This window comes from Xenopus laevis, chromosome 1L (genome assembly GCF_017654675.1).
Source record: "Xenopus laevis strain J_2021 chromosome 1L, Xenopus_laevis_v10.1, whole genome shotgun sequence".
Taxonomy (NCBI): Eukaryota; Metazoa; Chordata; class Amphibia; order Anura; family Pipidae; genus Xenopus; species Xenopus laevis.
In genome coordinates, this window is record NC_054371.1 from 64,311,145 (window position 1) to 64,383,233 (window position 72,089).

The 72,089-nt window shown below is 40.4% G+C and overlaps 1 protein-coding gene across 2 annotated transcripts; it reads right to left on the bottom strand.

Annotated features, from left to right (window-relative positions):
• Positions 1-3,961: 3,961 nt before the first annotated feature.
• Positions 3,962-30,784, bottom strand: LOC108699619 (short coiled-coil protein B). Of its 2 annotated transcripts, none has more exons than XM_041589791.1 (4): positions 30,691-30,784; positions 10,056-10,127; positions 9,303-9,386; positions 3,962-6,128 (listed from the first exon to the last, which is right to left on the bottom strand). In XM_041589791.1, exons 1-4 carry the CDS (start codon positions 30,767-30,769, stop codon positions 5,986-5,988), a joined length of 378 nt encoding a protein of 125 aa, XP_041445725.1. In that variant the 5' UTR covers positions 30,770-30,784; the 3' UTR covers positions 3,962-5,985. The 2 variants fall into 2 exon arrangements, with proteins under 2 accessions (XP_041445725.1, XP_018087202.1); XM_018231713.2 differs by lacking the exon at positions 30,691-30,784 and adding an exon at positions 12,176-12,329.
• Between the last annotated feature and the right edge of the window lie 41,305 nt (positions 30,785-72,089).

The window sequence follows — 72,089 nt, forward strand, 5'->3', positions numbered from 1 at the left end:
TCGGTGAGGATCGGATCTTTTAAAAATATCTGGCCAGCTCTAGTCTTGCAAAAATGTTTAACAAAGTTACAAGATGGTGACCCCCTGTAGCCAACTTTGAAAGCATAAATTATTTGTTTGATTAGGCTTGTGGTGCAGTAAGTTCATGTTTATATTTAGTATACAAAATACAGCATTTCTAGCCTTAATCTATTTTAGACTTTACATGCCCTTTAAGTCTACTAGAAAATCCCTATTTTGTTACTGAACTAGAACTCTCGACAGCTAAGCCTTTTGTGTTTGGGACTAGTGACCATGGCAGAGGATTAAAAGCTGGAGAGTCACAGGCTGCAGTGCCTTATAGTAAGGATTTTACATACACCTTGTGTAGAATTGTATTGCTGAGCAATTTTCCTGTTTCTGTTTCCTATTTTTCATAAGTAAAACAAACTTTGTCTACTCACATTGGTGTCCAACAGGTAAGGCAACACATAAGTCACACGAGTCGTTCATGCTCACTTGCTAATATAGATGTAAGGGACCACAAGCTAACAGCCAGACATCTGCATTAAACCAACCAAAGCTCATTCCTAATTGGCTGCTGTGGGTAAAATGAATGGCTAATTACATAGGTTAATAATATACTTATTATATGTTAATAATATGCTTATAGGTTATGAAATAAGGACGTGTGACTGTTATAGATAGAGATGCCATGCTACAAGCTTCATGTACAGGTATGGGATCCGTTATCTGGAAACCTGTTATCCAGAAAGCTCAGAATTACAGAAAGGCCACTGCGTGATGAAGCCAGATTCGTCACACGGTGATGCTACGTGATGGATGTGCATAATATAATGGAACTGATCGAGGAGTCGCAGGTACAAACTGCACACGATATGACTGTCGGATGAAGGCGCAGCATGCAGTCGGATATATGAAGTTTGTACCTGCGAATCCTCGAACGATCGGACTTCCCTATCTCCCGACCTGCCACTAACCTTTCAGATCAAATAAAGTAGTAAAAGAACAGATCAGCCGATGTTCTGCCCCTGACAGCAATCGTACGAAAGTTATGTCTGACAAAGCTAGTGACAGTCTCCCACTGAAAATCGTACGATCGGCAATACATGCAGAGATATTACCCGCAGCCGACAGAAATCTTTTAACCTGTCCGATCGACCAAATGACGGATCTCCGCCGGACGAAAAATGTCGGGACTCCACACACGGTCTGAAAATCATGCGAATCCTCGATTCGTACGATCAGGTCTTTGCGTCTATGGTCAGCTTTACTCTTTACTTACCCCTCGGTGCAGATTCTGTCCAGCGGAGTTTACGCCAGCCACCTTATTCTCATTGGTAATCTTCGGAAAACTGTTTTGGAGACTTTTTTAATGTTCACAACAAGCTGTAATGCACATTTCTTAAAAAAATGTAAATTGTCCATAAAATAAATATTTATTGCAATCATTAACCATTTGTTGGCCCATAACTATACACTTGTGTTGCCTCTTTCTTGTCCTCTTGGAGGCACAGAATGGCTTGGCAGCAGGTCTGGACTGAGAATTAAAATGGGCACTGGCATTTCAGGTACACAGAGGCCCAATTAGCCCACATAGAGTCCCAAACAGCCCCCACCAGCCCACTAAATACTGACTTTCTATGGGACCTTATATCATCCCCTCTGGCATATGCCAGAACCCACAGATTGCCAGTCCGGGCCTGCTTGACAGTAGGCCAAGTTATAAAGGTGATCCATTATGTCCAATAGGGAACACTGCTCAGCTGCAAAAGCATCAGACCCTGTCCCTAAGTTTTGGTGAACGCTATTAGTATGTGCGGGCCAGGTTGGGGCCGGCCTCACACCCCCATTTGCAGGTGGCAGGCCACCTTACACTGCCAACTTTTATAGCCGTTCGTCTGCTTGCCCTGCCCCTTTTGTGACATCATCAGTGCGGGTCTATAAAAGGAACCCGGAAGTTGGGCTGGGGGAGGGAGGCCGGGTGCGGGTCTGGCTTTACCTGTTCCGCACATCACTAAACACTATAGCAGAGAAACTTACTGAACATTTGATACATTTCAGGCTTTAGTTAGACCCTGGCTCTACCAGGAAAGTCTGCGATTTGCCTGGAATGTTTATTGGTGTGCAGTGCAGAAAAGGAATGCACCCAAATTGCTAACTGACCAAACATCATCACGGAGTTACTGGGCCTCATTTGTGTCTGTACACTGAGCCAATGTGTTAGAATGGATGCAGTAAAAAATCGCCAGAAATTCCATCCACAGGGACATCGCCAATTTACTAACATGGTAGATGACAATTCGCTAGCTAAAGAGACTGTCACTAGCATAGTTTTGCACCCTATTGCCAGGCGAGTTTTCACTCAGACAAACAATCGTTACTCTGCAAATTCACTAATGTGCAAATTTTACAAAACTTTGCCGCTTTTGCCAGAGTTTCCTTCGCCACCTTAGACCTGGCGAACTGATAAGATGAAGCTACATCCTCCTCAGTCTTATGTTAGTGACATCATATCCTGTAGGCTGAAGAGTCCTAAAAGTTCTAAAAAATGCGGTTTTTCATATTTTAAAGTGGGATTGCCTTCAAAAGTTCTAACTATTTAAGATTTTTGTGTTAATATTTTTTTTAAACAATTTGAGGGGCATGCCACGTTTGTTTTAGGGTGGGCTCATGTCTAGAGAATTTCTTTTGCTTCCTTGGACATTTGTAATAAGTGGCCACTTCAAGCATTTGCACCAACATCGCTAATAAAGACGTGTATACGACCTATATGTACCCGTCCTATTCAAATTAACCTAAGCGTAAGAGTACTAACGAAGTTTGGCTAGGCAGAAATGAACGTTAGCGATAGTTCGCAATGAAATGCTCACGTTGATGAATTAACGCTAGCGAAACTTCGCCAGCATTCGGCTACAGCTACTAAATACTTTTTATGGTGTTTTAGCAGTACATTTTTAGAGTGCAATTCTTTGTGTTTTTGCTTTTAATCAGAACAGATACCCGATTAAACGAGGCTTAGAAGTGAGTAATTTTGAAATATTACATAATAAAAGCTGAGGGATAGTGTGTGCTCTAGTAAACTAGCACTTGAGGGTAGAGAAAGCCCCGGTGTTAATGGGGTAGGCCATAGACTGAGTATTTTAAATGATTCTATAATAAAGACTTTTTGAGAGCTAAATTAATGGTTATATTTCCATAAATCATGTATTATATTATCGATTTCAGAACTTTGCTTAATTTAGCAGCCCAAGTGGTGGGCCAAATAAGGCCAAGTTCAAGGCATCCACATTCAGCCAACTCCATAATGTAGTTGATTTTTAGATTTTCAGCCCAGCCCTATTATGATAGTGATGAAGAAGATCATTGTTGTAAACCCATACACAAGCCAATACGCTGCTCACTACATCAAGGGCCACATTTATTTAGAATAGTAAATTCGAATTTTCGATGTTCACATTCAAATTTTAATCCCCCAATTCAAATGCAAGATTTATCACAACCTCGACCATGGAAACAGTTCTAATTTGAATATTTGCCACCTAAAACCTGATGAGTTCATTTACAAGTCAATGGCAGAGGCCCTTTGAACTATTTGAACATTTGAGTTTTTTTCAGAGGGAAAACTCGACTAGAATTTTCGGGTCGGGACTATTCGATCGATGTGTCTCCCTGTTAGAGTACCAGAAAGGTTTCAGATTGATGCTGTATTCTGGAAATCTAATCTGATAAACCAGCTTGAGGAACACTTTTGATTGGCAGCGAGCTATTGGCTGTGCAGGTGCAGAAATGTCCGACATTCCTATTACTTACCTTAGATTCGGCACATCCGATGTAACGCCTGCGCTGCGTTGCAACAGAAAGTATCGGATGTCGAAATGCCCTTGTAGTTCTACCCTAAAGGAATGGTTCACCTTTAATATAATATAAATATATCTACTGAGAAATAGAACAAAACTCGTTAAAGCAAACAAAATAAAAAGGGTTTTATTTCATTAACATCCAAAATAAATTAGAAACATTATCGGTGCAAACATATTCCATACAATAGCTCAATAACTGTCATATTGTTACACTTACTGTGTCACTGCCATATTACAAACTACACACTGTAGTAGAGCTGCTAATAGGAAACATCGAGCCATATTTGGCACCATATTACTTCCCTGGTATAAGGCGTGGATAGTTCACTGTGGCTTAGTGCAGCAAATGAAGGGAAAAAATACAAAGTATTACTGGCATGAAAACATATGAAAGAAGAGACTTGTGGCTTCTACAGCACAGACTTTACCTTGTGATTCTTTTAACTTAGTTACATCAAACGCCTGGAGGACTCCTGGTGCAAACTTGACGCCTGCACCCGGAAGTGCAAATTCCCAGCATTTGGGCTACATCTGGAGTTGTGTATGGAAAGTAAACTCCATGCTCCATCATATGCTGAAGATCTGGGCTGGTTGGGAGCCAGGGACACCAATGAAACACAGATTTAACCCATAAATGCAGTCTAATTTCCAGAATTCATTTAGAGGAAGAAGTCACATAAAGGGGGTTATTTACTAAATTCAAAAAACCATTGGGACTTCTCCCATTGACTTGTATGCAACCTCGACAGGTCTGAGATGCCGCATTTTCAGATTCGGACTTTTCCATCCTCGGGGATGTGAAAATCAGATTTTTTTCCCCGCTAAGCAAATTTTCGGGAAAATGTAATAATAAATAAGTGTAAAAAGTTTGTAGCAGAGAATATTGAGATAAATTTGGACTTTGATAAATAAACCTCTAACAGTCTACTCTTGCTCTGTAAACAATTGCCCAACAATGTCAGACACATGTACATAATATTGACATTGCTGAGAAGGTGCTCATTTAAATACTGATTATAATAATCATTCCATGTAACACTTGGTAAGACACAATCAGTTTATTTTTATTTTTGGCCAACTAATATGGCCACGGAGGTTCACTCTGAGAGCTGCTCCTGAGTCATTTTAATGGTCGTCCAAAAGATGGCAGTATAGGTATGAAGAGTGATGGCTGATCCCTCTGCCTGTGAATGTTTGGGGACATATGTATAGAATTAACATCAAGGTTGACCTGTGTTCCAGCCATAGGGATCAATAATCCTCTGTTCTACTTGCACTGCCAATTGGAACACTACTAGAGGCATCACAACTACCTTTTTAGGATTCGTAATGCCTGTGGGCACTGCAGGTTACCTTTGTATCTGAGCGGATATTAACCTTTATGATTAACAGAAAACATTTTATACTTGTAGCCTGTGTGATGATGCAAATCTGCAGCCTGTACTTTGTGTTACATGGAAGAGTAATGAAAGGAAGAAAGAACATGTAGAAGCTCTGAACATAAAGATGATAGAAATACTTGCAGACAGGAGCAATACAGAAAGAACACGCTAAAAACACGCCCTACGTTATATCAAATTAACAAACAAACATTGTTTTTGTATGGTAAATAGGGTTGCCACCTAGCCAGTATTTTACTGGCCTGGCTGGTAAAAATGATGGTTGATCCCAATGTTATTAATAGGGAAAAAAGATAAATATATAGGAAGGCCGGTATTTTTTTCCAGAAAAGGTGGCAACCTTAATGGTAAACGGAGAGCGGAATAGAGACAGCTGGGAGGCAAATCAATGTCCCGTCTTGTGCACAAGCCACAGTCTGATTCCATGTAAATATCTGATCCGTCCCCCATGCAAACCATTTTTTTAAGCATAACCCTAATGTTTCATTATTACAGAACATGTAGTGATATCTTACGTCTCCATCTCAAAATAATTTGTGCCCAAGTCCTGGATATTTGATGGGCATCCAATGGCCCTTTTCAGTAGTGCAGTTTACACACTGGTCTATTGTACAACATTACAGCTAGCACTAGTTATGTGAATGCACTTCTATGGTAACCAGACCCTGGTTCAAATAAAAGAAAATGCAGCCCACGGGAAGCCATGATAAAGGAGCAGCATATTACTTCCTCTTGCTCTTTGTGTCTGTTGTTTGGAACACGCTGGAAGCAGACATTAGATTCTCGATGTACTGGCCCAGAACCTGATTTTCTGATTTCAGTTTGAGGTTTTCTTCTTTAACAGCGTCCACACGAGCAGAGAGATCTGTAGGGGAACACAGTACAAGAAAACAAGCCAAATTAAAGGAAAACTATACCCCCACAAACAATGTAGGTCTCTATAAAAATATATTGCATAAAACAGCTCACATGTAAAATCCTGCTTCATGTAAATAAACCATTTTCATAATAATATACTTTTTTAGTAGTATGTGCCATTGGGTAATCATAAACAGAAAATTACCATTTTAAAAAATAAGGACAGCCCCCTGAGATCGTAGGATTCACTGTACTCACAAACAAACCAACAAACTATACTTGTTAGGTCACATGAGCCAATTAACTTTTTTAACTTTTGCTTCCACACTTCTTCCTGTTACAGTTAGAGTTGTAGTATTTCCGGTCAGGTGATCTCTGAGGCAGCACACAGACCAATCACAAAATAGTGGTTCAAGGCAAGAGATGTAAAAGGGCAATATTTACTTAAATATATATACCAGTTTGATAAGATTCTTTAATATGTGACTTAATATGATATCTGTTGCTTAAGTATTCATTTTGGGGGTATAGTTTTCCTTTAATAAGATACTGAATCCACTATTTTGTATTCGGCCGAATCCTTTGCAAAAGATTTGGGCGAATACCGAACCAAATCCGAATTTGCATATGCAAATTAGGGATGGGGAAACATTTTTTACCCTCGTTTTGTGACAAAAATTAACGTGATTTCCCTCCCTGCCCCTAATTTGCATATGCAAATTAGAATTCAGTTCGGCCAGGCAAAAGGATTCGGCCACATCTGAATCCTGCTGAAAAAGGCCGAATCTTGGCCGAATCCTGTATTCGGTGCATCCTTAATTATCAGTCTCTTTCTGTATTGTAGTTAATCAGTTTTAAAATAGAAAACTGCTGTCTGCTTGTTAGGGTCCCACCTTCTCTAAAAACGATGCAGCAATTTGCATGAACAGTGCACACACTTACCTGGAAGATGAATATTAGATGGTCTTAATAGATATTATAAAAGGGAAATGTAACACCTTTTAGAGCAAACTAATGTAAAATTGTTCAGATTGCTCTGCTGAGCACTTTTGCAATTGACGTGATTTTTTTCTATCTTTCAAGAGATTATGTTTTATGAATATGAAGATAATGAATTTAGAACAACAGCGCCACCTACAGTTAACACTGACTAAACACAGTTAGAAACCAGCACACAATTTTATTAGCTTAAACTTTAAAAACAATGAATGACCAAAAAATCACTGAACAATTTTATGTTTGTTTCAAGGCTTTGAATTTCCTTTCAGAATACAAAATCTACCCTTGGAACTTATCTGCTTCTGATTGTCCAGGTAACATTTTAAATGCTGGGCTGAAGTTAAAAAAAAAAAACACACATAAAAAATGAAGATCTATTGTAAACACCTGAATACTATATATGTATATTTTCCAAAGGAAGGTCAAGTGTCTTGTAGCTTAAAAAAAAAAACAGAACAAACTCTGGTTTCCACTCACCTTGCACATTCATGACAGTAAAAGTCCTACTCCATTTACTTCCAAACTGCCCACAGTTTACCCAGAAATATGGCAATAAGTGCAGCATTTAGAATTCAGCAAAACAATAAAACAATGCTGAGCAAAGTAAAAGAGATGCTGGTTAAGTGGTACAGGCACAGTGCCCATGTATAAATAGCAACAAAGCTCACTGATGAGAGAGAGATGATTAAACTAATGAAGCTTACAAAAGCCTTACATTCCAAAATCACTTTTAAAAATACTCACGCCCAATAATGCATTGAAGTTAAGTATATGAAAAGAATGCAAGTCAACAAATATCTTTATTCCTCCTAGAGATGCACCGAACCCACTATTTTGGATTCGGTCGAATTCCCAAATCTTTTGCGAAAGATTAGGCGGAATACCAATCCGAATCCTAATTTACATATACAAATTAGGGGCAGGAAAGGAAAAAGTGGTGAAATTTTTTTTAACTTCCTTGTTTTGTGATGAAAAGCCACATGATTTTCCCACCACCCAATTAGCATATGCAAATTAGGATTTGGTTCGGCCTGGCACAGGGCTTCGGCCGAATCCTGAACTGAATCCTGGATTTAGCGCATCCCTAATTCCTCCTTTATTAAAAGGAAAAATGACCTCACTTTCTGACATAAGCTCATTCAGCTGGGCTCATGTAACAAAGATACATAAACATTGTCTGAAAGAAATGGATGCCACGGATTGAAGGAAACCATATCAGTCTGCCTTTGAATCACACTGATCATTTAATCCCACTCTCTCATCTTTTCCCATGTCGAAGCGATGGATTCTGGGAATTCTTTGCTTTGCAGCAAATTTGTACTCAGACCACAATGGAAACAAGTTTGAGAACTAATCACTGGAACAAACTGGGGATGAATGAATGGCACCCAGTCAGAAGTGGGCATGTCTTCATCTCAATCCGTGGATTCATGTATATATTGTCAGATATCAAGTCGGTTTCATTTTTCAAATAAATTGCTCCTTAGGACCTTAATTGCTATTCCTTCCTATACAAATAGCTGCATTTGCTGTGCTGTGCCAGCTGGAAAAAATCTGCACCGACTGAGCACTTGAAATAGGGCAGCTCAGTGAATGTCATGAACATTGCAGATCACATCCCACCAGCTGGTGACAGTAGATGGGAATGTCAGCAAGTAGAAGTAGGTTTTCAGTGTTTAGGTGTTAGGTTACTGCAGATACTTCCGCTAATCATATTTTAAGGCAACCATAACAGTCCATTAGGATAAAGACTTTGCAGGCAGAAGGAAAGTGATAATCACTTGGGGGTGACCACTGGCCTGTGCTCTGGTTCCCTGAAAAATGCATTGCCCCAGGGTTCTACTGCAGGAGAGACATTCCATTGTCTTCTTCTATGTTCCGGACCAGTAAGATATGCATTAAAGTGAATAATTTCACTTAGAAGCAAAAAGCCTGCATATACAAGAAAATTGTGACGTTGTGCTCCTACAGAGTACACTGGCCCAGTGCATTTTTCATTGAATAGGAGCACTGGGCCAGGGTATAAGGGAGGGTTTCTAACATTTGGAATCCACCTATTGATTGTAACTTTACTTCTCCTTTAAAGAATAGTGACCCACAGTGATTCCTAGTGATCTATCAAGTACCGTTGCACTATGGAATGATTCTATGCTCAAAGAGTAAATGTTATACAGTGTTCTACCTTCTAAGGTGTGCTGAAGCTCCAAAACCTGGTTGATAAGCCGAGTCTTTTCTTCAAGTTCAACTTGATTTTCCATCTCAAGATCTATGAGGAAAAAGATTAATCACTCTTAAATACCCACTAACACAAAAAGTAAGAATATGTATATAAATTGTCTGCTTGCATCTAAAAATAAGATTTTTTATTTTTGTGCAACAACAATTTTTGTTGTACTCTCTCTTGTTTTGCAATCTATGGAACACCACAAAGATGGAGGAGTCAGCATCTGAATATATATACTAGTAATAACAAGCAAAATTAATGGATTATACATTAAATACACTAGGAAGTAATTCAAGTAGCCCCAGAAGCAAAATAATAACCTACAATCAAGAGTTGGGTCCTAAACTATTTAGAAAACAAGGTTTGAGAGAAACAGCAAAATTAAACATAAGCAATTTGCACTCTATTTGCAAATTAAATCTGACATGAATAATCCAGCTCTGCATGTTTAGTCTCATATTTAAAAAAAAAAAAGTATATATATATATATATATATATATATATATATGTACATATATTCTAGAGGGAGGTGAAAAAATAATTCATGATGTAGAGAATATAGCAATAAAACTCTGCCAATAATATTGTGATTCAGTTGGAAAAAGGACAATGAATGAATTTGTCATAATGCTGCAGTGTAGCTGTTGTGAAGCTAGCCTGATACTATTGACTTCTGTTGTCATTTATTTTTCAATGCTGGATGCTACTTACCGTCCATGTCGGAGTTCATAACAGCAGGGGTTGAAATCTGTGGATTCAAGCGTAACTGCAACGTATGGAAATCTAAGGAGTGGGGAGAAAGAGAACAGAGTCAGTAAGTGTACACTGACATACAGTCTAGCAGTCAGTAATTTAAGAGAGTCTTTGTGAACACAGACAACAGAAGCAGCACACATTAGCCTCGGACATGAAGATCTCCATGGCAGAAGCAGGAGAACAGGAGGGATAAGGAATGTGAGAATTAAAGAGAACAGGGCCAGTGGAAAAGAAGACATATGGTGTATATCACAAGTGGAACACAGAGAACAAAGTGATAGGGGACTCCTAGTATTCTTGTCAAGATACACCTGAAGATGGTAAACGATTTTGGATGAAAAAACAAAGAAACCTCAACCTCAATTTAGGCCTATGGGTCATGGGGTATTTTGCCTACCACAGCACACTAATGTCTAATGAAGACTCAAGTCCAATTCTCAAGTGAGATTGAAGTGGTGGTGTCTGCCATAGGCAGTGTTGCTATGTTATGTAATCAGTGACAGGAGATTTCAAACAATCAGGGATCCTTGTAATAAAAGGAGGCTGCCAGGCTGCATTAATTGCACATTGAGGGTGACCCTTATAGCTGAATTTGCCACACGATCTGCAAACCAAAGCCCAGATCAGCAAACTCTCTCTCTGGACCAATTCATTGCCTTGCACTGGGGCTTGCATAAAGCAAGGGTGACCAAGCAGGGGCCCTCCATCTACTGCTGAACTATGCCTGAGTGAGGGACACTGGAGAACCCTGGTTAAAAATCAACAGGAATTTCTATAGTACTTTGCTATGGAATATGTTACTGCTTTATAAATAAAATACCTGTTAAAGGAAAACTATACCCCCAAAATGAATACTTAAGCAACAGATAGTTTATATCAAATTGAATGACATATTAAAGAATCTTACCAAACTGGAATATATATTTACATAAATATTGCCCTTTTACATCTCTTGCCTTGAGCCACCATTTCGTGACTCTATCTGTGCTGCCTCAGAGATCACCTGACCAGAAATACTACAACACTAACTGTAACAGGAAGAAGTGAGGAAGCAAAAGGCAGAACTCTGTCTGTTAATTGGCTCATGTGACCTTACATGTGGTTTGTATGTGTGCACAGTGAATCGTACGATCTCAGGGGGCGGCCCTTATTTTTTAAAATGGCAATTTTCTATTTATGATTACCCAATGGCACATACTACTAAAAAAGTATATTATTATGATAATGGTTCATTTACATGAAGCAAGGTTTTACACATGAGCTGTTTTACTCAGTATCTTTTAATAGAGACCTACATTGTTTGGGGGGTATAGTTTTCCTTTAAAGGCATCTTGTTGCATGTCATATCTGTATGTGCTTCCTACTTACAGATCATTTCTATTGTATGGTTCCAATGTATTTCTGCACTCACAACCTTTCTATTATTAAAGATTTTATTCCATGTATGTCTGACAGCTCGACAGACACACAGCTCCCTGAATGACAGACACACAGCTCCCTGAATGACAGACACACAGCTCCCTGAATGACAGACACACAGCTCCCTGAATGACAGACACACAGCTCCCTGAATGACAGACACACAGCTCTCTTAATGACAGACACACAGCTCCCTGAATGACAGACACACAGCTCTCTTAATGACAGACACACAGCTCCCTGAATGACAGACACACAGCTCTCTTAATGACAGACACACAGCTCCCTGAATGACAGACACACAGCTCTCTTAATGACAGACACACAGCTCCCTGAATGACAGACACACAGCTCTCTTAATGACAGACACACAGCTCCCTGAATGACAGACACACAGCTCTCTTAATGACAGACAGACAACTGCCAGGCTGGTTTGGCACCTCCCATCCATAGGAGCAAATAGAAATAAATTCAACTCGACAAAGACATTATGTGCCCCGTTAATACGTATGTGTATCTATATAGAATAAGAATACATGAAGCTTTCATTAGTTAATATGCAAGCATTATTGCAGCGGAGGAATAGGTTGTGAAGCATAGGAACAAATGCACATCCGGGTATAGGCACATACATATATACACAACTATATACATACACGACCAAGAACCAATGGACCCTCCTATGCGACACCCAGCAAAAAGGTAGCTAGATGCTATAGGAGCGAGCGTGCGTAAAGTTTGCACTCTACGCGCTGACGTTGCACAAGTACGTACTGAAACGCCCATTCTTCCCAGCGCCGAACCAATAAGGAAAGGAGGTCAATAATACTTCAGCCAATCGTGTGTGACGGGTGGGTAGAATGTCCGAGAGAGGGGCTGGATGGCTATTTGTACGTCACTTTGATGTTAGGGAGGTCGTTGACGTTGCAGCGCTGACTTGTTGTTATTATGGTGTATGTAGCGGAAGTGGTCGGGCCTCCCATGTGATGTATAAAGAATTCATAGATGGAGAAGCTAGCTCGGGGCGGAACTGGTTCTTACCAATGATAATGGTGCCGATTATAGTGGAGCCGAATAGCAGACTATTCTATTAACCCACTCGTTCCCTGGCTGGTCACGATTTCTTCCCTTTACATAGCTGACATCCCAGGTACCAGTGAGCTGATCTTTACACACTGGGCAGACTTGTGTTCTAAACAATCCTCTGCTGAGATTCTACATAATGTTACTTGTGACTCAGCGATTCCACAATAAAGTCTTATTCAAGAGCAGCCCAATAGAATCCTCCTAGAGGTTTAAGCCAAAAGACAAAACCCTCCACTATTAGAAACAAATTGGCTGCAGGACTGGCTTTTTAAAGGGGCTTGTTCACCTTCCAAAGTTTTTTTCTACAATTCAGAGGTTTTTGGATACAGAAACAAAGCCTTTTTTTACAGTGCTTTCTAATTTTTTGACCATTTTTTGGAATACTGACATTTAGGGGCAGATTTATCAAGAATCACAGTGAAAATTCGAATTTTCGAGGTTTTTTTTTTTTATGGCCAGCACTGTCAAATTAGACTAGGGAATTATTAAAATTCGATTCGAGATTTTTTTAAAAATTTGATTTTGATTTTCAAGATCTATCATACACTGGACCTTTAAGAACTCAAATTTGCAGCCTAAAACCTGACAAATTGCTGTTTTAGTCAACGGAAGACGTCCTGGTATCAATTTGGAGTTGTTTGCAGCCTTCCTGACATTCCAGTTTTTTTCGGGTCAATACTATTCACCCGACTTTTGAAATTGTCAATTTTTAAACATAGACTGATCTATAACTTCCTGTAAAGGTAGCAATGCATAGTTCCATTGGAATCTTATATCCTCCCAAGACAGGGGATCGCTGACCAAATGAAACCAAAAGTGTAAATATTGTTTAAATGGCAAAACTTTCTCTATTCTAAAACTGTAATAAAGGTGAACATCCACATTAACTGCTTAATGTAATGAATTTTGTAAGAACATTTAAGTGCCACCTGCTGGTCCGTTCCTGTGACTGTACAGTTGAGGAGATAGGAGAGAGAGATATATCCTGGGAATACAAAATAAATACAAATAAAAAATCAATCCATACCTGACCCTATCCCACCCTATCCCACAATCGGTATTTACAGACACAAGCCCACACCCCCATCACCAAAGAGGGTGAAGCGGGTGCAAATCTGTAAATGCAGATTCCAGAGGAGGAAGTAGGACATAGAAAGGTACAAGACAGGGTGAGCAAAACCGGAAGTTCAGCACAAATCCACCAGTAATGGATGCATAGCTGTCATACCAAATCATATGTAAATGGCCCAAACATAAGCAATTCTTTGTTTTTCTTCATAATGTATCTGTCTCTTTGACCCTACAGTCCTACAGAAACTAACCAGCCAGTGGCCTTGTTGTTACATAATGTATAGATGTTAAAGGGAAACTATACCCCTGAACAGTGCAGGTCTCTATAAAAATATATATAATATATTGAATAAAACACTGCTTCATCTAAAATAACATTTTACTAAAAAATAGTCTCTTCTAGTAGTATGTGCCATATGATAAGTACAAAGGGCTGCCCCTGGAGCTTACAATTCATTGTTCTCACACACAAACCAAGGGCACCCATACATGCTAGGTTACATCAGCCAATGAATGGACACAGCTGCATTATAGGTGATTTCTAAAGGGAGCATACAGATTGTCACAAAATTGCAGCTTAAGGGGGAACTAAAGTCTAAAGTAGAACAATGCCAGAAATGCTGTATTTTGTATACTAAACATAAACATGAACTTACAGCACCACAAGCCTAATAAATGATTTTTGCTTTCAAAGTTGGCCACAAGGGGGTCACCATCTTGTAACTTTGTTAAACATCATTGCTCATGCTCAGTGTGGTCTGGGCTGCTTAGGGATCGTCATAAATTATCAAAACAGCACAAGTCAAATAATATCTGCCAGAAGCCGATAGAGCAAGATTGATTAATAATCAGAATATGCAGACTGCACTGGGCTCTGTGTTGTCATGTAAACTAATGTGGATTATATCGCTTTTGTATTGTTTAATACAAAATTTCTCCAACTCTGCAGAACTAGTGGCTGCAGCAAAATAATCCTTCAATGAGAAATCCACTTTATCTGTTTAAATCTGGCTCCATGATCTTTGCCTGCCACTGGAGTTGGAAACATTAAAGGGGTTGTAAAGGCAAAAAAAAAATCCAATACGAATCTCTACACAGTCGCCAACTGCTCTACAGGGAAACAAACAATGATGCTTGAGTGCATTGCTGGCCTCCCCCCTGCTGTTTTAAAGTATGATCGTTTCCCTGCAGAGCAGCTAGAGACTGTCTGAAGTTTCCTATCTCCAGCAGTCAGAGCAAGTAAATGAAGGGGGAATTTCACTACATACTGTCAGGTTTCTTATAAAAACGGTACACACTTTTTAATTGGAAATAGAATTCTTTTTCATTAAAGAAAGTAAAAATGGGATTTTATTTTTTTGCTTTTACGGGGGGTCTCAGACTCTGTAAACTGTTCTAAATTGATGCATTAGTTGATATTATTCTTATAAATTTTTATCTATGTCCCCACTGATTATAGTTCCTGGGTTTTATAAAAGACAGATGGCAATAATTTATACAATAGCTGCTAATGTTCCAAAGATGCTGCTGAGAAATGTATCAAATAATGGAGCAAATCGTAAGAGTTCAGAATCTGCATCTGGTTTATTCAACTGAAACACCAGAAACATTAAAGTTGGAACCTCAATTAAAAAAAAATAGAAGGCAATAAAGAAAACGTATTTCTGAATTATATCTGAAAACAAACGAACGGGAAAATACCTTTTTTGAGCCTTTTAAAGGCAGCTAGACAACTAACCAAGTAAGCAGGGGCGATTCTTGCTATAATGCCGCCTGAGGCGGCCTTCTTTCGCCGCCCCCTTCCCTCCTCCCGGCACTAACCTTTATAGCGCCGGAGAGGGCAGGGGCGGTCCGCGACGATTCGTGCAGAGAGCGCAACAGCGCTCTCTGCGCTAGAAGAGCCGAATTTCCGGTTTGAAAACCGGAAATTCGGCTCTTAGTTACCAGGAGCGGCATTTTTGCCGCCCCTGGCAACCAGGGGGGCGCTGCCGCCTGAGGCGAGTGTCTCAACTCGCCTCATTGGTGGAGCGCCCCTGCAAGTAAGTACAGTGGGGCAGAGAGAATAGGAATGTATTTCAGTATCACAGGAAAATGCTACTATGAGTTAGAAAATGAAAGACCTGTATAGTTGTTATTGCCAACTGTCAAAATGTGCCAGATTTTTAGGTTTCAGAATCCCCCTATGCTAGAATAACGCTATTACGGTACACTACTTTGAATGTGGCTCAGACTAGTGATGGGCGAATCTGTCCAGTTTTGCTTTACTAAAAAATCACGAAATGGCAGAAATTCGTAAAATGCATTGAAGCCGACTTTTTTTTGTTGTTCTGCAACTTTTCTTTTACAATGCATAGGAGTCTAAGGGTGTTTTTTCTTTTTTTCTGCAGTGAAACCTGGTGAAAAAGTTAAGACCTATATCATTAGGCCAGCATCAAATTACTGAAGTGAACACCTGAATCTCAGTGAATGCAATAAGGTCTATGTTTCAAATAGAACAAGAAGTGATGAATTTCAGTCCAACGCAGTGGGTTGCTGCAAAATCAGTGCTTTTATTCAACACAACATGTTTCGAGCTAGGCTCTTTATCAAGTGTAATACAAAAGAAACACCATACAACCCTATATAGCTTAAACCACACCCATCATTAGTAGTGATCGGATGCAGGTTATTGATGTTTCATGCTTACGCATTTCACCAAAGACTCACTGTTTAAAAGACCAATATTAAAAAGTGCTATGAGTTTATTAAGCAGTGCTAGTGACATTTCTCCATATTTGTGTATTAACATCAGTTTTTACAATTATGCATCTTTTATACTGATGATATTTATTATACTGCTGTTGTTTACTTTATAAGGGATTCCATGGTGTAAACTGCAGATTGTATTTTGCCACCTTTTTTAAACTTATAAATAGGCTTCTCAGTATGCAATGTGTTGTATAAAGAGATTTGTATTGTGTACACTGTGACTGTTATAAAAAGACACTGTCCATATACAGTACATACATTGTGCATAGATATATCCTCAGTCTAATATAATGGTATTCACAGTATGCAAAGTGCTGTTACACAAACACACTCTATGCTGGCACTGGACTGTTAAGTACAGTGACATCAGTAAGGTAATTTACAAAGTATACAATGTTGTCCAATAATATAGTGTCTTCAGTGGTCAACTAACTGAGGAAAATGGCAGATTATTTCTTTGTTTATCAATTAGTAACTTAATCATCCCTCAGATATGGCAACATCCCTTTATTACTTATGAACAGTATCTCTGAATACTGTATGTTTTCCCCAACAAGCTTTAAGAAAAATACATTTAAAAAGTAAGTTATAGAGAACGCATACAAGTTTATATTTTCTCCTTTTCCAGAGAATTGTTCCTCATGACTAGTTAGCAGACATGAGTGGATATCTTTGGAGCAATCTGTATAATTTTTAGATCACTTTGACTTGTGAGAACTGTGTATCAAATAGACTATGTTTTGTATTTATTTACATGTTTTGTTAAGGGAAAATGCTGCCAGTAGAACTTGCACACAAGCGAGGAGAAATGTTCCAGACGGGTGCACATGTCAAGAGAGGTGGGAAACAAAAAAAGAAGTGATGAGCCTTCCGACAACTCTCTCAATAGAATATTCAAGCATATTTGCTTCTGCACACCTTTAGGATACAGAGCAGCTTCCTTCTCTGCTGATGGCTTGTCTCCTAAGGCATTATGATGCCTGTTAACATGGAATAGAGGTGGACTGTCAAAGTCATTGGGGACAAAGAAGCTAAAATGTTCTGGATGACTGTGGTTTTGGTCCTACTTTTATGTTGTACACTATAATATAGTGATTTAGGGATAGTGGACTGTGTTTGAAAACATGCACTTAGCTCATGGGGTTAATGTTAGGGATGCAAAGCAGAAAATGCAAGTAATGGAGAATCATATGTGTTGGAAGACAAATCCGATTTGGTGATGCTAGATGAGAGTTCCAGATGATAGACAATTTTGCATACAGTTTATAAACAGTCATTAAAAGGTGTAATCAATGGGATGGGGAAAGCTATGAAAACACATTAATTTAAGAGTAGTTAGAGTATACACTGTTATAAGACATGGAATGGGAATATTTAGGATGATGTATGATTGGTGTCAATGGACAATTATTTTTATTTTATTAAATTCATAATGCATTGGGTGTATGATTTTTTAAGCAAAATTCTTTTAGTCTATAATAACAATCATTTTTGGCTTCGGGAAGTGCTTCCCGCTAATCAATAGTAGCCAGTCTGCAGAGATGTTGACTGACATTATGGGGCAGATTTATCAAGGGTCGAATTTAGAAGGCATAATATTTCGAAATCCAACCATCGAATTAAAATACTTCGAATATCGAAGTCGAACGATTTTTCACAGAATTTTGCAATCGAACGATCGAAGTAAAATCGTTCGATCGAACGAAACGAACGATTTTAGTGTACGATCGAACGATTTTACTTCGATGTGTAGGCTAACATAGCACTTCGGCAGGTTTAATTTGGCGAAGTATTGAAGTCGAAGTTTTTTTTAAAGAGACACTACTTCGATTATCGAATATTCGAATATTTGAACTATTTTTACTTTGAATCTAAGTCTAAGTAAATTCGAAGTCGTAGTATCCTTTTCGATGGTCGAAGTATCCAAAAAACTACTTTGAATTTCAAATTTTTTTACTTTGAAAATTCCCTCGAATTCACTTCAACCCTTGATAAATCTGCCCCTAAGATGATGATAATAATACACCAGATACATAATACATCAGATTTCTAGTTTAATTTCTTTTAATTTGTCCTAGACTGATAAAAAACAATGGGTTAACCATAGGTTTCTATGGGTAACTGCACCGGTGCATTTTAGCCCTAAATGTTAATAAACTTGCTATTCTGTTTTCTAGTCCTCTCTTTCCGGAAGTACTTCCCTCCTAAGCTCATTTTTTTATGTTTCTATATTAATTCTATTCCATACTAGGCTGTACTCAATAGCTAGGTTTTAACAGTTGATCCAGCATAACCCTTGCTGTACTCGAAATACAACAGGAATACAATTATGTTAAACCTAAAATGTAGCCTTGCTTATTTAACATAAATTAACTTTGTGGAGTAACTTTAGGGGGACCACCCCATAAATAATGTTATATGGGCCCCATCCCCTGGATGAAAATTCCAGGTCACTTGCGATGTGCAAACATTTAGATGTACATCAGGGTCACTCTCAAGCCACCCAAGGTGGAAGCAGACACTAAGGGGCCCATTTTCTTAGTTCGAGTGAAGGAATAGAATAAAAAAAACTTCGAATTTCGAATGTTTTTTTTGGCTACTTCGACTATCGAATTGGCTACTTCAACCTTCGACTACGACTTTGAATCGAACGTTTCGAACTAAAAATCGTTAGAATATTCGACCATTCGATAATCGAAGTACTGTCTCTTTAAAAAAAACTTCGACCCCCTACTTCGCCACCTAAAACCTACCAAGGTGCAATATTAGCCTATGGAGAAGGTCCCCATAGGCTTCCTAGCAATTTTTTGGTAGAAGAAAAATCGTTAGATCGTACTATTTTTGGTAAATCCTTCGACTTCGATATTCGAAGTCGAAGGATTTACATTCGGCAGTCGAATATCGAGGGGTAATTAACCCTCAATATTCGACCATATGTAAATCTGCCCCCAGATCTTCTTCCTCTGTAGTTACCATTCTGAAGATACTAATATATATGTGTGTGTGTATATATATATATATTGTGCAAGCCCTCGAACGGTGTTGAGGCAGGGTGTAGCACAACTGTAACAATGTGCTTATGCACAAGAACTGGGCGTCAGTGGTTTTTTTATGCTTAACCAGGAATTTAGTTTATTTACAACACAGTATCCACAATGGAGTACAGAGAACATATAGCATAAAGGATAGCAGTATACTCACAGCACCAAGAACAGCTTGATCCCTGCAGGCAAGGAAACAGTTACAGCAGTAGTTAAGCAGCAGTAGAGAAGGCACCCCAGCTTTCCTAAGTGGAACCTAGGGGAAATTCTACCATCCCTAAATCTATGCACTTAGTCCCTACTTCTGTGTTATTAGTACCGGGATCATAATCCCTCACTCTCCTCATCAGAGCCTTGAGCCACTCAACTATATAACCTATCCAGCAACGTAACTAGAGGGGGGCGGGCCCTGGCACAGGACGCGCAGCCGGGCCCCCGTCCCCCTCCGTACACCCGGAACTGGCTGGGAATTAGCTGCGCGTGAACTGCCGGGGGGTCCTGAGGGGGTGCGGGCCCTGGCCCGCTCGCTCCCCCTGCTCCCCCGGTAGTTCCGCCACGGAACCTATCTATCACTCCTAGAGTGATCTATGAAAGAGCATAGCTATCCACTTAACTAGGGCCTAAGCGCCTAGGTTCCACTACCCATTCTCTTCCTGCCTGCTTGGTAAGGGCTAAAGTAATGGTTGCCAAGGGCCGGATTTACATAGTGGGCACCCCTAGGCCCACTGTCGGTTGTTGCCCCTGTCCCCTCCCCTTTATTCGTGCAAATTTTCATCATCTGGACTGGAGCAATGGGGATTGGCACACATGACATTTAAAAAAAGATTGTATCTTCTGCGCATCCCCAGTGTTTTTGAACCAAAGTGGGTGTGGTTGGGCAGCATGCCGCCCCCCTAAAATCCTGCCGCCCTAGGCTCGGGCCTAGGTGGCCTTTCGACCTAGACCTTTAAACTATAGCACAGTGCCATCTACAGTACACTGTGAGAACAACAGGGGCTTACATAAGCAGAGGAATGACACAAGTCCACATTAGGACCCATTTAAATGTCTAAAACCTTTAGGATTTACCTGCCAATATGATGTGAGGGTGTCTAAATTATCACATCCCTACATATATATATAAAGAGGTTTGTCCCAGGGTGAATTGTGTATATGATGGCAGAGATAGAGCACCCAGGCTGAGGTATTTGCTCCTTTTAGGGAGGAACTCCGCAGTGCGGCTCAAGCCGACACGTCGCCATGCGAAGAAATGCATGCAATGTGTCGGATGTTCTGAAGATACAGGAAGTGAAGGAGAAATCGCAGGTAAGAACTACATTGATCCGACTCTCAGATGAAAACACTGCAAACTGCGTTTTCATCTGACAAATGGCATTTGTACCCGTCTATGTAATTCTGCTTTTTGGTTACATTGCCTTGTGCACAGTTACGATACACTCAACTTATCTAAACCACTTTGTAACAGGTTACATTATTTTGTAATCAAGGTTTAATGCATAGTGTCCTGTTAAATTATAGTGACACCAAGATACATCACTCTACACCTAGTTAAATTGTTCAGTAACCAAATGCATTACTATGCAAAATGTCAGCCTGAAGAAGGGACCTCAGAGTCCAGAAAGTTTGCTTTATAATATTACTATATTGTTACTGGCATAGCATTTATGTCACTTGTTTTACATATGTGCAAAAACACAAAGCAGCTTTTGTAAGTAATGTGTGTTTTTTCAGGAAACATCCACTAGATGTTGCTGAAATCAACTGTAAAATTTTTATTTAACTGCTAATATCAGGGGCAAAGCTGTAGAACAGGCCCACTCATATATGATCTCTGTTTGCTGTAAGCACTGAAACTACACAAATAGTATCTGCTGTAAAAGATTATAGGGGCACACCCAAACATCTTCCCAAATAAAATATATATTCTATACAAACATAATTGTGTTAGAATTTAAACATTTCCCTTTTTTAGGGGGGCTGTAGTTTAATTGACCTCCCAGTAACAAGGGATTCATTTATTAATATTAACAATTCAATTGAATCAAATAATGGAAATAATGCAGGTAGAAAGGATTTAAAAAAAGCAAATGTGCTCAATCATTTCTTTTCTTCAGTGAAGGAAACAGAAAGCTCAGCTCAATGAAGAGAGTGGCTGGCATGGGATATAATGCTTAGAAGTTTGCTCAGTGTTAATGTGAACAAGACATCAAAGCCAGATGGAATACATCCTCAAGTACTTAGTTCAGTTTTAGTCAGTGCACTTTTTCTGATTTTTTTTTCAGACTCTCTTTCATCTGGTATGGTACCAATGGACTGGAGGAAAGTTGATTTAAAAAAGGTATTACAATATTAGTAGGCCCGAACATTTGACATCTGTGTTTATGTTGAAGTGTTATGGACCACATTCAAGATTATCTTTCTGAGAAAGGCATTATATGTAGTAATTGGCATTGATTTATGTTGGACAGATCATGTCAGACAAATTGAATTCCTTTTATGATAAAAAAGTAGGAAGTTGGACAGTCAGCAGCTTCAAGAATAAAGATGATCCAGGGACTGGTCCCATTGCCAGTCAGTAAGAAATACTCCCCCCTCAGAGGCAGCCATGGGGGCAGCCATTCAAGCACAGGATACACAGTAGATAACAGATAAGTTCTGAAGAATCCCATTGTATACTATAGCCTTTTCTCCTTTTTCAGCTTTGAATGGCTGCCCCCATGGCTACACAGCAGCTTGTTTATATAAACAATAGTAGTGTTTCTGATGCAAATACACCAGTTTTAGCAGTGCAGGGCAACACTACATTATATGGTCAATCCTTTAAAACACTTTAATTTGTTGGTGTTACTGTTCATTTACCTAGATAGAAGTAATAAGTCTCCTGCTTTGCAAACATTTTTTAATTGTTTAACATATTTTTCAATGTATTTTGCAGAGTGATAATCCTGCACAGTGGGGAATAGAAGCCCCTCTTGCAGACCTATCTTTCCAGAACTATGGTAACATGGCTGAAAATTCCTCGATGTTATATATACAAAATGGCTTTAAATATATATATATATATATATATATATATATATATATATATATATATATATATATATATATATATATATATATATATATATATATATATATATATATATATATATATATATATATATATATATATATATATATATATATATATATAGCAAATTTGAGCACAGTGCACACGGATAACCGCACCAACAGGTCTTTATACAAAAATAGAAAAACTTTTATTCAACGTTTCGGCTCGACCGCAGGAGCCGTCTTCAGGAACAAAAAAAAAAAAAAATATATATATATATATATATAAATTCAGAAAGTACCTGCACTCAATCCCTTCTGGTTTGCGGTGGGTGCTGGGTCAAGTTTATGATATAAAATCTTAAAATGGATCCGCACTCCAAACGATTCAATCAAAGTGAATATATTAGAACATCACTCACGTGTCCAACGTTTCGGCCCACATTAGGGCCTTTATCAAGGATGGCCTTTATCATCCTTGATAAAGGCCCTAATGTGGGCCGAAACATTGGACACGTGAGTGATGTTCTAATAAAATTCACTTTGATTGAATCGTTTGGAGTGCGGATCCATTTTTGAAGATTATATATATATATATATATATATATATATATCAAAACAAAAAAGTCCAAACCAATGTGGTGAAATAAAAGTATTGCTTTATCAGAAACTCTGCAACGTTTCGAAGCTCCCGCTTCTTTATCAAGCAGTATACATCAAAGTGACATCACATCCTATATAAAGGCTATGCCTTAACACACCTGACACGTCAAACAAATCAAATCAAAGCTAATCCAATCAGGATCCTAAGAACATGTAGATCAGGTTCCACCCATATTATATACATCACATTTTGTGTTATGGCTTTTGAACATCATATCACATATTACAGTTGTCATATTACAGCATATGTCATTTCTAAGTATATAACAATATTGTAACCACTAGTGGAACTAACTAGCTACATCTAGATACAATGTGTGTTAAAGGCAACATAGTCCCAAACCACACCCATAAGTAACAATATTATATAAAGGCATACAGGTCATATTCCCTATTAAGACCCTTGGGATGCAGTGTTTGTAAAGTATGAATCCAGAACTTCTCCCTTTTCTGGAGCTGTAAGAGTCTGTTGCCCCCCCGGCGAGGGGGGGCAACAGACTCTATAACCTGAAATCTCAAGGCTGCTGCTGAATGTCGTGCTGTGTGGAAGTGTAGAGGAACCGGCAACTTGAGTACCTCTTTTCTTATCGTGGATTTGTGTTGGCTAATCCTATCTCGAATCGGTTGTATGGTCTCCCCTACGTAGGCCAAGCCACAAGGGCATTTCAGCATATAGACCACATATTCTGAGTCGCATGTATAGTGTCCCTGTATCGAAAATCTTCTTCCTGAATATGGATGTGTCACCACGAATGACACTTGAACATTGGTTGCATCTACCACAGGGATACATGCCATTACGTAGGGGTGCTAGTAACCTCTGTGTGCTCTGTTTTGTAGTGCCCAGATCCGCTTTAACTAACCTGTCTCTTAGGTTACGAGGGTGTTTATACAACAGAAGTGGAGGTTCTAAAAACTCCTGTATATCTGGATAGGCTCGCTTCAATAGAGGCCAATGTTTGTGTATAACACGATGTATCTTACGTGCACATGGATGATATGTGTGTGTGAACGGTATACGTTTCTTTTTCTGCGTACCTTGTGACCTCTCTTGAATTACACTGTCACGGTCTAAACTTTGTATCTGTGTCATTTCCTGCTGCAACATATCAGTGGGATACCCCCTCTGCGTGAATTTAGATGCCATTTCTGTCAATTGTACGGGTAATTGTTCACTTTCAGTTACTATCCTTTTCACACGCAGAAATTGTGACCTGGGGAGAGAGGAGATATTAGCTTGTGGATGTGCACTCTCAAATCTCAATAGATTATTACGATCCGTGGGTTTCACAAATAAATCAGTGAACAAACACTCTCCCTTCCGGTACACTTTAGTATCCAGAAATGTCACACATTCCTCACTATAAGTTAGTGTATATTTAATAGAAGTGACACAACCATCTAGGTAATCTTTGAATGCCAGGAGGGATTCCATGTCGCCCCCCCAAATGACCAACAGATCGTCTATATAGCGCCACCATCTGATACAATGCTTTTTATATAGATCATGTGTATACACAAATTCATTCTCGAATTGGTTCATGAATATGTTGGCATAAGTGGGGGCGACGTTGGATCCCATCGCTGTCCCCTGTAGTTGAAGAAAGAAAGTATCCTGAAAGAGAAAATAGTTGCATGTCAGCACCATTGTTAATAACTCCATAAAAAAGTTAGGTACAAAAGGAGCCAATACCTTATCCAAAACGGTTGCTATAGGAGAAAATATAGAGTTAACCCCAGCCACAATTGGACGCCCAGGTGGGAATTGCAAATTTTTGTGAACCTTTGGTAAGGTATAGAAAACTGGTATACACGGAAAATCCTGTGTTAAATACTCCTTTAACCCTTCACTCAGTATCCCCATTTCCCGGTATCTGCACAATACTTCATTAATGGCTCTTTCATACGCCTTTGTTGGATCGCCTGTCAGGCTAACGTATGTACTGGTATCATGTAATTGACCCAGTATCTCTTGCACATAGTAATCTTTGTCAAGAATCACCAATGCCCCACCTTTATCTGCAGATTTATACACCACACTTTTATCATCCATTAATGCACTTAATGATACACGTTCAGCTTTGGTCATGTTGTTAGAAAATCTAAGAGAACGTAACCCTTTAGAGTCCTGCATTAAATGGTCAATGTCATGAGAAATAAGATCAATTACAGTCTCCACTGGATGAGAAGAGGTAGGTGGTAAATATCGACTCTTTTTATACAGCTGGAATTCCTGTGTCGTAAGAATATTACTTTGTATAGGTGTAACCCCTTTATCTCTATCTTTGAACTGTACCTTCAGTCTCAATAACCTATAGAAGCGTTGCAAGTCAATATCTAATGAAAAGGTATCTAGGCGAGTGGAGGGACAAAATGATAATCCTTTCTGTAATACAGAAACCTCAGCCCCAGTCAGTACCTATTTAGAGATGTTGATCACTAACGATTGTGCTTCTTGTACGCTGTCTTGTTCCCTGTCCGAATTGGACGCGTTCTCCCTGCTGCCGTTGCGCCGACTTCTTCTGCGGGTCCTTCGCGCTCCCCGCTGCTCGAGGGAGCGCTGTCCTCTAAAAAAGAGGATCTAGATGAATCTGTGACCCGTTGTGGTGAGGAGTCTCCTGAGCCGCTTTGCGCGTTGTCTTGCCACCTGGGTAGATGCGCCTCACGCGTCCCTCGTGGTGCAAACGGCTGTGTGCGCTGTTTCCGGAAAAAGGTGGAGGTTGAACTCGGGTGACCCGGAATCCACCGGTAAACCCGCCCACTCACGTAGTCATCGGCGTCCCTTAGGAACTTGCTCCGTTTACGCTCCTCAGTGTCCTGCCTGAATTGTTTAACGGTTTGTTCAATTTGTGCTTTAATTACTTGAAATTCCTCAGGGGTCCCCAGCTGATTAAGTTGTGTCTCGATATTGTGTACCTGCTCGGCCACAGTCACCAGCTCTTTCTGTATGTATTCGATCGTTAAGGTAATAATGTCCAAAGAACAGTTATTCAGTATGCCTTCAAATTTCTTGCAAAACTCCACATTTTCGGAGAACAAGGTTGGGTGTAAATGTACCCTTAGTCCCCTAGGGATACGCTTGAGCCGGTAATATTCTGCTAAGGTACAGCCATGTAATTCCAACGCTACTGACCTCTTAGATAGCCGCTCCAAATCACGACTCCGTATCCCTGGGTGTGCTGCATGTAGGAACTCTCTTGAGCCCCTTGCCAAGGTTGCTATGCTGGCTGCCTCCAATTCTGTGTAGGCAAATACATCCGCTTGGGAACTCACATGTGGCATTGTATCAAATGGTGGCGCTATATAGACGATCTGTTGGTCATTTGGGGGGGCGACGTGGAATCCCTCCTGGCATTCAAAGATTACCTAGATGGTTGTGTCACTTCTATTAAATTTACACTAACTTATAGTGAGGAATGTGTGACATTTCTGGATACTAAAGTGTACCGGAAGGGAGAGTGTTTGTTCACTGATTTATTTGTGAAATCCACGGATCGTAATAATCTATTGAGATTTGAGAGTGCACATCCACAAGCTAATATCTCCTCTCTCCCCAGGTCACAATTTCTGCGTGTGAAAAGGATAGTAACTGAAAGTGAACAATTACCCGTACAATTGACAGAAATGGCATCTAAATTCACGCAGAGGGGGAATCCCACTGATATGTTGCAGCAGGAAATGACACAGATACAAAGTTTAGACCGTGACAGTGTAATTCAAGAGAGGTCACAAGGTACGCAGAAAAAGAAACGTATACCGTTCACACACACATATCATCCATGTGCACGTAAGATACATCGTGTTATACACAAACATTGGCCTCTATTGAAGCGAGCCTATCCAGATATACAGGAGTCTTTAGAACCTCCACTTCTGTTGTATAAACGCCCTCGTAACCTAAGAGACAGGTTAGTTAAAGCGGATCTGGGCACTACAAAACAGAGCACACAGAGGTTACTAGTACCCCTACGTAATGGCATGTATCCCTGTGGTAGATGCAACCAATGTTCAAGTGTCATTCGTGGTGACACATTCACACATCCATATTCAGGAAGAAGATTTTCGATACAGGGACACTATACATGCGACTCAGAATATGTGGTCTATATGCTGAAATGCCCTTGTGGCTTGGCCTATGTAGGGGAGACCATACAACTGATTCGAGATAGGATTAGCCAACACAAATCCACGATAAGAAAAGAGGTACTCAAGTTGCCGGTTCCTCTACACTTCCACACAGCACGACATTCAGCAGCAGCCTTGAGATTTCAGGTTATAGAGTCTGTTGCCCCCCCTCGCCGATAAAGCAATACTTTTATTTCACCACATTGGTCTGGACTTTTTTGTTTTGATATATATTTTGTCCAGGATATGGACTAAGTCCACGACAGGGACACCGCTCCACTCCAGTTTGTACCAATATATATATATATATATATATATATATATATATATATATATATATATATATATATATATATATATATATATATATATATATATATAAAGTCCAAAGAGGTGCACACCTTCCCTGTCAGTAACTGCCCAGGTCCTGGCAAACAAATAGTACTATATTGTAACAAAAAACCGCACTCACAGGACTTCAAAAAAAGCCGCAAAGGCTGTGATTTATTGATCCTAATAAATCACAGCCTTTGCGGCTTTTTTTGAAGTCCTGTGAGTGCGGTTTTTTGTTACAATATATATATATATATATATATATATATATATATATATATATATATATATATCTATATATATCTGTCCTGAAATTAGTTAAATGATGTTCATGAATTTTAATTCAATACATTGAAGCAAAAAAATGCATCATATTCTACTTAAAGCAAAGTCCAACTGTGAAAGTGTAATTGATCGGTAATTGCATCCTTCCAAGTGTCAAGTCATGCTCGCTGTATGAGAAAGTGCCTTATTAAGGGTATTTTTGTTGTGCATGTTGCATCTGTTTTGTTATGGGCATCATAGAGTGGAAACTCACTAACGTGATTTCCAGATTTGTAAACAGATTTCCAGTGTGCAAAGGGAAATCTTTACTTTATGGCTGGTGCATGACAGATGCAGGGTATAGCACTCCTTTGCATTGTGTACTGTCCCTTGAGCTTTAATGGGTGCAAATAATGTAAATTCCAGTGTTGTCTACTGCTTTAACATGAAAAGCTGATCTTAGAACCTATAATATTCCACCCAAGATAACACTTCATTGAAGACACATAAGCAGAAACCATTCCAATTTTGTTTTTTTAGGCTGGCTATCCTCCTGTCCATTGTCAGACATTTATGAGCCATTGTTGCGTTGATGTTGGCTGTTCTAAATGTTATAAACGAAATTTCCCAGACTCCTCGGAGATGTGATTTGAGCAGTTTGACACCTCTGAGTGCAGTGCTGAACTCATCTGAAACCCTCTGCTAATCGCCTGAATAAAGTCTCCCCACAGGCTTGTAAGCGCCTCAGTTGTAAGTGCCGCTTGCTCCCAGTATCTCCTCTGCCTGTATAACTGCCACATAAAATATCATTTCTAATTATTCCTCAAAGTGACCAACTTCAGCCATGCACAGCTACAGCTCTTTGCTCGCTCAAACAATCTTTATATTAAGTACAAGATCATTTATTTATGCTAAATGGATTTTCCCTGGAGCTTTACACAGAAAAAGGGAAGCTCATAATTTTGGTCAGGCCATTACTGACCCTGAAGTCATTGCTAACGACGAACCAGTGTTAATCTATTTCTTTCTTGTTCCTTTTTCTTCAACATATTCTCTAAGGTCTTTGGCAGATAAATGCTAGTGCCTATGACAGTGCAATTCATATTCTCTTGCACTTTCACAATCTGCACGTCATAGGGCAGCTGCCATTATACCACTTCAGCTTTAGCTATTTCTAATTAATAAGCTTTATTTGTGTTATGTGAATGGATGAGATACAGAGAAAGAGCAATTTATTTTGCCCACTGCATGCTCTACTATGTTTTCAAAGAACATATAAAAAATTCAGGGGTGTAACCGAAGAAGAACGAGACCCTTCAAATGCTGTAGTCCCAGCACAAGCCATTCTGCCAGAAACATAAATTTAAAAAACAATTATGCCTTATTCCCATAGTTGGGAGTTCAGTCTGCCTTGATGAATTTCACACAATTGTGTGTAGGGTACAAAGTACAGGGTACATGTATGCAAGTGAGACCTGCAATTAACAGCTGCTTTGAGGAGGTGTAACTTCAGAGTAGTGATTTGCACCTACACATTCAGGTGACTTTTACCCATCCCATTGTTGCTACACTTATCAGTGCACCGAAAATCATACTATTTGCACAAATCGAAATGGTGAAAATTGTGCTGCTTGGAGTTTTGCAATGCATGCTATTACTCTGGGATAAGGGGGGAAAATATGCACTTTTGCATAAAAAATGGAAATTTATTTCTAATATTTTGCACTGTGCTCTGTCTTAGAAAATAATCCCTATTAGGTAAAGCCGCAGCTGTAATTAGGTTAGAGAAGCAACTTCCCAGAGCAAAAGGGTCAGAGGCCAAGCAAAGTTCTAAAATTTTGTTCAAAGGGTCCCTTTTCTTATTCTGCTTCAGGTTCTGGAACACACAATATTTCTCAAGCTCAAGGGGAATCAAAAGGAAACTCCATTTTCGTTCTTTATAAATTCTCTAGGGCTCATCCATCACATGAAATATTAGAGACTCCCAAACAGATCAATCATCACTAGTGAGGGTCCTATGCTCCCCAGTACTTCAGGTAAGCACCCATCCTGCAAGAAGGTTCCTGAACACAATTAGGGATTCAATTGCAGTGAGCGATCTAATATAAATACCCTCTGAAACTTATATAACAGGAATTATAAGGGCTTCTCCTACCTTTACAACAAGCATTTTTAAGTAAAAGTGATTTTATAAGGTTCAGTTGGGAACCAACAGTCAAACAAACATTTCTATAAGATTCACGCAAAATTTTTTGGAATATAGCAAAATCATCTGCAAGCACCTTTTATATCTCTACTGAAAAGCAAGGCCCCAGGGTTTGGAATACTCTATGCTATACTGTACGGGTTCTTCTATGTTCCAGTGTGCAGATGGAGCACAGTTGATCACCATTTGTTACAATGGAATATACTGTAAATTTGGATGAAAACATTGAGCTTTGTTTGCTGTGCCTGCTCCACTGGAAACTTTTCTTGAGACAATGCATCTAGTATGGAAAGGGGAAATTGGTTTCTAAACTTATTTTTGGACTCTTATCAAAGACTATAGAAAATAGAGTGTAAATACTGTAGCTACCAGTAAAAGCTCATCAGTATATGGAGACTATGGAAATGAATAACAAGTGCATAGGAATGAAATAAAACCAGGTAAATACAAAAGACAATCGATCTGCCCTCCCTGGGTGAATGTGCCCAGTGCAGGAAATGGATAATGCTAATGAGCTGTGCACATGTTTAGCAAATGCTTTGCGTTGGGCTTTACTCCTTTTAATTGTAGAACATAAAGTTACCTGTGCTTTCATCCCCCAGAGACACATTCATAAAGCTTTCTTCCTCTCCTTCATGGAAATGTGGATGTGTTTCTGCCATTTCTCCTCCAGTGTTGCCTTACTGAGCAGAGCTGTACCTGAGTGCCCTGTGTTTCCTGCCTGCACGTGACTCTCTAGGATGAATCATTAATAACAAGGCTACATGATTGTTCTCAAAGTATGGATGCCTTTAACCAAGCAACATGATCTGTCTTAGCAACAGTGCAAAGGTTCAAAGTCTAACATATATATATAAGCTCTGCATAATAATGCAGTCTCTGCACAACAACAGTCTTTATATATATATATATATATATATATATATATATATATTTATTTTTTTTTTTTTTTTTTTGAGCTATATGAGCTATTTTTTTTTTACCTCAAATGAACTCAAATGAATGGCTTCTAATTTAAGAAAAAACTCGAATCGATTGAGTTTTTGCCAGAAAAGAACTTGAAACACTTGAATTGATCAAGTTTTTCGAACCCAACCAAAAAAGCCATGGAGGCTATTTACATCTTAAAATGGTTCAAGGGACGTCTGCAATTGACTTCTACATAACCTCGACAGGTTTTAGATGGTGTATGTTTGGATTCAAGCAATTTCCGTGGTCGGGGTATAATAAATCTCTTTTTTTTTTACTCAAAAAATACCCTCGAAAACTTGAATTCTTTGTGGAAAAAACATTTTTAAAAACCTTTAATAAATCTGCCCCTTTAATATTCAATAAAACATATTATTTATCTTATCCAATGACTCTATTTAAACACTGGCTTTCACTGTCATGGAAAGATGATGGAATACATCCTTTGATTTACCAAGCAATCGTTGTTGAACTAAGTATCTCTATGAAAGGAAGGAAATTCTCAAAGGAATTTGCCTCTCAAACAAACAACATATAAATCATGTACAATTCATATGCTTTACCTGTCACAATTTCCCACACCCAACAATGGTAGAACCTTTCCTTTTCTCTTTACGATAACACACAGTAGAAAAATATCTATGATTTTCCAGTTTCTCAATTCAGCTTTACAAAATACCTTTGAAGGAGCACGAAACCCTTAATGAAAAAACCCTACCCTACATAGACCCCCCCTCCTTGCTTTCCCTCAGCCTAACTACTACCCCTGGTAAATGCCCCTAATTCTTTACTTACCCCTCCACGCAGATTTAGGGCATTGGAGTTCACGGGCGCCATCTTCCGGCACTTCGGTAATCTTTGGGTCTACTTCTTTCACTTCAGCAATTTCCGTGACTTTCTGTGCATGTGCAGTTATCATGAAAGGAAGATTTCTCCAAATGCGCATGCGCCGATACGACGCTCTCATTCCAAAGATTACTGAAGAGAAGAAGATGGTGCCTGCAAACTCCGATGTCCTGAATCTGCACCGTGGGGGTAAGTAAAGAGTTAGGGGCATTTATCCAGGGTAACACCTAGGTTGGGCAGGAGCAAGGAGGTGGGTCTATGTAGGGTTGGGGGGTAAGGTTTTTTAAATTAAGGGTTGAATTCTCCTTTAAGGGAACAATGAACGTATCACAACAAGATCTAAATGTAAATTTCCATTCCAGTTCACTTTCACTGGGAGCAATGGGCACTCAAACTATCATATTTATAAATAGCAAAACTGAAGTTCATATATTTCTATAAAAACATGTAAATGTCATTTATTAAGGTGATACTAGTGCAAGAAACAACTCGGCACATAAGAGACTATTTTGGGTCACATTGCTATGTCTGCGGCTTTGCCTAATTAGTGTTTGTTTATATGAATATGATTGTGCTATGAAATGTGTGAAAAACATAGAATTATGGGAAATAGCTGAATCAAACTACATAAAGCTTTTACTTTTGAGGGAAGTTGAACTATTCAGCTTATTGATATTGTGCATGCTCTGTGGAATGCAGTTTAAGTCCTCTGTGTTTCCAGTATTTCTTATTGATTTCTTTAAAATAATGCTGGGAACCTAAAGAGTCATATCCAGCTGTGTGATTTTTGTTTTGGTTTTGTATCCACTGCTTAAAGGAAAACTATACCGCCAAAATGAATACTTGAGCAACAGATAGTTTACATCATATTAAGTGGCATATTAAAGAATCTTACCAAACTGGAATATATATTTAAGTAAATATTGTCCTTTTACATCTTTTCCCTTGAGCCACCATTTTGTGATAGTCTGTGTGCTGCCTCAGAGATCACCTGACCAGAAATACTGTGTGCACAGTGAATCGTACAATCCCAGGGGACAGCCCTTATTTTTTAAAATGGCAATTTTCTATTTAGGATTACGAAATGGCACTTACTACTGAAAAGTATATTATTATAAAAGTAGTTAATTTACATGAAGCAGGGTTTTACATATGAGCTGTTTTATGTAATATAGTTTTATGGAGACCTACATTGTTTGAGGAGTATAGTTTTCCTTTAATCCCCATGCACGCTGTAAGGTGTCAGTGTGCCTGAAAATGTGCTGACTTTCTCTATATCTGTTTATGTAAGATAGTAATAAACGATGAAACCATGACTCATTGCAGTTGTCTGTTGCACAGTGCCACCTAGGGGTAATATTAAACAGTTGCACTTTTATACCTCTGGGAGATCTCTAGACATCTTGCTATTCAAGGACTGTCACATATAATTCAGCCGGCAACTTTAGTTGATTCTTAAATAACTCTGTGCTTCCGCTGGCACAACTCTTCCTTAGATAAAATATATTATATTATGTTTAGAAACAGTGTCTACAATTTTCCCTTTGTTTATGTACAGGTATGGAATCCGCTATCCGGAAACCCGTTATCCAGAAAGATTATGGAAAGGCTGTCTTCCCATAGACTCCATTTTATCCAAAGGTTTTAAAAATGATTTCCTTTTTCTCTGTAATAATAAAACAGTAGCTTGTTGTTGATCCCAACTAAGATATAACGAATCCTTATTGGAAGCAAAAACAGCCCATTGGGTTTATTTAATGTTTATATGATTTTCTAGTAGCCTTAAGGTATGAAGATCTAAATTACAGAAAGATACGTTATCCAGAGAACCCTAGGTCCCGAGCATTCTGGATAAAATGTCCCTATACATGTATTATCCTTATAAACAGTGTCAACAATTTATTTTCCCTCATTTGTGTGTTCCCTAACCTTCACTTCCAGATGTTGCTTGACTACAAATCTCGGCATGCTTCAACATATAATCAAGGCTTAAAGCTTGCTATCTAGCAGCACAGGGGGATGCTATGAGTCTGTGCCATAAACAGACAGCACTGTGTGAGAACATAGCTTGTTGCAAGCAAGGACCGTTCCTTATCTGCTTATTATCACTTATGGATATGCATCTGTCACATAGCTTTGTTTTTGTTTTTTATGGCCACTAGAGGAGGCAAGCAATATGTTTGCAAATATAGGAAGCATGCTGGAGAAAAAGGAAAATTGTTTCATATTTACCGTCATTTTCTTTTCCTGGTCATCCCTATGGCAGCATAATAATAACCTTTGTATCAGCTACAGCGTTCTTGATCCCCTTCATAATAGACCAAAGGTTATTATTATGCTGCCTGGGATGACAGGAAATATTATTTTGGGTTTAAAATTTCTGTTGTGGAAGGTGTATGAACCCATATTAACTGGTCCAGACCAGCCTGGTGTTCTTATTGGAGTTTCTGTTACTCAAAATGCTTGTTTTTATAAGCAGTGATAATTGTTAGCAAGTGATATCCATTTGGCAGAACTAATACTAATACAGGTATAAGATCTATAATCCAGAATGCTTGGGACCTGAGGTATTCCAGATAAGGGACCTTTCTGTAATTTGGATCACCATAACTCGAGTCTGCTAAAATAAACTTAAATGTTAAAAAAAATTTCATTAGGATTGTTTTACATCCAATGTGGCCTTATGCAGGTTAGATAATATCAAGTACAAAGTACTCTATTATTACAGTGAAAAGGAAATATATATATTTTTAAATTAGAATTATTTGCTTAAAATGGATTCTAACTGAGATGACCTTCCCATAATTTGGAGCTTTCTGGGTAACCTTCGTGGATAAGTGATCTCATACCTGTAACAATGATAATAACTCACAATTTAAAGCATTATGTGCTTGTACTCGGTGTGTGTAAACTGAGCCACTGAAACAAGATACTGTTTTACTTCACCATTATAAAACAGACTCGTGTAGAATTCTGCAGGCTAATTAGTAAAATGTTTAGATGCATATTGCAGACTACACTGATTTCTGTGCTGCCATGGATTGATGTAAATGTGTCTAAAGAAGCATGGTTTCAAACCTACATCAAATATATTTCTAATGGATGAATTGGCATAGCAGAAAATGTTTTCCCACATTGTATAGAGACTTTCACATATCTTGTGTTAAAGGAGAAGGAGAGGTTGAATCACAGAGGGGCACCCTCTCCCAATTGATTGTAATAAATCTCAATAGACCCCAAACCACCTCTTCACTAAAACCACACCAGCCGCAGTACTATTCTAGTGAGCGCTGCATCATCATCTTCTATTCTTTCCCATGGATTCCTTGTGTCTGTGCATGCGATGTAGAGTCCAATCAGAATTTAGATTTAAAAAGCTTAATTTTACTTTACTATGCATATGCACAAATCGGGGGCCACAGTGCTCCCTTTAATAGAATCCCTGCCAACATCAGGGTCTGAGGTTAGAGATAATAATCACTGGAAGAGGCCTAGCAAATTAGCACACCCTGTGATTACCCTTTCCTTGTCCATTAACATATCCTAGCGATTATGTCAATATGTGCTTAATGGGTTTTGGTTGAGGTAATATGACATATGGTCTACATTAAATACCTGCAAGGCCTAGCAAACATTGAATTAAGGCTGCATTTCTCGCTAGATCATCATCGACCTATAATGCAAAAACTGTTATGTTTGTAATGTGATAATATAAATTTGTCCAGGTCTGGCAACCCATTGCAACCAATTATATGTTTGATTTTGAAGAGCTGACCAGTAAATGCTACCCGATTAGATGATGAGTTACTAGACCAGTAGCAAACTTGGCACCTTTTATTGCATAATTCCCTTACCTTGCCAACAAATAGTCTGGAGAATCTGCACAAGCCTTCATTCATTTTCTTGGTCAGTTATATATGTATATATGTGAATGGTCTGGGAGTACATTGTGCCAAGTATTAATGGGATTCAAGCATGCAGTACCTTGGATAATAGGCACAGACTGGCAGCAAGCCCAACGGCTGTTTCTCCCTGAAAGGGTTGCTCATTGCTTCAGTATATTTCCCCTCCCTCCTGGCAGGGAGAATGTTAAGCCTCGGAGGTTATTTGGAGCTGGTCTGAAGGGTTTCAGAAATAAACTGATCAAATGCTCTCAGCCATGGGCAGAATCTTCTCGGTCTATAAAGATGGAGTTCACACTGCTCTTGGTTAAAGCCATATAATCTTGCATCACAGCTCTGCAAAAGAGCAGCAGCTGGCCTGAAGCACTCTTCTTCATGCCCAACTGTTCCCTCCAGAGAGGAAATCCTGGGATGATGGCCAAATTTGTATAACAACTCTCTAGACAAGCAATCCGCATATTGCAAATAGAAATCCTATAAAAAATGTGAGTATCTCACTGATCTGTGCAACTGTTACCACTTAAACACTTTGCTTCCTGAATAAATATTAAGACATGTACTGGGTATCACTATAGAGCTCATTTCTGTTATAGTTGGGTTGTTTATTAGCCCAATACTAAATAACAAGCATGCATAATGGCATTCTCCCATTGTTTAATTTCCCCAAAAACAGGTCATGCCCCAAATCCGACCACAGCCAGTTACCCTCTGTAAACTCCCAATCTACACAAAGTTCAGCTCATTTAATGGTAATCCCTTCCCCTTGTAAGGACTACAAATTTAGAATGTCTTTAAGACAACAGGTCCATTAGGATTTAGGCAACTTCTATTGTAAATAGGTAAACAGGTAAAAGCATTTGAAACTTAAGCATGTGGGTAAATAAAAAAGGAATAAATGGCAGAAGGGCCTTATGAAAAAATAAAGCACTTGCACTTCTATTGTAAAACATGCACAAAATTCCAGGATGGTGTGGAGCAATCTCATGGAAGAACCCTGCTGCAGGGAGCACTCACTGGGCTACAAGTCACATTCTGGGATAGAATGATCGACTCTCCTAAAGTGGAGAGAGTTAAATGGTTTATAAAGTAACAGCATCTGAGCTTCTGATTCTTCAAAAGTTGTACTGTATCTATATTAAGGGGCAGATTTATCAAAATGTGAGTTTAGAGCTAAATAAATGAAAACTCACCCACATTCTATTCATTCCAACATTAACCCATTGATAAATACAATTCTAAAAATCCCATAGGAATGACTAGAACACGGGTGAGTTTTCATTTATTAAACTCTAAACTCGCATTTTGATAAATTTGTCCCTATAGGTGAAAGGTCAACAAGAAAATGATATTGATATGTCTGTTATAGGTGGAATTTAGAAGTGGTTTCATACTATTTCATAAGGATAGGTTCTTCAGCTGCTGAACTGTGATGCTAGACTAACCAAAACGGCTGGTCCAATACAGAGTAATTTGGGAAACAACACCTAGGGAAGGGTTTGTCCGTTTAAAGGAATATAGGAAGCAGTAAGTGGAAGCTTCTCAATATAATACATGCATACTGAACTTACTTGTGTCATCCTAGCTCCATCTGTTTTACTGGAAGTTTGCAAATGGAGTTGCTATTCATTGCACACCCAATTCAGCTCAGATGCTTACAGTTTTTTTATTCAAGTTGCAGCCCCAGTGAGGTCAGGGTCACCAGTTAGGGGCCCAGGTACAGAACTGTGTTAAGCAACAAATACAACTTTGTATTGGTGAATGGATGAATGCATTTATAGCAATAAGTAGCAAATGATATCACGTTTGTATTCCACAAGTGGCAGAGATTGTGAAGAAACTTTACCCTAATAATATTTAAACCCAATATTTCAAGTGTTAAAAAAAGAATGTAATTAAAGAATTGTCCTTATGTTCAGCACCTGCCTAGTGCAAAACAAAAGAATTCACTTAGGACTGAATATGTTTTAATTATCAATAGAATGAAATGGGGTTGTCACTCTAACTCCCACGGCACCAACAGGGAAGATGTCACTGTGTCAATCATTACACCGATACCATATGTCCTGGTGGGACAGGTCCGAAGCTCCATAATATAATAAACAACAAGGGGAAGCACACTGCGCCAACTTGCTATTTTGGATAAAATGTCACAGTTAACATTTTATGCCTGTTTACAAGGCAAGAACATTTGAGGATGTACAGATGCATTACAGGGAATATACTCTACTGGAAATTAAATTTAAATGTATATGCTCAGTAATGAACATTAGCAAAGAACATTCTACACAAGAAACCTTATAATGGTGTTTAGAAGACTCTAATCGACTATGAAGAGGTACCTGAAGAAGATCCCTTATGGCAAGACTCTTGTGGAACGCTGGCCTCTCACGGAAAATATAGGAATATGCTTTCTTGGACTGAAGAAGGATTAACAAAAAGCCACCAAAACATGTATTGTTTACTAAATTCCTAAGTTTCTGATATAAATATGTCTAATAATGTTTTGTTATTGTGATTATTGACAGTTTTGTGGAAATTCAGTTTCCGGAGATCACTTGAGGTCAAAAACAGTATGGGGCAAATTCACTAACCTCCGAAAATTTGCCAGTGACGGCTTTGCTCAAAGTGCCACTTCGGCAGGCATAGATTTGCCAGGGCATCGCTAATTCACTAAAATCTGGTTGCGTCCAGGGCGAAGAATGCTGGCGAAGGTGCGCTAGTGTTACTGCACCAAGCGAATTGAAGTTGCGCTAGCGTTGGCTGATTTGCATACAGCGGGAAGTTAAAGTTGAATGGACGTATATGTTGCAGCAAATACATTACACTACACAAGCCCGGGAAACCTTAATAAAATAAAATAAAGTTGTTATATTGCCCTACACATGAGCCCAGTGTATAGTTTATGTGCCAAATGTAGGGGGGAAGCTGGTTACCCCCCAAAAAAATTACACTCTTTTTCAGTCTATCACCCTGAAAAAGGAAAAGACAGTAGTGTTTTTTGGGGAATTTTCAACTATTTTTTTTAGGAACTCCTATCTACTCTATTGCACTTTGCCTGGTCTGAGGTGGCGAAGGCAAGTCTGGCGCAAGAGGTAACATTCAGTAAAATCCACATCTTAGTGAATTTCTGTAGTTATGTCCATTCTCCAGAGCGCAAATTCGCCAGGCGTTAGGGAGCGAAGTACCGCTAGAGTCTATCTCCTTCGTTAGCGAAGTTACGCCAGCAACCGTTAGTAAATCGGCAAAGTACTGAAATGATATCACACTGTCGAATTTTCGCCCGCGTTAGTCACTTTGCCCTTTAGTAAATTTGCCCCAATGTCTCTCACTTGTATAGGTCTAGCTTATTCTAATTATACCTAATACACAGCGCCTACTATATTGGTTAGAAGTTACCTGCTGTGAGAATTCTAAACTCTCCTATTTTCCGAAAGTGTAGCACTTGCCTCATTGGCAAATACCTTATGGAGTTGCCCACACCTGCAGCAATACTGGTAGGAAATCACTGAGTAGTTAATAAAATCCATCCCAGGCCGGGGAAACCAGGAACTGTATATTATCAGTAGATCTGAGCGACTCAATGGACAAACATACAAAACTGTTCATTACTAAAGCTTAATGCCAGCCAGGAGGCTACTAACGATATACTGGAAAAACCAAACACCCCCAACACCTTAGAAGTGACGACAAACCATGGACGACAGTCACAAGACCTCTAACTCATCCCCTACCCCAGGTGGCTCTTAATAAAAAAAAAGAGAGAGAGAGAAAATAAAAGAGGTATTCTATAAAATTAACAGTAACAGACCTGGATTGTAATGCAATTGCACGGTGACCAACCTTTCTACACTGCAGGCGTCATGTCATTTTTTCCACTTAATTGTCCCTTAAATACTAATCACTTGTTTCAATAATTCCTGACTATTCTGAGCCTAAGTTCTTGCAGTTTATGTATATTTATACAGTATACAGTAAAGTTCAGTCCATAGCAACCAGACTGAGTTTTCTTGAAAATGTTTCAGTTTTAGATTGAACTCTTCTAATTACTAAACACATTTACCACTAATTTATCATTTTCAATTCTTGGGCCATACCTGCATTGCACTTTTCATTACAGGGCAGAGGGTGTCAGACTTTTTTGTTCAAGCCCCTTGTATGATCCTATATTGGGTCATGGCCCTCCTTTACTTAATAACAAGCATACACGCACGCACACATGCAAATCATAGGCCATTTAGCCTACTTACACCATCCCAGGACTTTTTACATGAGGCAAATATATGGTATGGGTATAAAGTATGTACATTTGTTTCCATTTAGCTGCACTAGTTTAGCTAGTGTAGTTTAGCTAACATCACATCACCAATTTATTTTTAATGAATTTTGTAACAAAAAAGTGTAATGAATATATATATATATATATATATATATATATATATATATATATATATATCACTTTCACAGTAAATTTTAAAAAGAGTACACAGAAATATGTGTATATGCCTAATTTAAATGAAATATTTGCAAACAAATCCAGCACAATGCCTGCAGGATTGAATTGTATACATTATAAAGCTAAATATAATTATTGGTGGGAAAAAAACTGACGTACTAAATAACTAACTAAATAAAGCACATTTTTATTTCAGTATTACTTTTTCTTAATTTGCAAGGCTTTCTTACCCAAGTTACGAATATGAATCATCTAAATCTCCATTGAAAACAATGTATGTGACTGGACGGTGCTTGTTAGCTTGAGCAACAGATTGAGCAGATAAGCAAACAAAACAGAAATAAAATTAGCAATTTCTCTTCAAATAAGAACATTTTATGTGTGTGTGCTATAAATAACTGGTAAGCCAACTCAATGAATTATTCTCATTTTCTGGTGTTAGTGCTCCTTGAAATCCCAGCTAAAAACTAAAATATTATCATCCTTTCATCATCATCATGATTTATGGTAGAAGGTTTTGCTTACTATTTTAGCCTTGTTTTTTATTTTTCAAAAAATGGTAGATCCCTTTGAAAATCCAAATAGTGCTATAATACACATGCATAGCAGGTGATCACAGGTTTAACTTCATACATAATCACTGTGATTGGCTGTGTCCCATGGTATAATGGCAACACAACTGGTAGATACATGTGGATGCTTTGCCCACTTCACTTTTCCTTGCACCAATGCTGTATATAGTACAGCTGCACCAAACCCACTTTTTTGGGATTCACCCCAATGCTTCGTGAAAGATTCATCTGAATACCGAACCGTATCCAAACCCTAATTTGCACATTCAAATTAGGGCCAGGAAGGATCAAAGACAAAACATTTTTTACTTCCTTGTTTGTGCAAGGGACAGTCACATGAATTTAAGGATTCAGATTCAGTTTGGCCAGGCACTCAGGTTCGGCCAAATCCAAATCCTGCTGAAAAAAGGCTGAATCTTGGCTACAAGGATCATTTATAAATACAGTTGCAGTAACACTAAAATAGATGCAAAATGTGTGCATACTGACTCTGTTTATTAAAATTTATTAAAGATGTTATTTATTAAAGGTTATTAATAGGGATGCACCGAATCCAGGATTCGGTTCGGGATTCAGCCAGGATTCGGCCTTTTTCTGCAGGATTCGGATTCGGCCGAATCCTTCTGCCCGGCCGAACCGAATCGGAATCCTAATTTGCATATGCAAATTAGGGGTGGGGAGGGACAACGCATGACTTTTTGTCACAAAACAAGGAAGGAAAAATTTTCCCCCTTCCCATCCCTAATTTGCATAAGCAAATTAGGGTTTGGATTCGGTATTCGGCCGAATCTTTCGCAAAGGATTCGGGGGTTCGGCCGAATCCAAAATAAGAGAAAATTTAACTTCATACTTACCGAAATTTTCTTTTCCTGGTTACTATGGGCAGCCTTCACACTAAGGGTATTCCCACCCCCTCAAGCCGATAGGACAGGTCTAACCAAATCCACTCCATAAACACTCCTATATACTCCCTTTCTTCCCTCCTGCCCTTGTCTTTTTCTGTCCGAGCATTGTTGTTGGGAGGGCTTAGTGTGAAGGCTGCCCATAGTAACCAGGAAAAGAAAATTTCGGTAAGTATGAAGTTAAATTTTCTCTTTTCCCCGGTCACTATGGCAGCCCCCACACTAAGGGTGATTTACTTGAGCTGTTCGTACGGGAGGGATTAAACAACAATTTTTTTTTTTTATTTTTTTTTTTTGCTGAAAACACACATTTTATTTTGCATTGCATACTACTTCCAAGACTTTTAAGCCTAAATTTGGCTGTTTAGTCGATTGCACATCTAAATGATAGTGCTTAAGGAATGTCTTTGCAGACTTCCATGCAGCTGCTCTGCATACTTCTTCCATTGGCACCTTTGCCTGAAATGCCCAAGAAGTGCTGATTGCCCTAGTGGAGTGTGCCTTTACCCCTTTTGGGAAATGAATTCCACTCTCCTGATAAGCCATCCTGATGCAATTTACGATCCATCTACTGATTGTGGATGTAGCCGCAGCTTGTCCTCTTCTATTGCCTGAAGGAACAATGAACAATTTTTCTGACTTTCTCCAGGACTGTGTCCTATTTAAGTATAAAGACAGACATCTGACTGCATCTACGTTGTGCCATACTCTTTCTTGTTCTGTTTTTGGATTATGAAAAAATGAAGGCAAAACAACTTCTCTGTTTAAGTCACCACTTTAGGCAAAAATCCAGGTACTGTACGTAACACTGCCTTGTGATCCTGAACAATTGTGTATGGTTCCTTTGATGACAGTGCCTGCAGATCACTTACTCTGCATGATGAGGTTACTGCCACCAAAAAAACCGTCTTCAACATTAGAGTCATATCCGAAACCTTATCTAAAGGTTCAAATGGTTCCTCAGTTAACTTCTGAAGTACTAGTGGTAAACTCCAAACCGCCGATAGAGACCTTGTTGGAGGTCTTAAATGAAGCGCTCCTGCAAAGAATTTTACCACTCTGGGGTTCCTAGCCCACTGTATTCCTGTTATTGCTGAAATGGCAGAAGTTTGTAGTTTTAAGGTTCTTACACTTAGGTTACCTTCAAATCCTGCTTGTAGAAAATCTAAAACATGATATACCGTTACTTGTTCAGGAGTGACTCCTCTCTTAAGTAACCATGTTAAGAATGTCTTCCACACTCTTTCATAGGTCTTATTTGTGGTGGATTTTCTGGATGCCATTATAGTGTCTATTACTGAAACAGAAAATCCTTCTTCCACTAACCTGCCCCTTTCAACCTCCAGGCCTTTAGAGACAACGTCCCGGGGCACGGATGATTGACTGGTCCTTGAACCAACAAATCTGGCCTGTCTGGTAAGGTTAAAGGCTTGTCCTTCATCATTGACCTTAACAATGGGTACCATACCCTCTTGGGCCAGTCTGGTATTATCGCCACCACATCGGCCCCCTCCGTCCTGATTTTCTTTAGGACCCTCTGTATCAGAGGAAACGGAGGAAAAATGTATAGCAGTCCCTGACTCCAACTCTGAGCCAGAGCATCTGTCGCTTCTGCTCGAGGACATTGAAAATGGGAGTAGAAGCTGTTCACCTTCCAATTCTTCTCTGTTGCCATCAAATCCGTCTTCATCTGACCCCCACTTCTGGGTTATCTTGGCAAACACCTCTGCATTTAATCCCCACTCGTGTTTGTCTATTAGGTTGCGACTCAGGAAATCTGCCACCTGGTTGGATTTCCCTGGAATATGTAGAGCTGTCAGATCTTGAAGATGACATTCTGCCCATACCATAATTGGATGGAGTTCTTGTAACAGACTCATACTGCGTGTTCCTCCCTGTCTTTTTATGTATATTACCGTTGCCAAGTTGTCTGATCTTACCAACAGAGCAGACTTTTCCAGCACTTGCTCCAACTTTCGAATTGCTTTTCTTACCGCTCTGAGCTCCAGAATATTGGCTGGGAGGAACCTCTCTTCTGGTTCCCATGTACCTTGAACCATTGTTTGACCCAGATGGGCTCCCCAACCCCATGGACTGGAGTCCGTCGTCAAAATCTTCCACCGCATCTGGTTTAGTGAGACTCCTCTTGCAAGATTGCTGTCTTCCAACCACCACTTCATATTCTGTTTCACTACCTGTGTGATTGTAATATTCTGTTCCCAGTTTTTTTGCAATCTGTCCCACTGCTGTAGAAGAAGTTGTTGTAATGGCCTTATATGCCACCTGGCCCACATCAACATCGGAATTGTCGAATTTAGGAGGCCTAAGATACTGCTGATTTCTCTTGCTGACATCACCGACCTCCTCATTAAATGATTCAGTACCATCTTTATTTTTGTCTTCTTCTGTTCCGGCAGCATCACCAATGCCTGTCCCGTTAGAAATCTGGCTCCTAGATATATTAGATCTTGAGTAGGGATCAACTGACTCTTTTCTAAGTTTATTTCCCAACCATGGTCCTGAAGAAAACCACTCACAAAACTTCGATGTCTCTCCAAAATCTCTGGATTCCTTGCTTTCAACAATATATCGTCCAGATAATGATAAATTTGGATTCCGTATTTCCTTATTTCTGCAATCAACACCTGTAATACTTTCGTAAATACTCTCGGTGAGGTTGCTAAACCGAATGGTAGGCATGTGAACTGATAATGTAGATCTTCTTGTATCGCAAACCTTAGATATTTCTGATGAGCCTGTGCTATTGGTACATGCCAATAGGCGTCCTTCAAATCTAGGGACAACATCCAATTGCCCTGCTCCACCTGAGTAATAATCGATTGTATTGACTCCATCTTGAATCTTTTTGCTCTTAAGAACGAGTTTATTGGTCTTAAATCCAATACTGGTCGATAATCTCCTGTTTTTTTCTTTAGTAAAAATAATTTTGAATATATTCCTCGTTTTCTGTATTCTACCGGAACTGTAACTATTGCCCCGTTTATAAGCAACTGGTGAATATACCTCAGTAAGATCTGTTTCTTTTCTTGTTGATCTGGAATCTCCGACAACCTGAAAAGATTGTGCTCTGGTGTTTTCTCGAATTCCAGATAATAACCTTTTTTCAATGTGTTCATTACCCATTGGTCTCTTGTTGACTTCATCCAGACCTCTAAAAACTTCTCCAGTCTTCTGGGTATACATGAGGGCTGGACTGCCGTCTGTTCAGAATAACTTCTTAGACTGCTTGAAGTCTCCTCTGCCTCTGTGCGATCTTGACAATGTACCTTGCCCCCCTCTCCAGCGGCCGCCCCTTCCAGTCTGTCTCGTTTCTCTAAACTGACGGGTATCTTTATTAAATCTTCTCTCTTGAAATCCTGATCTTCCAGAACTCACCTCGAATCTTCTACCTGGTGTACGATCCTGTGGAAGAAAAACACTCTTCCCTCCGGTTACCTTCTTAATAATCTCTTCTAACTTTTCTCCAAAAAGCATAGTCCCTTCGAAGGGTAGATTACAAAGGCTCATCTTTGAAGCCTTGTCTGCATCCCAGGATCGCAGCCACAAAGCTCTACGAGCTGCCACTGAAATAGCCATAGCCCTGGATGAGGATTTTACCAAATCTACCGAAGATTCTGCTATGAAATCTGTTGCCAACCTTATTTCTGCGAAAGCATCAAGTATCTTCTTTCTCTCAACCCCCTCTCCTATCGCAGTTTCAACGTTGTGTATCCATCCTTGCAATGCCCTTGATACGGAGGTTAAAGCTAACGCTGGCTTTATAGTTGCTCCTAAAGCCATATGCGACTTTTTAAACGACGCCTCCATCTTCCTATCCATGGGATCCAGGAAGGACACCACATCATCCACTGGTAATGTTGTCTTTTTTGACAGACGCGCCACTGCCGCATCTACCTTTGGTGGTTTATCTAAAACTTGTTCCTCCTTTATTGGGAACGGATACATCCTATGTACCCCCGTGGGTATGGGATATTTTCCCTCTGTTTTTTCCCATTCTTTCACAATGCATTCTTTTATGACTTCGTGAATTGGAAATGTAAACCTCTCTCTTTTGAGAGATTTGAATGGGTTATAAGAGGAAGTTTGAGCTTCTACCTCTTCTGGCAAATTAAGCTGAGCTCTCACCGCTTTTACTAATGGCTGTATCATAGTTAAATCAAAAGCTGCGTTTATTTCATCCTCTCTAAAATCTTCTTCATCCGAAATATCCGACATCCAATCTTCTCTGTCCTGTTCCACTCTCGTATCTAGAACTGGCTCCGGATCCATATCCCTTGCCTGTCTCTTAGAAGCTGCTTTTACTCCTTCAGCCACAGCTTCTTTTATCCACCTCATAATATCCGAAGTGTCTGCGGCTGCATCGCCTGCTAGTTTTCTAGAACACCTCTCACAGAGCCTGGAATGCTTTTGGGCTGGGTTGTCACATGCCACACAAACTTTATTTTTCTCTTTACTTGATCTTTTCCTGGGTGGAGACACACTGTTAACCAAAAAATACTTTTAATATTTGAAACCCAAAGAAAAAAACAACCAAAAAACATTTCATTAGCGTGGCTCACCTCCTACTATTATGGGCAGCATTGTCTGGGCTACTAGGCACCTGAGGCTCCATAGGACCGTCTAAAAACAAAAATTGCATATAGAGGAAATAATAGTAACCCACTCTCCTTTTACATTTTCCTTAACAAAACCGCTGACACAGGATAATAAAAAATAACCGCTAAGTAATTACCTAGACGCTAGTCTTTTCCTCTCTCTCTCTCTCTCTGCACGCCAGCTCAAACGCACCGGAAGTCGCGTCACATGCGGAAGCTCCTAACTGCGCTCCTTAACCACAACGGCGCGGCTCCCTTACTCGCTGCCTAGCAACCAAAGACGGAAGGAGAAAAAACTTCCTCAGGTGCCGCCCTTGCGCCTGGTGTAACACGCAGGCATAACTTTTTTGTGACTGTTACCAGATTGGATCTAGTAAGCACTTCTTCTTCCCCCCGGGCTGCCGAAAAAACGGGGTACCCTAACTTACGCTCAATGAGCCGCCCCTGAAGTACCTCTGGAGCGCGAGTTCGTTGAACAGGTGAGCCACAAAATAGACCTGTCTACTTATTCTTCAGCCTGTGAGGACAGGAAAAAAGACAAGGGCAGGAGGGAAGAAAGGGAGTATATAGGAGTGTTTAGGGAGTGGATTTGGTTAGACCTGTCCTATCGGCTTGAGGGGGTGGGAATACCCTTAGTGTGGGGGCTGCCATAGTGACCGGGGAAAGTGGATTTAGTGCATTCCTAGTTATTAAAGATGGCCATTGTGTCCATCCTGCCTCTTATACTCTATCATGGCCATGTTACATGTTGATGCTTCTGAACCCTAAATATTCTGCAACCCTGAACTTCCCACGGTGGGCTGCAAGAAGGCCAAATAATGACACGCTAATGCCAATCTAACACTGAGTGCCAGGATCATCACACTTTACATCGGCTTTGCATGCACACACTCACAACTGTGTTTTAATAAGTCTACCTGTGCAGCCACAATTATTCTGAAAAAACTGCATTGTGGGTAAAAAAAACATTGCCCTTTTTGTCTGAAATTTGCAGGTCACTTTAATTTTTAAGTGAGAGAGTTGTCTAAAAAGGACTGCATGGAAAGTAGCTGAACATTCTGTATCCACTTACTCAATTAATTGTACAGAACATGTTGTACCAAGGGTTTCTGTATTAGGACAACTGGTTTATTGTCATAGAAGTGGATGCTGAAAGCAATGTCACATCGTGTTTATTACACAAATGTCTGAAAATGCTGCAGCTTTGAAGAGAAGAGAACTTTTGAGAGAACACTATTACTATAGTTGTACTGTACAAGGTTGTGATTACAGGGCTGACATACAAGTAGTGGTGTGTGGCTCTGTCCTTGAAATGAAAATATTATAAATCAAAAGGAAAAAGAAAACAAAAATCATGAATGGTTCCTCACCAGTCCATGGGTTGTCAATCAATTTTTCAATATGCAGGAGGGGTTGAGGGCCATTTGCTAGTAAATTAGTAGCTGAAGTTTTAACTTTATTAGGACATGCAAAAGGCCTAACGCATTCATGCCTGAATGGGCACTTACTTATAGGCTGTAGGTCTCCCCTTGGTACAGTCCCTTTAAAGGGGTGTCGACCAATTAAAATGCAATACATGATTACAGGGCTGCCCACATGCTGTGACCTTGCCCTTATATTAAATAACTGATATATACCGCCTGCCATGTAGTCCATTTCAAAAGCCGGCCATAGCCATTTAGTCACTTGATGGCTGAGAATAATAGAAGTTGTAGTTAAACCTCTCATGCTGATTGAATATAGGTGCCGCTCACTGATCTGCCATTTAATTTCAGAGCATTATTTAAAAATCAACAGAGGATTCTGAGCTATGCCATCTATCCTGCCCAGTATGTAAAATATGATATTTTTAAAACAAGCACCTTGTTATTGAAATGACAGCTGTCTGAACATTTCTTTGGTAATGAACCTGAAGGAAAAGAGCTGTGTCTGGAAATGTTATGTGAATACTAATAAAGCAGTGAAAACACAAGTGCATTCTTGGCATGTACAATGCCGCATTGACTGACACCAAATGACAATAAATGACTCCCAGAACAAGAGCTTACCAAGCTGGTGACATGGCTGCATTAGAGATGTCATTCACAGGGGCAGTACTGGGATACATTCCTGATCATACACAGCAGCCTAGTTTCCACCTGATGAAATCTATTTAATCTATTTGGGGGGGGGGGACTCACATTTTTATTTATCCTGGAAGTTTTATTTATCTCAGCATCTTTTTTATATATTGCGGTCGATTAATTGGCATTTCTTGCTCTCAGTCACAGCACCTAAAAGCCATGCCCCAATCGGAAGATCTGAAGGATAAACATGATATCCCCTGTCTGGTCATTGGTGGTAGACAGAGGGAGAATGGATGTAATAATGAGATACACACAGCCACTTGGATGCTGGGAGTTGTATCTTAACAACATCTGGAGAGACGCACGTTCAGTATCTCTGAGCTATTTACAGAATGAATAAATAAATACAAATATACCAATGGTGGCTGAACCCAAACAGGCATGCAGTACTGCAATTTTTCATATTTGCCTAAGAGAACTGCCTGGATCAATGATAGTAGTATTCTTTACATGCAGCAATACAAACTATTTATGACAACTGACATTACAGTACCTGAAGTATTTATGAATTATGAAGAATTTGCAATTTGATTTCCGTTCGTGTCAAAAAGATGTCAGCTCTTATTCATAAAATCAAAGGGGAAGCAATGAGGGCTACTACAGGCAATTGTCACCTATGCAGGGAGACTCGTGTCAGTATCCGCTGATGTCTGTGCTGAGTGCTTTGCAAGGCATTTTGATCAAAGCTACAGATTGCCCTTAAGCAGCTAGAAATCTGCCGACAAATGTTTAGACATTGCATAAAAGGAAACAATAGGGTGACCGTACCCCAGTTAGCTTCATTGCAAGGCTTGCCTTTGATTATGTGAAGCACCCGTAGTATGTACCAGGCAGACTGATGCCACATGAAGAAATAACATATGCAAATTCTTTTGTCCATTTTCATTTTCATCCAGTATATTCCAGAATTGCATTCAAGTGGTTTCTGTTAGTACATTTTGTAGCTATTAGTTTGTAAAAGAACAAGGCACTTTTTATGACAAGACCAGCAAGAATGTCACTCTAACAGAGAAATGCCCCTTTATTACAGGGGAGTACATTAGAATGTACAAATCTGGCTTCAAGCTGGAATTCAGGCTCAGACTAGCACTTATGCTGCTTGCTAAGAAATCATTATTAATCACTATTCTGGCAATGCCCTCCCTGCCACTGACATGTGCCAGGACAAGAATGTTACAGCACCTTGGCCAGCTCCTAGCACAGCTCTCTGCAATGACAGCTACTTTATTCTCTTGTGCTTCTTTGGAAATATCCTATACGCTAATATACACATGTATAAAGAGTTCTTAATTGGGATAAACTCAAGACATTTAATACTTTAATAACAACCTACTGTTGTGGGATGCTGAAGTTAGCGAACAAGATTTGACCAACACCCCAATATGTGGGGATCATTTATAAACACAGGGCAGATATGCCCATCAAACATTTACTTTCATTTCTCTACCTGCAGAAACTGAAACTGCTTATCACTGTGTGGTTGCTTTGGTTTACTGTGCAGGTGCAAATTTTCACAGTGTTCATAAATGCCCTCATGGTGTTTTCTGCCCTGAATGCGCAGGGCCTCTTTCTGTAATTTAGATCCATATATTGGATTTATGCAAAAAGGCTTGAAAAGACCGATAGATATTAAATAAAGTAGCAAAAATATTAATAAAAATGAAAGATATTTATTAGGACATGTTTAGCCTAACGCATTCCGTGCCAACTGGGCACTTACTCATAGGATCATGCGGAGCCTATGAGTAAATGCCTAGTTGGCATGATTTTGATCAAGAGACCATATGGGGATCTCCTGTAACTTAATATATATACTTTTTCTTCAAGAGCAGATATGCACACCATTTTTGTTCATTTGGTTTCCCCATATATTCGGTTTTCAGTGAGAAAAAGTTATGTCAAGGTTTATGACATGAAAAGTCATGGACAAGATTCAATTCAGCAAGACAAGACTATTTTCCTAATCCAGTTCCATTTTTTCCCCATAGACTACAATATAGTTCACATGATAAATCGAGAGATACATTTTTCTGAATTTAATTGCATCCCAAATTGAATCTCATCTCAGTGAATTGATTCTGGCCCATTGTCTCCTAAAAACACTTAAATATTTAATTAAACCAACAGGATGGGCTTGGCACCAATATTGAGTCATACAGCTTAGTTAGGATCAAGTACAAGGTGGTGCTTGGTTATTACAGAGAAAAAGGATCTAAGCTCTTTAAAACTCATCTTCTGAATAAGGCATTTTGACAATCTTCCTCGGCAGCAACAAACCCTTGACCTATGCACTTATACACCACCCCATTTTTATTTCTGTTTGTTTCTTATAGATTGTAAGCTCTTGAGACCTCATCTCAACTGTGTATTGAAACACCTAAGCACCTATTTTTACTGTTTAACTTATAATAACTATACCCTGTTTGTGTTTACGCCTTGAATAGCACTGCAAAAGGAAATCTTGGAATTATTTGCTTAAAATGGTCTCTATGGCACGTTGCTTTTCTGTAATTTGGAGCTTTCTGGATAGTAGATTTCTGGGATTCCATACCTGTATAATACCATTGTATTATATAGTGTGTGTGTATATATATATACTGTATATACAATTTTTGAAGTGAGTAACTTTACAGACATGAGTTAGAGAGACTCCGACAGAGAATGAGTTCAATATACTGTAGCATCCAGAGAGAACAGGGCAGAAATTGTGGTTAAATATACATTGACAAGAAGGAAAGAAGGGGCAAAGGCTGCACGGGAAGAGATTAATTTTATGGGGATTCTGGGAAAGGTTAAAAAAGGTGCAGAGAAGGAGGTGAGCAATTTCTAATGTTTAATTATTGCACTGAGGTATTCATTAAAAGATTATGAAGAGGATAAAAGTTTAAAAAGTGTATTAAGGGTAGGGTTGAAAAGGATGAGGGGTACAGTGTGACCGCTTCTGCTTGCAGTCTCTATTATGCAGTCCTTATATGCTGTATATATTTATATATAATAATAATAATGAATACAATGATTGCATTGTGTATTGATTAATCACCGGATGAGTGCCAGGTAAGGAAATGTTAATATATTGTATTATCCTATACTTCTCAGTTACTCATATGAAAATCTCTTATTGTTTTCCCTAAATAGCAGACCCCATTTAATCCTGAGTTTAGTATGATTGCTGTGATTTCAATTCTCCCCCTCCTCTTGCCTATGCACAATAGAAGATGTTAACCTCCTGATATTTTATCCCAGGGAAATACCTCATCAATATCCTGATGCTTTTGTCTTGAGATGTGTCCTTTTTTATATTAGAGCGAGTCTATTGATTACCAATGTCTGTAATTGGCCTTGAATTATTTATCTTTGCCAGAATAAGATAATGTCAGCATTAGTGCCTTCAGAATGGGATATAATTAGTGCGAGACGAAGGCATGACCTCTTGGTGCGCAGAAGATTTTGAAATGGATACAAATTTGACATTATTTCTTTGTTTGTACTTGCTTTGCCAAGACATGCAAAAATGAGTGCAATGGAAACAGTGGGGTAGTTTTTTTAAACAATGCAAGTTAGTAGCAGGGCACTGCCATGCCTTAAATGTTGCATTTCGTCATAAAGCCAACTGGAGAGTCTTCTATTTTCAATGTAATCTGGCAGGTGGGCACATATATTTGATATGTAAAGGTGGCCATACACAATGAGATCTGCTCATTTGGCAAGGTTGCCAAATGAGTGGATCTTAACCCGATATGGCCACCAATTGCAGGGCGATATCATGTTAATCCGATCGTTCTGCCCTAGGGCCAAACGATCGGATTATATCGAAGGAAATGGGGTCGAACGGGATGAGGACCGCATCAACTAGCCGATGCAGTCCTCGATCATCAAGAAAAATCAAACCTGTCCGATCGGCAATATCTGGCAGATTTTTGGCCTGATATCGATCGGGGAGACCGATCGGAACGATCCATACTAGGGCAGGTAAACTGCCGAATTGGTCTAAAGGGCCGATATCAGTAGCTTTAATCTGCACGTGTATGGCAACCTTAAGTCATATATATTAAGGGTGGGTAGGGCTCACAGACAGGGGCTGTATTGTGTAACCCTGTTGAGAGGAGAGAGACTCTCGTATCACTTGTACAATCTATCATGTCTAATCTCTTTATCCAGCACACTCTCTCTACTTTACTCACAAATCCCTGTTACCTATTCAGTCTAGGAATTGCCTGCAGAACTGTACATCTAAATTGATTCGATGAAGAGGTTCCCCCAGGCAATGGAGTGGAAAGCATCTTGAGTCTAAAGACTTCCTATACTGTAAGTCAGTATGGGTTTTCCATCAATATCCTGCCTCTTTGGCTTTCAGTGGCTCTACTGTCTGTCTTTTTCTCTAATGTTCTTGTAACAGTTGTACACATCTTTCATCCTTTACAGTTTAGTCATGCATTATGATTGGCTATACAAATACAACATATTTCCATTGGTTATGCCGGTTATCTGCTGGTTTCAAAACTGGCATTTAGGCAGGTTTCATTTAAACAAAAACAGTAAAACTGAACTGGTGTCTTTTCTACTTAAATAACTGTTAGCTATATTTAAATACATGTATGATAGGTATGGGATCTGCTATCCGGAAACGCGTTATCCAGAATGCTCTGAATTACAGAAAGGCCGCCTCCCATAGACTCCATTTTATCCAAATAATCCAAATTTTAAAAAATGATTTCCTTTTTCTCCCTAATAATAAAACAGTACCTTGTACTTGATCTAAACTAAGATATAATTAATCTTTATTGGAAGCAAAACCAGCCTATTGGGTTTATTTAATATTTATATGATTTTCTATTAGACTTAAGGTATGAAATTGAAATTACAGAAAGATAGATCAGTTATTCAGAAAACCCCAGGTCCCAAGCATTCTGGATAACAGCTCCCATACCTGTACATAGAAACAGAAAAATATAAGGAGCACAGGGTCGGAATGGGCCAGTGGGGCACCAGGAAAAAACTCAGTGGCCCGCTGAGGTTGCGGTGCGGAGGGGGGTGTCTTCGAGGCTGGGGAGTATCTTTGACTGGCACAACTAAGCCATGAATAAATCTGAGCAAGGAAACCAGGGTCAAATGCAAATAAAGTTTCCCCCAAGTAGCAAGCAGCAACTACATATGTACACACACACGCAAAGTTGAACAGTAGGACACCTGGAAAAAACCCAGTTGATCTCGGCCCTCGTGGGCCCACGCTGACCCAGACCTGACCTGACCCAGACCTGCTCCTGCCTGAGGCCCTGTGATGCCCCCTGACTTCCATTTGGCCCCAATAACAGCAGGAGAACAGGTCCGTGGGCGGTGTTGAAGGGGGGTTGCAACTAGGGTGGGGGAACTGGCGGGGGGTTGCGACTAGGGTTGAGGGAAACTGGAGGGGGTTGAGACGGGGGATGGGGGGTCCATAGGGGGGTTGCAGCTGGTGCAAGGAACCTGGAGGGAAGTGGGGGCCCCTGTGGAGGAAGCCCTAGTGGGTCTTGGACCCTCCAGTCCAACGCTGTGCACACAAAGATCTCTATCATGCTCCATAAATAAGGTAAGCTGTGGCTTTGTTAAAGGGCAGAATAGTAGACATAAATTGGTTTTTCTCCAGTATGACATTGCATACACATGGTGAAAAGCTCAACTGTTTTGAGAAACGCGACACTTCAATAAAGGAAGAAAACAGTGGTGTTTGTTGGACAAGAAATAATATATAATAGAAGACTGGGCCCCGCACACACCACAGATTGATATATCTGTAGAAAACAAATAGATGCATTATGATTGTGCAAAATAATGAGAATGGGAATGAATTCAAACATGAAGTTATTCTGTTAGATTAAAGAATCCAACATATTTCTTTGATTTACTTTTACACTCCGTGGAAGTTTTTCTTAGAAATCCTTGGGAAATGTTGTTCTGTTTTTAAATGTATACCTGGAAAAGCAGTACAAATCTAATTTGAAATATTGCCAACCACAAAGCTCTGTATGTATGATCACGGGAGGGTTCATGGGGCCTTTAACCACCATGTGGGAGCACCAGTGATATCTTCAGGAGAAAGTATATAGTAAATGGAGTTATGTTGTATTTTGAACTTTGCAGGTCTGAATAGGGTTACTGCACAACTTTCTCATATCTGTCACACCCTGGTATCTGCTTACATCTGCACGAAGATAAAATGTATACAAGTTTAATAGAGAAGACAAGAAAATAAGACCAAACATTTGGGCAGAAAAAAGAGAGAAGGTTGACAAAACGGTAAGGAGAAGAGAGAGCAAATAACCATCAGTTAATATATGTTACATCTTTCAGCCAACAGGACAAAGATATGACATATCGTTAATCATTGATGGGTAAAATGTTCATTAAAATGATCTTGTAGTGACAAAATCTACCTGTGTTTTCTACCCGTTTTGGCCAATTTTAGAGTGTGCTCTAGACTGAAGATATTCTTATGAAAGAGCATTATACTGATCCATCATTCAGATTAACTCACAGAAACTATGTAAGGATGACCTGGTCTGGTTGTCTTGAGGGAATGATTGAAAACCCCTGACCTTGAGTTCATGCTATTTGTTATGTTTTGGGTAGCCGAGGATGAGTAGATATTATCCCTTTAACAGATGGAACTAAGAGTGACTCTTCAAACGGAAAAAAAATTGATTCTTAAAGTGACAGTATATAATCTTATTCAACATGAGTTTGACTAACAGGGCATAATTTGGACATACGTTTTTGGCTATCGTTTAAATTAAGTCTGTGGTTTGCAAAGTGTCAGCTACAATGCTCAGTGCCTACCAGCAGGGCCGGCCTTAGGCCTATTGGACCAATTGGGCCCAATAGGGCCCCGCACCTCTGGGGGCCCCGCACCACAGGGCAGCACAGATAATATTTCCCTCAGCACATGATGCTGCCTGGCCTGCCCCCAACTTTGAGAGTCCAGCCCATCCCCAAATCCATAGATTCAGCCCACCCCCAACTCTGATAAGCCAGCCTATCCCCCAACTCCATAGGTCTAGCCTGCCCCAAACTCTCATAGGCCCAGCTTTCCTCCAACCTTGATAGGCCCTGCCTGCCCCCAATCCAACCAAGCCTGCTCCCAAGCTGAATCGGCCCAGCCTGCCCCAAACTAATTGGCCCAGTCCACTCTCCTATTTCCTCCCTCTCTCTCTTACCCTGTGTGCCCCTATTATGTGCCCCTATTTCATCCCTCTCACTCTCTTACCTTGTCTGCCCCTTTCCTTTCTATTTTGTGCCTGTATGCCCTTATTTTCCTAAATACTTGTGTCAGTAGCCAGCAACACTTTGTCTAGGGGCCCGCCAACATGGTCCCAATTGGGCCCCACATTTGATAGGATCAGCCCTGCCTACCAGCCCGTTTATATTGTAAAGCACATAGTTACACCACACAGTAACCATTAGACTGGTTATGCTTTAAAATCTATAGTACAGCTTTGCCTGTACAGGTATGGGATCTGTTATCTGGAAAGCCGTTATCCAGAAAGCTCCAAATTACAGGAAGGTCATCTCCCATAGACTAAATTTTAATTAAATAAATCAGATTTTTCAAATTGATTTTCTTTTTCTCTGTAATAAAGAAATAGTACCATGTACTTTATCCAAATGTAGATACTGTATAATTAATCCTTTTAAGAGGCAAAACATTAATCCTTATTAAAGACAAAACATACTATTGGGTTTATCTAATGTTTAAATTAATTTTAAGCAGACTTTATATATGGAGATCCAAATTATGGAAAGACCCGTTATTCAGAAAACCCCAGGTCCCGAGCTTTCTGAATAATATGTCCATTACCTGTACAAAGCATAAATTAGCACACAGATCTGAGACTGTTTAGTTATACCATTTTTATTGGCTTGGGCAGAACTAAACAAGATCCACTGATTTCTAGGCAACAATTGGCCAGTGGTCTAATATATATATAGTGATTTGCTAGGCTGAAGGGTAAGGCCATTAGATGCTGGCTGAGGTTGAGAAAATGAATTTTAAAAAGAAAAACGGAAGGCACTCCAGTAAAAGAAATGGCATTTTCATTCAGCAAGCCATCTCAGACTCCACACCTTATGCGTTTCAGGCTCCTGACCCTTAATCATTGGCAACAGCAGGAGGATAGAGAGAGCAAAGCATGACATGCCAGCAGCAAGTTAGTATCCAGAGAAAAATGGAGGCAGTATGGGTGGAGGAGGACACCAGTGTCAGTACCAAATTACAGTGAATGATGATTCCGTGAATTGGTTTCAGTGGTACAAGTAGAAGTTATCGGCTCCCACAACAATATTATTTTAGGCCCCCCAGGGATTTAGATATGATAGTACAGAAAATACTGAAATTGCTTATCTGTCAATGTCCAAGTAGATCTCTTACACTTTTTGTGAACCCGCAACAGTTGCAGAGTCTACTTGCTCTACAGTCACATCTCGGCATGGTCTAATTGGTTTTTTTTCAGAGGCCGTAAAGCATTTTCATCTTGGAAATGGTTTCATGTGTTTTTTTTCTTGCCAGAGATTAACTACAATGCAGGCAGGCACTTTGATCAAGTTGAAACATTGATAGTTGTCATTTTTCAGCTTCAACAATTATGTTTCTGTAATATGCAAATAATACATGTGCAAATCCTGTTTACATGGTTTTATGTTAGGTTTCAAAAACTTGAGGGGATCTACATATTACCTTATATAGCAGTTTCAGTTCTTGTTTGAAGTGGGTCTGTCTCAATCCAGCAATGATCAAAGCACTCATTTCTGCTATATAGGAATAGACAAATCCATGTTCCTCTGTGATATTGGAATTGTCCAAGATGTTCTTTATAGATTCTGGAATAGTAACTGTACAAAATCCAGCATTTATGCAGTTCAAGGATTCAGTGATACTCAGTAGCTCTGCAATGAAAAGGCAAAGGAGGGATTAATAGGAGGTCGATGCATTCAGGTGAAAATAAATGGGTTGTTATATCTTATTGCTGAACTTTGAGAACAGTCATATTTCTGCTGGGATATTCTTGTCAATCATGAATTAAAATTTACATTACAGAGGCAGAGGCAAGCAAATGTTTAGTCAACTGCCAATGCGGATACATTTTTGAGAGGAGTGTTCTTTATATAAAGCTTTGGGTGGCTCTAACCTACACTCTTTGTCCTTATTGTCTATAAACCAATTAATATAGGGTTTGACTGATAAGGGTAACCTGTGGCCTCTTGGTCTCCCAACAATATGCCTATGCTATAAATAAACTATTGCACATATGAGAATAGCTGCTATAAGGCTCACGTAGGAAAGGTGAGCAAAGTGTAAACTGCAGCCTCATGTTTTTGTCACCAGTGCACTTTGCTCCCAAACCTTTGCTCCTGGCTGTGATTACAACTTGTAAGGAGCATCAACAACCACATCCACAAGCACACCCATTATTTCATGTTACTTCTGAGGTCCAGGAAACAGTGCCTTTGGGAGAGATGTACACGGGAGTCTTGTACTGAACACTGCACCTTGTGACAGATGTAAAAGTGCCAAGGGCAAGAGGCAGAGCCAACTGCACTATATCATTTGTTGAAAAAGTGCAAATTTTATAGTGCTATTTTGTGCCCTGATGCTGTCTTGCACCCCAAATGTGCAACAGGAGCAAGATGCAGAATACACTGCATTGTGTCATCTGTAGAAACAAGTGCTAAGAGTCTGGTGCTGTTTTGCACCCCTTAGAGTGCTATTGATTACACCTACACCGTAGGTATTTAGCCCTTATATATTCACTAAGCATGATCCCTGCACTTACATACCAGCCTCCTGCCTTCTCTGCAAGTGATATCTGAATTTTTCAGAGACAAAAAACAGAAACACAAGACTTTTCTTCCTGAGGTGAGCCACATCCTAAGGACACAAAAAGGGGTAAATTTACTAAGCAGCAAAAATTCGCCAGCGACGGCTTTGCAGCCATAGCAACACTTTGCTAGCCGAAGATTCGATCAGGCAATGCTAATTTACTAAAATGCAAAGTTGCATCCAGGTTGCCGAATGCTGGCGAATTTTCGCTATCAGTACTTCGGCAATGCGAGCAAATCAAAGAGAAGATGCGCTAGCGGTCAACTCATTAGAGGTCTTCTCATTAGTGCAACTTCATTAGAGGTCTTCACTCAGGCTAATTTGCATACGGCAGGAAATTTCAAAGTTGAATGGACGTATATGTTGCAGCAAATACATTACACAAGTCCAGGGAACCTTAATAAAGAAAATAGAGTCGTTATAATGCCCACTGTATAGTTTATGTTCCATATGTTAGAAAATGTATGGGGGAACCCGGTTACCAAAAAAAAAAAATATGATGTAAGTAACAGAAGAATGAGGAAGGTCTATGCACTCCAGTGCACTTCACCTGGTCTGAGCTGGCAAAGGTAAGTCTGGTGAAAGAGGTAACATTCAGTAAAATCTGTATCTTAGTGAATTTGCAGAGTAACGTCCATTCACCAAAGAGAAAATTTGCGAATCACCGCTAGCGAAGTGACGCCTGCGCCCGTTAGTAAATCTGCGAAGTCCCTGAAAATGTTAACGCTGGTGAATCTTCGTCAGCGTTAGTCATTCACTTTATTAAATCTGCCCCAAAGAATCTGTGTAACTATGTTTCATGGATTTATGACAAGCAGAAGTTTATGCCACAACAGTTTTTTTTATTAAATTTATGTTCTGCTCATCTCTTTGGCTTAAATTCATGTGAATGTGCCCTTGCTCTTTCCAACATGAATTTAATGTTAACCCCCGTATTCATGTGCAATAGGCTGCTGTTCTGTGTGGGATTGCACCAAGCTTGTAACATGACCAACAGTTTCATTTAACATATCTACATATTCCAATGAGAGGATTCAATCTTAATTATTTTTTGTGATAAGCAAAGAAACAATCTGTGTACATGGTATAAGCAAACACCAGCTGTCCATGGTACCCACAGGCGCTCCACCCACATATGGCATTTTCAAGAAAAAGATGAAGAATTTTAGGGTCTGTAATCTGCACACAGAATTCCATATATGTTAACTCTGGAATTGATGGTGTTAAGCCACCCAAAAAGGTAAAAATGCTTATTTTGTAACTTTATTTGTATTTGTTGTTTCCCAAGTACAGTACTTACCCAAGCCCAGGTGTTTGTTAGTGATAAAAGCTTCCTTCCCAAACTCTGAGAGTAGAGATGATATAATAGATGTGAGTGAATTAAAATGATTATAACTTTTTCCAGATTCAGATTGGCAGAGACTTTAGAAACCCTATTCCAAATGCAGGATTTGCTGAAGCGAATCTTTCGTGCAATAGGATGATCCCATGTTATGAGTGTCTCTTGTCTGTATACGACCATCCGCTGAGTGGGAAAGTGGCGCCTGGAAGCAGGTGTAATCCCCTGATTAGAAACAAATTTGTCAATTTCACATATAGGCAAATATTTCTTAACATTTATTCACTGCGGTCTCTGCCATGCTGTGGTGAGGGGGACGTAGAAAAGAAGGGCTCCTTTACAGACGCAAGTGCAAAGCGATTGAATGAAAACAAAACTGTGCTTTTAGACTATGTCCTTACATCCATATATGCCCCAGGCAACTTTAAGCGAGCACCAATGAGCCCAACCAGCTTGCTCTGTTGAATAGCGTGCAGTTATGTGCTATGGAACCTAAAACTACTGACAGCCGGACCCTAAAAGCAATTCTAGGGTTCCCCTAGTTTGATTTATCCATTGACAAAACTGACTTGTGCAGAGCGAATTAGCCACTAATGCTCCTATTGATGCCATGCACCATCAGTGACTCCATCCCAACTCTGAAACCATATAGCACAAATGTAACCTGATCCTTTTAAAAACAGGGTGCTAGCCTAATTAGCTCCTATATTGTTATTATACTTATTCTATAAAAGTTACTGTGGAAAGTACTGACAGGAGCCCTCAATTACACTGCAATTGTGGGGAAGAATATGCTGCATTTTGGGTAAAAAACATGGCAATTTGCATCTAAGTTTTGTCTTTACAGTCACTTCATAAAAAAAACTTGTATGGATAGTCCGGAAATGTTTTAAACTTTTTTTTTAACAAAGGCTAATGGTTATAAATTCAGACTTCAGCCATATAAAAGTCAATATTCCCATCCCATTTTCTATACAAAGTAGAGCTTAAAGTGGCAGTACTCCTTTATTCAACATAAATTCAATGAACAGGGCTTCTGCTGAACATACTTTTTTTTTTTAAGAAAAATCTTTTTTTTTCTTCTTTTGCTAAGTAGGGCAAACAGGCAAATAGCAGATACTTAGATTAACAGTGCACAGAGAGTCCCCTTGCATTATGGACTCCTCCTAATAAAACAGTCAAAACAGAGGATGAAAGGAAAGGGTTGTATACTAGTAATCTAATTATGTACCTTGCAACGAAAAAACATGGAGTAGCTCCAGTTGTTCATTTTTGCTGCGCTTAGCTCAAGAGATAACAAAAAACATATTTTTGACTATTTGTCCTTTAATTATGCCTTTTTGGTTGCTAGGTATAATGACCCCAAATTCAATTTGTTATTATAGGGTTACTGTTGTCAGAGTTTACTTTTTGAAAATAATAAGTGTAAGGGGCCTGAAGGCTCAGCCAGGAGTACCAGACCTAGGAGGAAGCACCAGTCCAATAGTTTGAAGTACAGGCAAGGGTTAAGAAGAAGAGTAGTCGAAGTCCAGGCAATATGGTCGGTTCAGGCAGAAAAAATTCAGTACACGAAAACAGGCAAGGGTCAATACACAGGATCAAGAATATAATCACAGGAAGCGCACCCAGGAACTCACAAGGAAGAACCTATAGTAGGGCATAGTCTGCAGTGCTTCAGCGTCTTTTATAGGCCTCCTTTGGTGCCAAAATCGGACGCAGTGACGTCATGACGCTGGCGTTTATGCTGACGCTTCGGCGACCAATCCGACGCCAGCAAGTCTTCAGACGCTGGCGTGATGTCACAGAACTGCGACCAGGACGAAGCAGATGGGGAACGCCGCCATCTTGGGATGCCAGGTAAGAACTCCTTACAATGTGTAGGGATTAGCGTTGTTTTGGAAAAAACATTTACTACAATGCTGATTGCTATATGGGGATAGCTGAGTTAACTATAAGAGTAAAAGAGATGAAAGAAGACATTAATAAACACAAGTGCAGTGTGTAAAGTGCAATTTCAGATGCAAATCAACATTTTTTTACCCACAATGCAACATTTTCTACCTAATATAATAAGGACCAGGTCCCTCCCTGCTTGTTTATGAATGTATGTATTGTCAAACTGTCCCAAAGGATCTTTATGATCCCATAGGATCTTTATGATCTTCAGGATCTCCTGAGAAGCCAGGATACATTTCAACACTTCAATCATTTACTTGAAGTCTGTAATGGTTTGAAATGCTCTTGAATTCTTTAAAGTGGTGAAAATAAACCTTTGAGGTGGAATTTAAGAAAGACTTTTCCCCTCTGCAGCAAGGCATAATACCCAGTGATCTGAAATAATCCAACTTAACTTTCCTCCTACTGGAAGAGCTTCTGGTCTGAAAGATGTTTTATTCTTTTGGGTGCAGGGCCTGTTGGTGACTCCACCTGGTCTAGCATGGTCTGAAGTATTTCTATATCTTTAAAATTAATACTTTTCAGAGTTCTTTTGTGCAATGCTGGGAGGGAGACTCTTTATTTAGAGACAACCTTTTGGAGTGAAATGCCATCAAGCATAAACTATTTTTTGATGAAACATCTACCAAGTACATAGCCATAAGGTTTTCTAAGCAGCCATAAATTGCACCATAGAAGTTTTATGTTTTCCTTGTAGCATCACACAGAAGGTCAACTGCCATGAAGAAAGAGAGTCAAGATGATACTCCCTATGAACCTTGTTGTTGACGTCCAATCAGAACTGTATAAAGTAGAAGGAAAGGCAGCCCCAATAAACATCATCCGTGTGATAATCTATGTTCTTTCAGCTGAACCACTACATTTTATTTTTATATTCTTCAGTTTACTGGAAATATTGTCAGCTGAAGCTCCTCTCGTTCAGTTTACATAGCAGTCACCATCTTTAGTCACTTCCTTCCAGCACTGATTGTAAATGAGGATGCCTGTTCACAGAATAGCATAGTTAAGGGATGTAAGAGAAGTAAACAGGTTCATAGATAGTGTCAGGGAACTGGGAGTTCCCTCTGGGGAGGTTGTCTGGATCTAGGAGGAAGCCTCTCAGGAGGGATCAGGATCGTGGTATCCAGGGAATAAGCAGAAGGGGTAATAGAGTTTAGGCAACAGGTCAAAAGGCAGGCAGAATACAAACAGAGTCCAAAGTCCAGGCAGGGGGTCAACAACAAGAGATCAATCAAGAATATCCACAGGGATAACAGGAATAGCAACAGGGAACCCAGGAATCTACTCAGGAACAAGATCCTATTTTCGGGCGCCATCTTGGCGCCTCAGGCGTCCTTTTAAAGGGGATTTTTGGCGCCCTTGCGTCGGCGTCAGCACGTCTGCGACCGATGCGCTGCGCCTGCGTCCGTCGCGCCATTGTGATGTCTTCGCGCCTGCGCACTTGCGCGCAGGCGTCTCTGCGCCAGCGCCGCTACCCACGTGGCGGCCATGGGCGCCGCCATTTTGGGAGCGGCGTCGGAAGAGGTAGTTGCGCCGCCCAGAGCTCCTGGTCCTGCTCCGGGCGGCGATCGTGACAGTACCCCCCCCCTCACGGGGGGCCTCAGGACCACCGGGACAAGGCTTCTGGGGAAACTTGGCGTGAAAATCCCTCACCAGACGAGGAGCGTGAACATCACGGTGTCCTTCCCAGGAGCATTCTTCAGGGCCAAAGCCCCTCCACTGAATGAGGTACTGAAGGGACCCTCTGGAGATCCTGGAGTCTAGGATTTTCTCCACCTCGTACTCGAGTTGACCCTCCACAGAGATGGCAGGAGGAGGAGATTGACCGCCAGAGAACCGGTTGGTGATGGCGGGTTTCACCAGAGACACGTGGAACACGTTGGGGATTCTCATCTCTGGTGGAAGCTGGAGTCTGACAGCCACAGGGTTGATTATCTCCAAGATGGGAAATGGACCCACGAATTTTGGACCCAACTTGGGAGATGGGATCTTCAACCGGATATTCCTGGAAGAGAGCCAGACATTATCACCCACCTTGTAGGGAGGAGAGGATCTTCGACGACGATCCGCGAAAGTCTTATGAACAAGAGCGCTCTTCTCTAGGTTCAACTTGGTAGCAGCCCAAATAGCAGACATATGGGCTGCGGAATCGTCAGCAGCCGGGACGTCAGATAACACAAAGTCTTGGGGAAAAGCTTGAGGATGCTGACCATAACCGACATGAACGGAGACCTTCCTGTAGAGGAATGACAAGCATTATTATGAGCGAATTCCGCCCATGGGAGGAGATCAGACCAGTCATCCTGGCAGAGGGATACGTGGTTCCTCAGGAACTGTTCCAGGGCTTGGTTGACACGTTCAGCTGCCCCATTCGTCTGCGGATGGTATGCAGATGAAAACTGAAGAACAATTCCCAAGTCTTTGCATAGTGAACGCCAGAATTTGGCAGAAAACTGGGTGCCTCTATCGGAGACGATCTCCACCGGGAAACCATGCAGGCGGAAGATGTACTGGATAAATAGCTGGGACAACTCCACCGCAGAGGGCAACTTCTTCAGGGGGATGAAATGGGCCATTTTGGAGAATCGATCAATGACAACCCAGATCACAGTGTTCCCACAAGAGGGAGGAAGTTCGACAATGAAGTCCATGGACAGGTGGGTCCAGGGACGGGAAGGAACCGGCAAAGGCAGTAGTAACCCACTGGGGCGAGAGTGGCTTGACTTAGATGTGGCACAAACATTACAAGCAGCAACAAAGTCCTTCACATCTTTGCGGATATCAGGCCACCAAACCAGGCGTCGTAAGAGTTCAAGAGTCTTAGCTGGGCCAGGGTGTCCGGCTTGCCTGGAGCAATGGGTCTGTTGCAGGATAGGCAGACGCAGCTCAGGAGGAACAAATGCCATTCCAATGGGTGTATCAGAAGGAGCAGAAGACTGACCAGCCAGGATTTGGTCGGCAAACTGTGGATACAGGGACGCAATAATCTTGATTGAAGGGATGATTGGCTCTTGTCTCTCAGGAGAGCGGTCCACCGGAGTGAAGCTACGAGACAAGGCATCGGCCTTCTGATTCTTGGAGCTTGGGCGATAAGACAAGATAAAATTAAATCGAGAGAAGAAGAGAGCCCACCTTGCTTGTCTGGGGTTTAGCCTCTTGAGGGACTGGATGAACTCGAGATTCTTATGATCGGTGTAAATCTGAACAGGAATCAGAGAACCCTCCAGGAGGTGACGCCACTCTTCAAGGGCAAGTTTAACAGCCAAGAGTTCTCGGTTCCCGACATCGTAGTTCTGCTCTGCGGACGAGAACTTCTTGGAGAAATAAGCACAGGGATGCAACTTCCCATCAGCGGGGTGTCTCTGAGACAGGATGGCTCCGGCTCCGACTTCAGAAGCATCAACTTCGATGCAGAAGGGTAGTTCGGGATTGGGGTGTCGGAGGACAGAAGCGGACGTGAAGGCCTCTTTCAAGGACTGAAAAGCTTCAATGGCAGATGGAGGCCACAAGCTGGGTTTACCCCCTTTCCGGATGAGGGCCAGGATAGGTGCAATGCGGGAAGAGAACCCCCGGATGAACTGCCGATAGTAGTTAGCAAATCCAATAAATCTCTGGATTGCCTTGGTACTCAGCGGGAGAGGCCACTCCTGAATGGCAGACACTTTCACGGGATCCATCTCAAATCCCTCAGGAGAGATAATGTATCCTAGGAAGGGGATCTTGGACACCTCGAAGACGCACTTCTCCAACTTGGCGAAGAGAGAGTTCTTCCTCAGACGAGAGAGTACCTCCTTCACCTGGGAGCGATGGCTTTCTAGGTCTTTAGAAAAGATCAGGATGTCGTCCAGGTACACGACTACGAACCTTCCTAGGAGATCCCGGAACACATCGTTAACAAACTCCTGGAAGACGGCAGGGGCATTGCAAAGGCCGAAGGGCATAACGAGATATTCATAGTGCCCGTCACGAGTGTTGAAAGCCGTCTTCCATTCATCACCCTCACGGATGCGAATGAGGTTGTACGCCCCCCGGAGATCCAACTTAGAGAATATCTTCGCCCCCTTCAGCTGGTCGAAGAGCTCTACGATCAAGGGCAGAGGGTACCTGTTCTTTACAGTGATTTTATTCAGGCCCCGGTAGTCTATGCATGGTCGAAGGCCACCGTCCTTCTTCTCCACGAAGAAGAACCCAGCCCCTGCAGGAGAGGTAGAAGGGCGGATAAACCCCCGCTGGAGATTTTCTTGGATGTATTCCTTCATTGCGGTAGTCTCAGCAGGAGAGAGAGGGTAAGTGCGGCCTCTGGGGGGCATGGCTCCTGGCAGGAGTTCGACAGGACAGTCGTAAGAGCGATGTGGAGGAAGGAATTCCGCAGACTTCTTACAGAACACATCGGAGAATTCTTTATAACAGGAGGGAAGAGACTTTAACTCGGTTGAGGAGATAGTTACCTTCTTGAGGGGTTTAGCAGGAAGGCAATGCTGTAGGCAGAATGGGCTCCAACGAGAAACCTGCCCTGTGGACCAGTCTATGGTGGGATTGTGCAGGCGCAGCCAGGGGAGACCCAAACAACAGGAACAGCGGGACAAGAGATAATAAGAAACGAAAGTCTCTCTTTATGCAGGGTCCCAACCTGCACAAGTAGTTCGCCAGTGGTCATCGTGAGTACAGACTCCAGGGGTTTATCATCAATGGCGACAATCCTCATGGGAGAAGGCAACGGAAATAGGGGGATTCCCATGTACTTAGCAAAGAGAGCGTCCATGAAGTTACCCCCGGCTCCGGAATCGAGGAAAGCATTCCCGAAGACGGTCTTATCAGTCAGACGAATCTGGAAGGGAAGGAGAAACCTGTGTGAGTTTCCTTGGGTCTTCCCCTGAGACTTTTGAGTAGTGCCCCCTACATGAGTTACCATAGACATACCTCGGGGTACAAAACTCTTAGCCTTTGCAGGACAGGCATTGGCGAAGTGGGAATGTCCGCCACAATACAGACACAGGCCTGACATCCGTCTGCGGAGTCTCTCTTGTTCAGTGAGGCGAGTTCTTCCCACTTGCATGGGTTCCTCCTGGAGAGAAATGGATGTTTGAGCAGGTGGGGTGACAGGAGCCTGCAGAAGAGGCCTCTTGAAGCGGGGTGCCAACATGGGTTGAAACTTCCTGACACGATCTCTCAGGGTTTGATGCTCTCTCAGAAGAGTGTCCACCTTAACAGCCAAGGCGATGAGGTCTTCAACTTGCGTGGGTAATTCACGGGAGACCAGATCATCTTTGATGCGGAGGGAGAGACCATTATAAAATGCAGTATGGTATGCGTCGTTGTTCCAACGAGTCTCAGCAGCAAGTGTACGGAATTCAATAGCATACTCCGCTACACTGCGACTCCCTTGGCGGATTTGGAACAGACGGGAAGCAGCGGATGTCACCCGGCCGGGAGCATCGAAGACGATCCGGAATTCTTTGAGAAATGCTTCTGCGTCATCCATCAGTGGGGACTGCTTCTCCCAGTGTGGAGATGCCCACTCGAGAGCTTTCCCTGCCAGACGAGTAATCACGAACCCCACCTTGGCACGTTCAGAGTCAAATTCAGTGGGGTGTAGGGCAAATCGAATCTGGCACTGATTCACGAATCCTCGACAGGCTTGAGGATCGCCATCGTAGAGAGGCGGAGCAGGAGTATGTGCACCAGAAGTGGAGGACTGGGTAGCCATGGCAGCAGCCGCTTGTGGAGGAGGTGCCGGCAGGGGGGTCGCTGGTGTCAACAAGGAGAGCTTTTCCAGGATCGCCTCCAGCGTGTGTCCCACGTAATTCTGCCGGGCTTCATACGCCTCCATGCGGGAATGCAGGCCCCGAAAGGCCCTGCCGAAATCAGGCTGAGCTTCCTCAGTGGGATCCATGGCCCGAAAATAATGTCAGGGAACTGGGAGTTCCCTCTGGGGAGGTTGTCTGGATCTAGGAGGAAGCACCTCAGGAGGGATCAGGATCGTGGTATCCAGGGAATAAGCAGAAGGGGTAATAGAGTTCAGGCAACAGGTCAAAAGGCAGGCAGAATACAAACAGAGTCCAAAGTCCAGGCAGGGGGTCAACAACAAGAGATCAATCAAGAATATCCACAGGGATAACAGGAATAGCAACAGGGAACCCAGGAATCTACTCAGGAACAAGATCCTATTTTCGGGCGCCATCTTGGCGCCTCAGGCGTCCTTTTAAAGGGGATTTTTGGCGCCCTTGCGTCGGCGTCAGCACGTCTGCGACCGCTGCGCCTGCGTCCGTCGCGCCGTTGTGATGTCTTTGCGCCTGCGCACTTGCGCGCAGGCGTCTCTGTGCCAGCGCCGCTACCCACGTGGCGGCCATGGGCGCCGCCATTTTGGGAGCGGCGTCGGAAGAGGTAGTTGCGCCGCCCGGAGCTCCTGGTCCTGCTCCAGGCGGCGATCGTGACAGATAGCTATAGAATGCAATGCTTATATAAAGGCAATCAATTTTTGTAGCTGAGAAGATTGCAGCAATACTACTGAACGCAGAGCAGTGCTGCAGTATGTTACTCTACATGATATACCTAACATATATAACATACAGTATATAGTTGTTAGGTATTCAGCCTTCCTGTCCAAATAATCTTTTATTCCAGAATAATGTACCATAGGAATAGTTTTCGGGTGGAGCTTCTCAACTTTTTACCTCTTCCTGCTGAATGTGGAATAAAATCTTACAGGGTTTGAATGGCCTGCCAGGGTACTGGGTAACTAGGCACACTGGGGTGGGAGAGCACCTGAGTCTGTGATTTTTTTATACATATTGAACTGATGACTGAGTGACGGATACAATAACCTTTTAATATTTCATTACTTATTTTATAAGCTGAGGGTAGCCCTTATCAAAGGTTGGACCCAGTGGTGTAGCTTGATATTACTGGGCCCCACAGCAAATTAATTTTAGGACCCACAACGTTTCCAGAGGTTGTCCTTTTCTATCAATATATGTTGAAATTGCTCATTATTTGGACCTCATGGGGCCCCCTATGCCTCCTGGGCCCCCCTGCAGCCGCAGGGTCTGCTTCCTCTATAGTTATGCCTCTGGTTGGACCTTAAGGGGACCCTGGCCAAAGGTGAAACCTTCAAGTGGGGTTTGAACTGAAAACATTTGAGCTAACTAGAACATAAATTACACTTTATCAAAGTAGGTCAGCACCCTAGGTTTCCCCATTGCCTACAAAGACAGATATAATAAAGCAATAGCAGATTTTTCTTTAGTAAGCACTGAAATGATTCAGCAAGAAAAATGAGTGGGTACAGGGGCCTTTTATAATGTTTTAAGTGGGACAAATGAAGCAGAGCCCTTCATAACAAGCACACGGTCCTTATATCCTTGCAGTTATTTAAAAGGACTTCACATGGAATCTGCATTCCATGTTATTAACTTATCTTTATATACAAATAATCAGCATGAGTGAAAATGCAATTGATTTTTTTTTTTGTTCAGATGCCAAGTTCAGGGACCACAGTAAAAACATATTCAAATCCCTCCAGCACTACGGAGGGTTAAGCCCTATTTTCTAAGATGATATTATCCATAAAAACAGATGTCTGTAATTCTCTATTCTTTGACCTTTGAGACTTATCAAAGTCAGATAGGTAATCATCCAATCAAACAGGCTATCATTATCAGAAGAAACGTAATTACAATCTGAATATGTTTCAACATGATTATTAAAAGTCCCAGCCTTTTCCAGCTTTGATTGGAGCAGATTTATAGACATTAGCACTTCACGTCGTCATGATTTTAGCACTGTATGCTTAGTAGTAGTTGTTTTTTATCCTTGCCATCTAAGTACAGTTATATATTTATTTGGGAATTTGATTCATGCAGTATGAGAGCACTTAAACGTTTTAGTTGGTGTAAGTGAATTTGATGCTGTGATCATATTTAATTCTTGGTCGGTGGGGAGTAGACAGATATTTTACATTTGTAATCAAGTGTATATGTATCGCCTGCATTTACTTAAACACATTTCAATGTGTTAAAAACCCACTACAATTGTTTAGCGATATAAAAATAGCTTTAGCCACCATAAATTGCAATCATTTTATGTATTATTGCAGCAGAATGGTGAATAAGAAGAGAATTAAGAATTATTGGTTTAAACAATTTGCTGAGAGGGGGTAGTTCATAACAGGTTTCCAAGTAGGAACAGGATTCAGCCTTTTTCAGCAGGATTTGGATTTGAATTGAATCGAATCTTAATCCAAATTTGCATATGCAAATTAGGAGGGGAGGGAAATCGCGTGAAAACAAGGAAGTAAAAAAATGTTTTCCCTTCCCACTCCTTATTTGCATATGCAAATTCGGATTTGGTTCGGTATTCGCCCTAATCTTTCTCAAAGGATTCGGGGGTTTGGCCGAATCCAAAATATCTTAGTTTGGATCAAGTACAATTTACTGTTTTATTATTACAGAGAAAAAGGAAATTATTTTGGATTATTATTATTTGGATTATTTGGATAACATTAAATCTATGGGAGACAGCCTTTCTGTAATTCAGAGTTTTCTGGATAATGGGTTTCTAATGGGTTTCTGGATAACAGATCCTGTACCTGTAGTAGATATTAAATAATTAAACCCCAGATAGTCTCTTATTTACTGATGCTGGCTGTACAAGGGACAAGGTTACAGATACCGTACAGTATTCTACAAACCATCTGTCTAGAAGGTCAGCTGGGTATTAGCACAATTTGACCTCTCATGTGGATAGAAACATTACATTTATCTGACAAACTGGACTGAACTGCTAGGAGTGTGTTCCTGCACAGTTGCAGTCTAACTGACTGACTATTGATTTCACACATGTATTCAATAAGATCATTAGTTTTTCTGTTGTTGCCCAATAAACCTTGGTCGTATTGATCAAATGAGTATTTAAAGGGATAAGCATACAATGTTATCAATAATAGCCATAACTGTGTGGAATATTATACATTTATGGCCAGAGTAACATGGCTACACAAACAAAGACAGGATTCACACATTTCTTCTTCTGTCTACTGCTGTTAGAATAATGAAAGCAAATGTTTGATTGGTTTCTATGGGTTACCATATTGGTGTAAATTGCACAAATCCATTTGATAGTTCATAATAAAAATAATAGTGTTGGTGTGGTTTTCAGTGTCACATTAATGAATCTTATAATAAGGTATGGGACCTGTTATCCAGAATGCTCGGCACCTGGGGTTTTGCAGATAAGGGATCTTTCCGTAATTTGGCTCTCCATACCTTAAGGGGCAGATTTACTAAAGTGCGAAGTGACTAACGATGGCAGCGGTTCGCCAGCATTACCGCTTTCAAGGACTTCGCTGATTTACTAATGGGCGCAGGCGTCACTTCGCTAGTGAAGGAGATAGATGCCAGCAGTGATTCGCACTCTCTTTCGCCAGATTTGCCTCCGTCAGCTCAGACCAGGCGAAGTGCATAGATCTTCCTTACTGTTCAGTTACTTACATAATATATTTTGAGTGGAAAAACACTGGCGTCTTTTCCCTTTTTCAGGGTGATAGGCTGCAAAAGTGTAAAAAATTTTTTTGTGTAACCAGCTTTTGTGTAGGGCATTATAACAACTCAATTCACTTTATCAGGGTTCCCTTGGCATGTGTAGTTATCAGTGTAAATGTAATGTATTAGATCCAGCATGTAACATAAAGAGGTCCATTCAACTTTAAATGTCCCGCCGTATGCAAATTAGCCTAGCGCTAGACCTCTAGTGAAGTACGCTAGGCAGAATTGAACGCTATTGCTTCTTCTCTTTGATTTGCTCGCATTGCCGAAGTTACGCTAGCGAAAATTTAGCAGCGAATTTTCTCTATAGCAATTACCGCATTACTGGGCGCTAATCCGGAACTCCATGTAGGGACACAATTTTTGCCTTTCAAAAGTGGCTTTATTAAAACACACACAGTGGTAAACTTCTTGTATGGTGGATGTGCTAGACTTACGCGTTTCTCGGCACTTCCTTAGAGAGAGAATTGCTATAGAGAAAGAAGTATACTGGCGCGAAGTAGCCAGCGTCTCGCGAGGGCGGCTTCTGGGAAGACACGACGAACCGGGTGAGCTCTGATGCGATCAGCATCATTTTCATTTACTTTTCGCCTGCCGAAATGTTGCGATGGCTGCGAAGCTGATGCTGGTGAATTTTCGCCGTTTAGTAAATTTGCCCCTAAGTCTACTAAAATAATATTTAAACATGAATTAAACTCAAAAGGATTGTTTTGCCTCCAATAAGGATTAATTATATCTTACTTAGGCTCAAGAACAAGGTACAATTTTATAATTACAGAGAAAAAGGGAATCATGTAAAAGAAATTTAAATTATTTAATTAAAATGGAGTCTATGAGAGATGGCCTTCTCGTAATTTGGTGCTTTCTGGATAACGGGTTTCCGGATTATGGATCCCATACCTGTATATG

Bases quoted from the DNA above. Each gene is read 5' to 3' on its own strand.
- LOC108699619 (XM_018231713.2), bottom strand. From the start codon at position 12,305: ATGGGCGTTTCAGTACGTACTTGTGCAACGTCAGCGCGTAGAGTGCAA. The intron at 10,128-12,175 runs GTATGTATATAG...CCCACTCCTTAG, and splicing joins GTCCATTGGTTCTTGGTCGT to ATTTCCATACGTTGCAGTTA. The intron at 6,129-9,302 runs GTAGAACACTGT...GTTCCCCTACAG, and splicing joins GCTTCAGCACACCTTAGAAG to ATCTCTCTGCTCGTGTGGAC.